The sequence below is a fragment of the Eschrichtius robustus genome, chromosome 2 (assembly GCF_028021215.1).
Source record: "Eschrichtius robustus isolate mEscRob2 chromosome 2, mEscRob2.pri, whole genome shotgun sequence".
In the NCBI taxonomy this organism is placed as follows: domain Eukaryota; kingdom Metazoa; phylum Chordata; class Mammalia; order Artiodactyla; family Eschrichtiidae; genus Eschrichtius; species Eschrichtius robustus.
The window spans coordinates 29856619-29917566 of record NC_090825.1 but is presented as its reverse complement, the minus strand read 5'-3'; the positions used below and the strand labels follow the sequence as shown (position 1 = coordinate 29917566).

At 40.3% G+C, this 60948-nt stretch overlaps 1 non-coding gene across 1 annotated transcript; it reads right to left on the bottom strand.

The window, feature by feature from the left end:
- Window positions 1-22760: 22760 nt before the first annotated feature.
- On the bottom strand, window positions 22761-22832 carry TRNAE-UUC (transfer RNA glutamic acid (anticodon UUC)). Its single transcript has one exon. It is a non-coding gene; the product is annotated as a tRNA-Glu (tRNA).
- Between the last annotated feature and the right edge of the window lie 38116 nt (window positions 22833-60948).

Genomic DNA, 60948 nt, shown 5'->3' with positions numbered 1-60948 from the left:
AGAAGTTATATGAGGCAAAAAGTAAGTTGGTTATTGCAAAGTTACTTTCCTTTAGGGGATGACAGTAGTCTACGAGCCAGATTACCTGACTGGTGCCACATCAGGTGATTCCTGGTTGACTGGTTTAAGATTCCACTTCTGGGAGAGCTGAGACTATAATTATGTCTCAGTTTGGTGACATGGGTAAACCTGTGTTCAGCAGTTAATGTTTCAGTATTTTATCTTTTTTGGAAATGATCTAGATAGTCAATGAATACCCATCATTTAATTTATCTCACTGTAACTTTGACGTTTGAAGTTACCAAAAGGTTTTGGAAACTATTTTCAAGTAGACTTATGAAGCGGAGCAGGACCCTGTGGGGCCCTCTCAGGCACAAATCCTTTCCATGTCCCCCATTTCTCATTTGTAGGAAAAAGGCTTCAGCCTCCTAGACCTTCCTGAATACCAAAGAGCAGATTCAACAGTTGTTAATCAGGGAAGTAAGGGAATGCAGAAACAAAGGAGGAGCAGTCAAGAAACAATACTGCAGGAAATTCCCTGGCGGTCCAGTGGTTAGGACTCTGTGCTTTCACTGCCAAGGGTCTGAGTTCAATCCCAGGTCGGGGAACTAAAATCCTGCAAGCTGCTCAGCCAAAGGGAAAAAAATTTAATAGAATTCTAGTGACGGGCAAGGTCCAGGTTCCTCCTCAAGGGATATGCATAACAATACCTTTGAGTTCTTCTCCTAGAATTAAGGTACCCCACCCAGGTTGAGGCTGGTAACTTCAGGCTAAGCCCAAGATTCCTGGAGCACCATCCTGTTACCACACCGCCAGCTCATCAGGAGAAAGTCACACACCCTGCAGCCTTCACACCAAATTTTGCCTATAAAAACTTCTCCCCCTTGGGCTTCCCTGGTGGCGCAGTGGTTGAGAACCTGCCCGCCAGTGCAGGGGACACGGGTTCGAGCCCTGGTCCGGGAAGATCCCACGTGCCGCGGAGCGACTGGGCCCGTGAGCCACGACTGCTGAGCCTGCGCGCCTGGAGCCCGTGCTCCGCGACAAGAGAGGCCGCGACGGTGAGAGGCCCGCGCACCGCGATGAAGGGTGGCCCCCGCTCGCCGCGACTGGAGAAGGCCCTCGCACAGAAACGAAGACCCAACACAGCCATAAGTAAAATAAATAAACAAAACAAAACAAAAAGTCAATTCTGGCTGACTCTAGAGTTCATAAAAAAAAAAAAAAAAAAAAAAAAAAAAAAACAACAATAAACAGAAGAACTAGCAATATAAAAAAACATACTGTCAAAAAAAAAAAAAAAAAAAAAAAAAAAAAAAAACTTCTCCCCCAGAACCATGGAGGAGCTTGGGGTTTTTGAGAATGAGCCACCCATTCTCCTTGCTTGGCCCTACAATAAACCTTTCTCTGCTCCAAACTCTGACATTTCGGTTTGTTTGGCCTCACTGTGCATCAGGCACAAGAACTTGCATTTGATTAGGTAGAATACAAGTATTATACTTAATGCTGATAACTCTAAAGACATACCTGTTTTAATTAAACCGGCAAACTTAAACTTGCTTTTATTTACTGAAGATTATCCTAGAGCACATGAACTTGAAAAACATTTGAATGAGTTTCTACATTTCTGAGAGTATACTTGATTTATATAAATGCTTGCTTGTCTTTAAGCCTATTAAATGGAGCTCTTTACAAATTAATTTTGGCAATACCTTCCCCTGGTAGAAAATTTCACACATCTATAAATACATACATAGACATACATAAACATACAGACTCAGAGATATTACAGCTGTTGTTTTGAAATTTTAAGCATGAGATGGGTATGATAATACAAAACTCACTAGTTTAAAAAAGAACAATTAGATCTAAACTGTGTTTCTGGCAGGCAGATGGAATAAGTTAAGATTACCTGTTTTTTACTTATTTTTGTGAAAGAGATTTTTAGTTTTTTATTGGCCTACTTTGCAAAATACACTTTCCTCTTTTCTTCTCCTTCTGATAAGAATTACCCTGGTTACTGGAGAAGACCAGTAGAATACTTACATATCAAAAGACACAGGGAAAGAATGCAAGTTCCACCAGGAAGGACTTTTGTTTCCTAAGTTCAATTTTTTTACAATATCTGCAAGTCTTTTAAGATGAATAGGGGAGGTTTGGGGATTGATAAAAAGGATAGATGGGCTTTGAATTGTTTCTAGAGTCACACTTCTGTTCTTGTAAAGAATCAACTTGTAAGATAAGTTCTGTTGTTTTTAATTCCTTAAAGAACTGGGTTGCAACCTGAATGATATGGAGGCTGCCCCACCCATTCAACTAGTCATCTTCAATTTGCTTCTTTGTGTCAAGGAGAAGATCTTCAACTAAGACCAAAAACAAAATACTCCTATGTTCCAAATTTAGAGCTGTGTCTAGATTTAGTGTTTTGGGAATGTTTTAGTAAATCCTTCCACAAAGGCTTCAGAAAGTTTTTCCTTCCGTCAGAGTACATAGTTTGATTTTACCTTAGGGGAGAAAGCCTCAAAAAAAGTTCCTATCAGGCGCTCAATATCAGCTTCAAACATGGCCAGCTTCTGAACATAGAGATCATTAAAAAAAAAAAAAAAGAGAGAGAGAGAGAGAGAGAAAGAAAAACATCCTTTCAAATATCTTGTCCGGTTTCACCTGGTAAAAAGAGCAAATATTCCTGGCTGTATTAAATGACTCCATGAACACAGAGGAGTTACTGAAGAGGGTGCAAAAGATACTACCTTTCCAAGATTTAGAGCTGTTAATGAAATTTCGTGTGCCTGACGCACAGTGAGGCCACACAAACTGAAACATCAGAGATTGGAACAGAGAAAGGTTTATTGCAAGGTCATGCAAGGAGACAGGTGGCTCATGCCCTAAAAGCCCCAAACTCCCCAGAGGGTTTTGGCAAAGCACTTTTAAAAGCCAGGTGAGGGACAGGGGGTCGCAGAGTATGTGATCAGCTTGTGCACAATTCTCTGATTGGCTGATGGTGAGGTAGCAGGGTGGTGTAACAGGGGTTAACACTATCAGTCCTTAGTCTCCAGGAGGCCTGGGGCCATATGCTCATAGCCGTCAAGTAGTTAGCATTTTCCAGTTGCTGGGGAGGGGGTAGTTTCACATCTGCAAAACAACTCAGGAAATGTGCATCAAATACTATTGTCTAGGTACATCAGAGGAGCTAAAGCATAGGATATGGGGGAAGGCCTGTCCCGGGAAGACCCCATGGGGTCCTGCTCGGTTACAGAGCCACTCCCAGATAATCAAAAAAGAGACTCAGATAATTCCCCTGAGAGTTGGCAACAGTTCATAAAAACCCAAATGAATTGCAACTCATATTTCTGTCCAGCCATATTTTTGAGACCCCTAACCTGAGGTTTTCAAGTCAAGTTCTCAGGACACAAAACGATACAAATAGGAAGTCAATAGATGTCTCTGGGAAAGCATAAACAACCAATGGGTACCTGAAAGCAAATTCACCAGTCACAATTTAAAGATCTAATTCTTACTTTCTTTTTTTTTTTTTTTTTGCCTGCCAATCTAAAAGGAAGGGACAACATGAAATTTTACCTTCTCTCTCCACGTGGCACCACAGATAGAGATCTGGGAGAGGGGAGAGCTGACTTGGGTAAGAATTCTCCCCCTTTGAAGACTTCTGCTAGTTTCCCCCCTCTGCAGGTTCTGGAGCAAGTGGGCTGTCCCAGTGGGTCTCATCCTGGTCACCAGAAACTATAGAGGAGGAAAAATAATTTTCCTTCTACCCTTTGTGGTCAGTGCTTGGCTGAGATCCCTTTCTCTCTAGAGGCGCGTCATGAATGGCTGAGCTTATCTAGATTAAAAGTTCTCCACTTTGGCCACTGTAAGTCAAGATTATCTTTGTTAAGTTTAACCTGCTTGTTCAACCTTCAAACAAAATTTTACTCACCTGAGGCCTCACACTGGACCCAGTCCAGTTTCTAATTGGACCCCAGTCTGAACCTAAACGCAGTCCCATTACTAAGTCAGTCTTAGTCCAACCCAGATAGGTTTCTACGTTGAACTCCTGTCACTTTTTGGGCTCAGTCAGTAAAAAAAAAAAAAAAAAAAAGCTTAAATAAAGTCTGAAAACTCATAGTTCAAAAGCTGGGGAGGTAGGACCCGAGAGGGACTTACCTACCACCTCCAGGGGCTGCAAGAAAGCAGCAAGGTCAAGGGGCTCCATGGGTACCTATGTCTGGTTGCTCTTTGCTCCTGGGGGGCTCCTCATGGGAGGGGATCTCCTTTGATTCCCTCTTCTGATACCAGAACGGTTAAAAGATAAACTGAGGCATATTAAAAATATTAAGAGATTATTGGAACAAAAATTGATTTGAATCAGGCAGCATGCAATCTAGCAGGTAGAAAGGAGCTCCAAGGAGTTGTACAAAATGAAAGCCTTTATAGGTAGAAGGGAGCAGGAAGAAGGAAGTTGTAGGAAGCAAAAAAAGCAGGTTAGTTATTGCAGTTACTTTCCTTTAGGAGATGGCAGATGTCTATCAGGCAGATTGTCTAACTAATGCAGATCATGATTCTTGATTGACTGGTTTAAGATTCCGTTTCTGGGATAGCCGAGACTATAATTAAAATTAAGTCTTAGTCTGGTTACATGGGGCTTAGCATAAGTGACTCCATTTTGGGCCTGTTGTCTTATTTTTAATAGAGGTAAACCTAAACCATATGTCTTCATCCTGCAAGGGATTGATTTCTGCTTTTACCCAAAGGTAAAAGGAGGGTGTAGTGGTTTCTTTCTGCTTTGGAACAAATTACCACAGACTTAGTGGCTTAAAACAACACTCTTAGCTCATTGTTCTGTAGGTCAGAAATCTTGGGATCTCTGCTCAGGGTCTTACAAGACTCAAGTCAAGGTGTTGGTCAGACCACATTCTCAGCTAGAGCTCGGGGTCCTCTTCCAAACTCATGTGGTTGTAGAACGTGCAGTTCCTTGTGGTTTCCTTGCTGGCTGTCCAGGGGCCACTCTCAGAGGCTAGAGACTGCCTACATTCCTTGTCAAGTTGCCCCTCCATCTTCAAAGCCAGCAACGGAGAGTTTCTCCCTCATTGAATCCCTCTCTTATGCTTCACATCTCTCTGACTTTCTCTGTCCCTGACCACCAGACCCAGATTTAAAGGGCTACTGTGATTAGGTCAGACTCATCTGGCTAATCTCCCTATTTTAAGGCCAGTTGATCTGGGAACTTGATTATGTCTGAAAATCATGTTTGAATAACTGGGAGTTCACAGCAGTAGTGTCTGAATAACAGGGGGAAGGTGCAGGTACACCAGGGCTAGCAATCTTGGAGGCTATTTTAGAAATCTGCCTCCCACAATGGGAAATTCCTCAAACATAGGAAGGTGTACAGGTGAATCAAATGTTGGGAAAGCCAAAACCTTACAATGTCCACCGCAGGAAGAAAGAAGACAAACGCAGACATAGGAAAACTAAATGGTAAGCATCTGAGGGGAATTACCTGGTGGTCCAGTGCTTAGGACTCTGCACTCTCACTGCCCAGGGCCCGGGTTCGATTCCTGGTCAGGGAACTAAGATCCCACAAGCTGCGTGGTGTGGCCAAAAAAAAAAAAAGAAGAAGAAGGTAAGTTTCTAAAATTGAAATTATAAATTCTACTAGGGAACTAAATAGAGATGGACAAAAAGAATGTGGAGCAGTACTGAAAGCCTGGCTGAGATTAGATGCAGAAAATGGCAATAGAAGCTCTTGATACGATTAATGATTTCTTAAGCAATTAACTGCAGCAGTGAGTATCAAAAGATGAAGTTGGAGAAATTAAATGGAGGCATTTGCATAGCACGGGAATTAGCAAGACAAACAGAACACTGGTCATGGAAGCAAAGGATCATGGTAAGAGCATCACTGAAGGGAAAGGAGCTAGAGGTCTGAATTCTCTTTATTTATCTATACAGTGAGGGTGCAATGGATAATGGCTGACCTTTAGCACTGTAGCATCTATGATTCTATGTTGTGGCCACAGGGTCCTGCTGAGTTGGAAGGCAAGGGAATGATTCTAGTAGCATTGAAGAGTAGGAACTGAAAGTCATGATGAGGACAAAGATCGGGTTCTTTAGGATTTGATGGAATGAGAAAGTGTAAGTGTAAGAGAGTTAGGTAAAAAGTTGGTTTTATGCTACTTCCCATAGAATTTTAAACTTTATAGCAATATACTTCTTTTCCTCCCTCCCTTTCTTTGTTCTATTATTGTGATAGATTTTACTTCTTCATATGTTATAAATCTCACAGCACTTTTTTTTGGTTTGTTTTTAAAGTCAATTATTACTGAAAAGACTTAAAAAATGAGAAATAAATATGTTTTATATTTATCTCCAGAGGTTTAAATTCCCATCTGAAACTATTGTCCTTTAGCCTGAAGCACTTCTTTAACAATGGCAATGAATTTTCTCAGTTTCTGTTTGCCTGAAAATGTCTTTATTTCAACTGCACTTTTGAAGGTTTGTTTTTTTTTTTTTTTTTAATATAGAATTCTAGGTTCAATTTCTTTTTAAACCCTTTAAACTTGAAAAAATGTTGGTCTATTTCTTCCTGGCTGGATCTTTTCATCTTCCTTTAATGGAAGAGTGGATAGATTTGTTCTGTCATGTAATTAATTTACTGGCAAATTATCTTCATCATTTTGAGGCTTGTTTTTAAGCTTTATTAAAGTAAGTCTGGAGTAGATTTTACTCTAGGGTTAGTTTGGCCTTAATGCTATGGGGGTCTCCAGTGAAATAAAATATCCAGAGTATTTGGTGGAGTTTTTGTTTTTCTTTGATTGGACTCGTTTTGTATTACCCTATGCCTGCACGGACTAATATCCAGTCAAAGACTCAAGGAGATGTCTATGCAGATTCCTAAAGCTACATCTCTGCATAGCTCCCTCCTCTCTGCCCTGCAAATGTCAGCCACCTCAGCTCACTTAAACTTCAACTAATGTCTCTTGCACTCAGTGAGACAACTGTGCTGTACTTACTTTACTTTCCACTTCTGTGGTCTGGAGTCTGGCAAATACCTTCAGAGAGAAATACGGGGTCATAATAGGGATCACTTCATTTATTTCTCTTCTCTCAGGGGTCACAGTTCTCTGATGCTGGTTGTCCAACACCTAAAAATAATTGTTTCACACATATTGTTTTCTTTTCTTGGTTATTTGACGCCTGAGCACTGGTCTGGTACTACTTAAACTGTCATTGTCAGTGGTAGAATGACCACATTAAAAAATATTTTAAATAATATTTATCTATTATTTCCTTTTGATGTGATGGGGTAGAATTAGGCTTGTGCTTCTTCTATTATGTCAACTAGAAATTCTATGGGAGGTTATTTGATAGAGACAAAGGCATATTCAGACTTGTGTGGTGTTACTGGGGGTTGGATTGGAAGAGAAGGAAACTGGAGCAGAGAGACATTTTGGACATTTTAGACATTTTATTCTGCAATAATCCAAGTAGAACACAAAGCCTGAACAAGTTGTAAAATGTGCATAGGAAAGAGGAGTTGAAGATAACTCTGAGGTTTCTAGGTGATTAAATGATCTCAGAGAAAATAAACAGCCCTAGATATTCAAAGATAGCATAGAATTTCTTCCCTTTCACGGTGGCATATAATATTGTCATGGACTGAAAAATTTGTTAGTTTGGAAATAAAAAATGTCACCTAGGTATAAATGTCACCTAGGTATTAACTCTGGAATCATCTTAGAACTGCTGTATTTCTTCTTTTATAATTCATTCTTTATTTTTCAGATTATTATTTTTTTTATTGGAGTATAATTGCTTTACCATGTTGTGTTAGTTTCTGCCGCACAGTGAAGTGAATCAGCCATATGCATATACACATCCCCTCCCTCTTGGACCTCCCTCCCCTCTCCCCATCCCACCCAACTAGGCCATCACAGAGCACTGGGCTGAGCTCCCTGTGCTATAGAGCAGGTTCCCACTAGCTATCTATTTTACACTTGGTAGTGTATTTATGTCAAACCTAATCTCCCAGTTCATCCCACCCTCCCTTCCCCCCTGTGTCCACATGTCTGTTCTCTACGTCTGCCTTTCTACTCCTGCCCTGCAAATAGGTTCATCTGTACCATTTTTCTACATTTCACATATATGCGTTAATATACAATATTTGTTTTTCTCTTTCTGACTTACTTCACTCTGTAGGACACATTCTGTGTCCACCCACATCTCTACAAATGACCCAATTTCATTTCTTTTTATGGCTGAGTAATATTTCATTATATATATATATATATATATATATATATATATATATATATATATATATATATATATATATATATATTAATGTGCCACATCTTCTTTATCCATTCATCTGTCGATGGACATTTAGGTTGTTTCCATGTCCTGGCTGTTGTAAATAGTGCTGCAATTCAGATTTCTGAGGTCATCTTAACCTAACTAGAAAACAAGAACTAAATATTCTTTAGGTAGAAATACTATGTAAGTGGGCAAATGATGTGGAGGAATGTTAAGTGTGCAGGCACAAAGCCTATGTAATAATACACTTAGAAGTAGGCAGGTCCAGAATACCAGGTCCAGTGGGAACACCACATACCAAGTCCTGAGTATACACAGAAGCAGAGGCCACCTGGGCACCATGTAGGCTTAGGCACATTTATACACAAGTAGCACGTGTACACTAGCACCGCATACCCTAAGGAATGGAGTACACTCAGGTTTTCTGATGACTGCAGAGTGATTTAGAGGAGCTATCAGGTCAGTGGTCCACAGCTATGCATTTGAAGTCATAGATGGGAGTGGGAAACAACATTACCTGTCACAAACACAGTCCTGCTGCATAGGCCTTATTTTCTAGTTGCAGTGATTGGTAATTATGGGGTTTTTGTTTTTGTTTTGGCTATAACATGTAGTATAATATCAAACACTTTTATGAGAGGATAAGAAAGGATACACAGTGGCAACAAAATATGCTAAAAAGTAAAATTTGACAAGAAGCCAGATGATGTTAAGCTTTAATGCATTTAAGGCAATTTTATCTTCTCCTAAATTGTGCCAAAGTTGATGGATAAATGCGCAGTAGGTGCTTTGAAAGTAGGAATAGGGGTTGGGGAGTGGGAGGAGAGGTAAGTGTTGGATTAGGGGCTTTTAAAATAGGAGGCCAAATTTTTCTCAGTCCTCAGTTAAATACAATTAGGTGACAGATTGCCTTCCAATATCTATTCACCCCTTCTTATTAATGGAACTATAATTTTTAGGTGGGAACTGGACACTTAGAACATAGACTGTTTCCAGCCTTTCCTATGGCTTGGTTTGGCTATGTGATAAAGTTTCGTTTAAAGAAATCTAAATGGAAGGGCTGTAGGACACTTTTTGAAATTTTTAAAAGGAAAGAGAAGGTGGCCCCATAGCTTTCCCCTGCTTCCTTCTGATGTCAGGCTGGAATGTGCACTTGATGCCTGGAGCACCAGCTGCCAACTTGGACCAATGCTTCTCAGAAGCTTGCCTATCTGCCTGCCTTCCTCCATGTACAGGCTTTTATGAGTATCTCTGGGGTGCCCTGCCCTGGGGATATGCGCTGGTGATTGTGGCTGTGGCTCTGCCAGTGCACCTCCGTGTGTCTGTGAGTGTGTGCACAAGCATGTTCCTGCAAGGGGTGGACATCAGAAGTGCATGTTCTGAAAGAAAGCGAGCAGCATAATTCTAGTGCTTCAGAAAGAAGCGTGTGGCTGTCCAAGCTGCAAACTGGGGGAAGTCAGAGAGAGGTACATTTCAAATCGGCCCTTTTTATGCCATTCCCCAAACTCCAGATCATTCTTGGAAAACTGGGCAGAGCTGACCCAGAGAAGGAGATGGGCAAGGGACTCTGGGGTCCACCTCTGGCCTTCCTGGCCTCCTCCATAATATCCCTTGTGCTATCGTGTGAAATGCTGAGCACAGGGGCTGGATGATTTCACTGAGTTAAGAAGTCTGATGTGGGTTTTTACTTTCTAATGGAAAATACAGCTCAGAACAGGGGACTTCCCTTCTGAGGGAAAGTTTTTGGGCGATGGCCAAGGTAGGAGTTTGGGTAGTTGGTACTACGAGGCAAGCAGCTCCTGTCTCCCTACTCCAGGTCCTGAGTTGGGACGGTTCTTATGGGTGAAAGCAGGACCTGAACTAGATCTTGGGGAGGAGACTTGGAGGAGTTGGGAATGGGGTGCAGGCAGCAGGATGGCTCAGCCTCTCATTTGCCCATGAGCTTTTTCTGAGGTATCCTCTCTTTTCCTCCTTTGGAAATTCTGGTGATGTAGCTGCCATTTCCCTGGGAGCAATACTTTTACAAGAGCTTTTTTTTTTTTTTCTTAAATAAATTTATTTATTTTATTTTTGGCTGCATTGGGTCTTCGTTGCTGCGTGCAGGCTCTCTCTAGTTGTGGCGAGCCAGGGCTACTCTTCGTTGTGCTGCGTGGGCTTCTCATCACGGTGGCTTCTCTTGTTGTGGAGCACAGGCTCTAGGCGCAGGTTTCAGTAGTTGTGGCCCATGGGCTTAGTTGCTCCGCGGCATGTGGGTTCTTCTCGGACCAGGGCTCGAACCCATGTCCCCTGCATTGGCAGGTGGATTCTTAACCACTGCACCACCAGGGAAGCCCTGCAAGAACTTTTATTGCATCTTTAAATAAATAAACTAAACAAACAAATAAGAGAAATCGTTATTCATTGTGGAACGCTTGAAAAATATTGAGCATCCTTAGGAAATAAAAGCTATGCCTACTTCCACTGGCTGTGGACAACTACCTTAGATGGTATTTCCTTTTAAGAAAAAGGTTAGGTAGTTGGAATAATCCATAAAGTTGTGCATCTGATTTTTAAAACCTAACGTTATAATGAAAACATTTTTCTGAAATTTCTAGGTCTGCTTCTACTTGTTGTGTTAGCTTGGGTGAGTCACTTAACCTCTATAAACCTCAGTATCTTCATCTGTAAAATGGAGATCAATGACAGTACCTCCTTCACAAGATTGCTGCCAGGACTAAATAAGATAATATATGCAAAACTCTTAGCCAGTGCCTGGCATGTGGTAAGCACTCATTAACTGTTGGTAATATGAATATTTTTCTAGTTATGCATGAATTCATTATATCATCAATGTATGATTTTTCAATGAGTGCATATGCTGGCATTGTATAACTGTATCATAATTTATTTAACTATTCCCCTATTTTGGACATTTATATTGGGTAAAATTTTTGCTGTTATAAATAATTTGTAATGAAAAGTGCCTGAATATATAACTTTGTCCACCTTCCATATGAAGGTAAACTCCTGGAAGGGGAAGGAATCATTGGGGGAAAGGAGAACATCAGTGGAGGGAGAGTTTTCTTCATCCATCTCAGCCCAGATGCTTCATAACCTCTTGTGACCGCCTCTGATACAAGGCCTTTGAGAAAGGACAGCAGCATGGGGCTGGCTTCTAAGGGAGCCTGGGCTGAAGGAGAAAGGAGGACACTTCGGGAGATTTCTGTCTTCCCTCCTTTTGTTTCAGATTCTCAAAGGGTTGGGACTCACTGAACGGGGAAGACCTGAGGTCTAATTCCAGCTAAATGGCTGACTGTGAGTTTGGGCAAGTTGCTCAGTTTCCCTGGACTTCTCCTTAGGTAAAACAAGGAGTTGGGCTTTGCATCAAAGCTTGCATTCTACATACCAAAGACTCTGACAAGTTTATATCCAGTATCAACCTACCCCACTTCCTATTTCAAGTGGAGACTCTAGTTCATGAACTCTCCAATTCATTCATTCATTCAAGAAGCATTTTTCCAGCACCTATCAGTCATTTATCACAGAGGTGAATTACATGGTCCCCGGTCCTTGAGAACTCCCAGTCTAGTGGGTAAACAGAACAAGGAAAAAATTATATTGATACACTCTGATAAGCGCCATAATAGAGGCTATCACTAAATCCCATGGGAAGACAGGAGAAGGAGATACCTGTTAAGTTTTTTATGGTGCTGGGTGAGTGGGACAGATTAGAAGCAGGTCACCTAGGAAAAAAGGCTAGCTCTCCTCAACCCCCTGATCCTGAGGATTAATGAAATCTCTCTCTCCATGAGACCCTTGTCTGTCTTAAAATATCTCCATAAAGCAAATATTGTTGAGGACTTCCAAGATGGGAGAGAGGGTGCTGACCGTAAGGATGAACAAGACATTGGCCTTATCCTCCCAGACACTGGTGGAGAAGGGCAGCCTAGAAGTAACTGAGGCTGTAGGAGGTGGGAGTGATTTCTGCAATGTTCTATTTGAGAGCTGGGAAGGGAGGGATTTAATTCCTGAGAGATCTGGAGAAAGTGTTCTTTCTGGCTTGGTGGAAAGAACTCTGGGTTTGGAGCTGGAAGGGGCAGGTTCAGCTCCAGAGTCTAGGATGGGTTGCCTGATAGCTGTGCGTATCCGTAAACAGCCCCAGGAACACTCACTTGGAGATAAATGCATGCAGAGCTGGAGTATGGCCCTTTCTCCCTTCCTCCAGTTTACACACCCTAAAGGTGTGAAGGTACTTCTCCCTGAAGGAGTATAGATGGAGTGCTGAGTATGGAGGCATTTGGCACATGCCAGAGCATTACCATAGTTCAGGAAGAAGGAGGATGTGAGCTGGGATCTGAAAGAGTGGACGTCTCCAGTAGACTTTTTCAAGAAGGTTCTGGCATTCCCCAGGCAGCTGTGGCTCTCTGGCAGAGGGCATCGTGCAGCAGCAGTTGCTGGAACTGCGCCTGATGCAGTGGTGGTGGTGGTGGCGAAAGCACTCAGAGGAAACGGAAATGGAGCAAAGGGGACGGGGAGCTGGGGGCGGGGAGGGCAGGGCAGCTGACCACACCTCAGTCTGACTGGCCCAAGTGCCAGCAGGGAAGGGGCGCTGGGTCAGGGCAGGGGTGGGGATGGGTGGCTGCTCCGGAAGGGCCGGCCACCTAGCACCACGGGGACGGGACAAGGAGCGGCCATCACTGCTCCACCTCTGCCCCTCCTTGTTCTATTCCAAAGGGAAAAGCTGTGATGAAAGGCCTTTAGGAAAAGTAGGGCAGAGGAGAGATGACCCCAGCAGGGGTTGCCCAGACACTAGTGAACGGACAGCTGGGTTGAGTGTCCGGCCTGGGCAGGAGGGAGAAGTGCCCTGAGAAGCGCTGCGCTCTGTTTCGCGTTCAAACAGGATGCTCAAGATCCAGTGGGACCCGCCCTGCCAGCCCTCCTCCCTGCCTCCCCAAGTCCACGCAGACAGAGAGGAGAGAGAAGGGTGTAGGGGTATAGTGTGCATTGAAAAAAAAACGCAGAAGGGAGAGAAAGTGGGCTCAGAGAGGAAAAAGGCAGGATTATATCCTCGGGTACCTTCGCGAGGCTCCAGGACTGGAGGGGGATACTTCAAACAAAGCAGCGCAATGAATATTATCCCCCCCGGGGTGGGGAAGCCCCACTCTGTGTGTGGAGCTGAAATAGGCGGCCCTTTTAAAAGGAAGAGAAATGTGCAGCATCTTGGGGCGTGTCATCTTGGAGTGTTCTTCCTGTGCATGCTCTCCACGGCAGCAGATTTCCGTCCCAGTCCGCTCCCTCCAGGGTAGTGCGGATGCCTGGTCAGGTCACTGGGGTAGGCGGCAGAGAGGCAGCATAGCTACAGGTTCAGAATGTGGACTCTGGCGCCACACTCTCTGGTTTTGTAACCTAGCTCTGCCACTGGGACTCAGTTTCCTCATTTGTAAAATGGGATAATAGTAGTATCAACTGTAGGATTGTTCTTAGATGGGTTTATACATGGGAAGCACTGAGAAGGCTGCCTGGCACCTGGTAAGAGCTCTGCAGTGTTGGCTTTCATTGTTGTTGTAATTAAATATCTGTGTTTAGAAGATATTCTATAACTGCTGTCAGAAAGATCAAAATATCAAATTCTTTCTGAGCCCTCACGTGTCCATGATGCTATGCTCTATGCTTATTTTTGGTGCTGGATTGAGTATATGTTTTCTGCCCAGGAACTTACTTTCCCCGGTGGACCCACTGATTTAGACCTACACAAAGAACTGAAGAATAAAATGGGAGTAAGGCACGAAAAAATAGTGCATCAGAAAAGAAACATCTGAGCATAAGAAGTCAACCCAAATTTGTGCTGTTTTAACAAAGTAGTAATCTCATTTCTTACCGGTAGGGTTTTAAAGTTGGTTAATAGGTCAATTTGTAGCTGTTAAGCTGTCATATACCTACCTGGAACAAAGTCTCTGTTGGACTCTCACAAGGATCATTCTTATCCTGGGGAACATTTTCCATAATAATATTTTATTAATCATTATAATAAATAATAAATATTTCATGTTATCTTGGTGAATAGTTTTTTTGTAATAATTTTTATTATCATGGTAAATAATTAAAATATGTAATGTATGCTGTTTTAATAAATATATTTATAACAATGTTTTATTTCTATGATAAGATATTGAGAGATATACCAGTTATTATGTCATTTCATCATCCCAAGAATCCTGTGTTACAAAATATTTGTTATCCCATTTGACAGGTTAGAAAAGTGAGACGTAGATTGAAGTTGCCCAGGTCCACACAGTTAATAAACTGTAGAGCTTGTATTTAAGCCTAGGACTATTTGAATCCAAACTTATTCTTAATGACAGGTAATTCAAAGCTAATAATTTGGATAATCAGAAAGATCTCAAAGGAAAGAGAGCTATGGACTGAAACTAACATGATTAAATAAAATGGGAAGAGATGGAAATTTCTGAATGTACCTTCATAAAACTAGCTATTTGAGTCTGAACTGGAGAAATTATGGCTTACTAACAGTTTATGTGGAATACACTTAGGTTTACTTTTTTTTTTTTTAATTTGAGTTTCATATGAGCCAACAAATTGTAACATGGCTGTCCATGAAAACTAATTGCTGTGGTTGCAGCAATAGAAGTAATATCTGCCGAAATACAACCATATAGGAATTAGTGAATAGAACACTAAGAGAGCATTCATGACAGTGAAGGGTCTGGAAAATATACTGGTTTCTGAAAATCTCAACAATGAGGAATCATAGTGGTTTTTTTTTCTAGAAAGCAGTAATAATTATAATAATAATACCTAATTCTTTTAAAATTCTTTATATATATATATTTATTTATTTATTTGGCTGTGCCGGGTCTTAGTTGCAGTACATGGGATCTTCCTTGCAGCATGCAGGATCTTTAGTTGCGGCATGCAGGCTCTTAGATGCAGCATGGGGGCTCTTAGTTGCAGCATGCGGGATCTAGTTCCCTGACCAGGGATCGAACCCAGACCCCCTGCATTGGCAGCATGGAGACTTAGCCACTGGACCACCAGGCAAGTCCCAATAATACCTAATTCTGATCAAACAGTTCCTTTGACCCAGGCATATTTATACATATTAACTCTTTTACTCCTTACAACAACTTCATAAGTAGTCCTATTATTATTCCCATTTTACGGATGAGGAAAATTTGTTAGCAGCATAGAAAACTAATAGTAGCCCTCTACCTTGTGCTTTTAGCTTCTGCCACAGTCATGTGGAAGACGCATGTGCAGTGAACAGAGTTTTTACTTTAACATATGGTTAAATCTGAAAGAGAACTAATGATAGGTAAGTCATATCTCTTTTCCCAGCCCTTTCCGGATGCAATATAATTAACCCCTCCTTTTCAAGAATAGCATGTAGAGCGTTAGTTGTTAAAAAAAAGTGCATCCACACTTGAGCTAACTCCTTTTTTTCTTTGACAAGTGGATGCCTCTGCCAGCTGTTTGGTCTACCAGCCAGTTGTGCCCAGGTATGTGCCATAGCCAGGGAGGCTCACAAAGCCATGAGATTGTCCATCAGTGGGAAACACAGGAAATTGCAGGTTAAGTGTATACGAATTATGTGCTGGATTTAAAGGCTGAACAGTCCCGACACAGGTAGATATACAGAAAATAGTATGAATTCTAGCTGTGATGGTTTTGTCATTTGTTACTTGGCATCTCTATTTAAAAATTTTGCAATTTGTACTTTCAGCAGCAACAAGCTAAAAAACAAAAACAACACCACCACAAAACCAAGCCAAAAACCTGAAAGAGCACATTTAATGAAAAATAAAGTACTGAATGTTCATTTATCAAGGTAGTTGATGACAAATATAAAATTTGCATAAAATGTTGGTTGACATCAGGGATTTTAGTGATATCACTAAACATATAAAAAGCAAAGACACACATCTGCTGAAGAAGCAAAGCACCTACTTCAATGTTAGATGTTATTTTAACTGAATTATGCCCAAAGCAAACAATTAAACATGTGCAGCTGTGGAAATGTATGTTTACACATCACTCTTTGAAGTGCGACTTTTCATTTAGATCAGATGTCTGTTCTTCTAAATTAATTTCAACCACTTTCAGTTTCAAGATTTCTTGAGCACGTACAAAGCAATGTTAGAGTGTTGGCTCCATTAACAATATAAGAAGCTGGTGAACAGTTAAATAATTCCAGTTTTATGTCAGGATCATCAGATATTTCAAACAGGAAATCAGCTAATTCTGGTTAATGATTCAATTCTTTTTCCATCTGACAATTCATGAAATCAAAGTAAAACTTCCACAGGTTCATCTGTTGAAGGTGAAACACTTGATATCATTGTGAGTATTGTAATAAATTCAGTTAAAAATCCAACATTGAAGATGAAATTATTTGTTGCTGTGGTGATATTATGAATATAAATTTTAGCAGAGCATAGCACCATGGTAAAAACTGTGCTCTAATCCTGCTCTCTATGGAGCAGAAATGTACTTGGAATTGATTTTGGTGCACACACGACTCCTAATTGCATCCAAACAAATTTCAATACTTTAGTAATTGAAATAGAAGCTGATAGTGATTAAATTTGAACACAGAGTAACTGAATTACAATTTTTGTGTGTGTGTATGTGTGATGAAGCTGACCTTAAAAAGCAAACAAAAACTGCAGCATGACAGTATGTACTTTCTCTTTGTCATGCGTCATCATTTGAATCTTATAAATGTTTGAACTTTTTGAAGAATTGCTTGGAAAATCAACTTAAATGTCAACCATGGGGAAGAAATCCTCCAAATTTTGACTGCATTTTGTTCAAAATCATTGGAAATATTTAATCAAATTATTCAATAACGGGAACAACCACACCTTTAGCTTTTACAGTTTATAGCAAACTGCAATGATTAAAAACAAAGTTTGTAAACAGGGAGATATTAATATTTATCCTTACAACAGCAAGGGAAGAAGTGAACAAATTAGTTAACAAGTGCTCAAACAGTGGAATAGCTCAACATGTGGAAAAAAATCTTTTGAAAAGATTTTATTTTCAATTTGATAAGTTTTTATTCTATTCTGGAATGCACTGAAATTAAGAAGACCTGTGATTTTCATAATCTAAATTAGATTAAATATTTAGAAGAATTATAAAGAGAACACCCTTTAAAAGGAATTTATTTTGTAAAAGATATTTGCTGAAGAAAGTACTCTGGGATAAAAAAAAAAAGTACCTGTGAAATATTTGGGTTGAAATATTTACAGATCTCAATTTAAAAATTAAAATTTGAAAATAAGCTCTGTTTGTCAGACTTTGCTCAGAGCTGCCTGTGGAGTGCTCAGCACCAGTAGAAAGTGTAGTTTCTTGAATAAAAATACTACAGTCAGGGACTTCTCTGGTGGTCCAGTGGTTGAGAACCTGCCTTCCATTGCAGGGGACGCGGGTTCGATCCCTGGTCAAGGAACTAAGATCCCACATGCCACGGGGCAACTAAACCTGCATGCCACAACTACTGAGCCAGTGCACTCTAGAGCCCGAGCGCCACAACTAGAGAGAAGCCCACATGCCACAACGAAGAGCCCACGTGCCGCAACTAAGACCCGACGAAGCCAAATAAATAAATAAATAAATACATACATAAATATTTTAAAAAATACTACAGTCAAAGAGATCAATGAAGCTGTCATGAATTTCAAATTTATTAACCATAAAATTCAACTATGAAGAATACTGCAGGCAATTTTATAAGAAAAGTAAAAATAATAAATCCTTATTTTAAAATTCTTTACAAAAACACCCATGACATGGTATTATAGACAGATAAAGCTAAGAAATTGATTAAATACATAAATATGTACCAAGGGTAATTATTTCACCTTTATTATTTTTAATGTTTAGATAATTATTATAAGGACTTGAAAAGTTTTGTCTTAATATACTCAGATACATTATTTTAACATTTTAAGAAAGAATTTTATTTTTGAAAATTATTTTTAACGAAGTAATGTATAAATTCTCCAATAATATAACACAGTTTTGTTGGTCACTTAATCAATGTTTCAAAATATTATGTAATTTTAATTTCTTGTCTTAAGTTTTCATTTTGATGCAATTTCAAACTTATAGGTAAGTTGCAAGCCTATTACAAGGGGCTCCAGTATTCCTTCACCATTTTCCATTTTGCTCCAATTACTTTATTTTATTTATTTATTCATTTTGGCTGCATGGGTCTTAGTTGTGGCACGTGGGGTCTTCTTTGTGGCATGCAGGATCTTTAGTTGTGGCATGTGGACTTCTTAGTTGAGGCATGCATGTGGGATCTAGTTCCCCCGACCGGGGTTTGAACCCAGGGCCCCTGCATTGGGAGTGTGGACTCTTACTCACTGGACGACCAGGGAAGTCCCTTGTTCCATTTACTTTAGCATTTTCCCTTCTCTCTTACTCTCTCTCATATCAGCATGTTTATGTGTACAAAATCTTTTTTTCTGAAGCATTTCAGTGTAAGTTCAAGACATCATGTCCCTTTTCTACTAAATCATTTCATGTGAATTTTCTGAAAATAAGGATATTGAATTTAGGAAACTTAACATTACTATAGCACTATTATCTAACCCATAGTTCACATTCAAATTTCATCTCTTGGATCAATAATATCTCTTAAAGCTACTTCTTTCTGGTCCAGGATCCAATCCAGTTATCATTGTAGCAGTAGTTGTCAGGTCTTTTTGGCATCCTTTAAGCTGAAAGAGTTCTTCAGTTTTACTTTGTCTTACTTAACCTTGACATTTCTTAAGAGAACAAGCCAGTTGTTTTGTAGAATGCTTCTCAACCTGGGTGTGATTAATTTTAGGCCATGCATTTTTGGCAGGGATAAAGTGATATGTCCTTCTCAGTGCATCACATCTGGAGGCACACGGTGTCAATTTGCCCCAATGTTAATGATGTTGACATAGATCAGTTGGATGAGATGGTGTCCACCAGCTCTCTCCCTTGAAATGTGGAGATATATTTTGTGAGAATTACTTGGACATCATGTAATTTTTACCCACTATATTTAACGTCAGTTGATTTTATCAATTGTCCTAGATATGACCAATGGGAACTCCTTCAAGCTGGCTCCATGTTCTTTTGGTATGATCTCTTATTCTTTATGTATTTCCTTAATTTTCAGCACAAGGTATTATAGGAGCATCTTGTGCTCTTACTGCTCCAAGCCTGGAATCAGCCTTTTCTCCAAGCAGCCCTGGCTTTTTAGTAAAGAATGGTATTTATAAACCAAGATCTGAGAAGTAGGTGTGCTGATTGTTATAATACATGTGTGTCATTGCTTAGAGGCCCTCTCAGTGGTAGTGCTAACACACACACGCACACACACACACAAACATGGACATATACAAACGTCTCTCTCTCTCTGTATGTATGTATATAAAACCGTGAATTTATGCTGGTACTTCCAGTTCAATCCCATCCCACAGATACATTCTAGTCTTCTCCCTCACCGTATCTACAATATGTAATTACTCACTTGCCCATGCTTAGCATACACAAAAAATAGCTTCAGAATTGCTCAACCATACCACTGTGAAAAGCAAACTTACTAGAGTTTAATATATATTAACAGTTTTACAAGGTAAAAATTACATACAGTGAAGTATAGAATCTTAAGTGTACAATGAGATGGGATTTTTCAAATGGATATACCGGTGTGTCATACCCTTATCAAGATAAAGAACATTTCTATTATTCCAGTGAATTCCTTCTTGCCCCTTTAAGTCCCTCCTGCAGCACACATACTCAAAGGTTGATTTTTTCTTTCTGATTTTTTAAAACCACCTTAATTTAGTTTTACTTAATTTATCTATTTTTTGATTTGCCTGAGCCACGCAGCTTTCAGGATTGAACCCTTGCCCACTGCAGTGAAAGCATGGAGTCCTAACCACTGACCTGCCAGGGAATTCCCAGTTTTACCTGGGAATTTACCTGCCTTAGAACTTCATACACAGGTCATGAAGATATTCTTGTAGATCCTTCTAGAAGTTTTGCAGTTTTAGGGTTTATTGCTAGGTCTATGATCTGTAACAAATTAATTTTTGTGAATGGTGAGATAGGAGTCAAGGGTCATTTCTTCCTCATACATATAGTAGTTTCAGTACCATATGTTGAAAAGACATTCCATTTGTTCTCATTTTTTTGTTTGGTGCCCATGCTGAATATTAATTTGTAAGTATATTTATGGACTCTATTTTTTCCATTGATATTTCTCTAGCTTTATGCTATAATCCCACTGTCTTGATTATTGTAGCTTTACAGTAAGTCTTGATATGAGATAGTGTAGGTCCTCCAACTTTGTCATCTTTTCAAAGATTGTTTTGGGGGAATTCCCTGGTGGTGCAGTGATTAAGATTCAGCCCTTTCACTGCTGAGGGCCTGGGTTCAATTCTTGGCTGGGGAACTAAGATTCCACAAGGTGTGTCCAAACAAAAACAAAACAGGAAAAAAAAAAGATTGTTTTGGTTATACTAGTTCCTTTTTCATTTTCCATATACATTTAGAATTATCTTATCAGAGTCTATAAAAATACCTGTAGGAATTATAACTCAGATTGTTGTGAATCTATAGATCCATTTGTGGAGAAATAACATTTTTAACAATATTAATTTTTCCAGTTCATGAACATGACATATTCCCCCATTCATTTAGGTCTTTAATTTTTATCTCAGCATATTTTGTAGTTTTGAGTATAGAGGTCTTGCATGATTTTGCTAAACGTGTTTCTAAATATCTTATGTTTTTGGATGCAGTTGTAAATTGAATTGTTTTTACACTTCATTTTCAATTGTTTGCTGCTAGCGTGTAGAAATGCTACATTATAGATTTTTTTTAAGTTGATTTTTTTTTAATCCTATGATTTTGATGAAATCACTTATTAGTTCTATTATAGTTTTGTTAGATTCTTAAGGATTTCCAACTTAACATTTATGATGTCTGTGATTGGAGACAGTTTTAGGTTTTTTTTCTTCTTTTCAAATCTTTTTGCCTTTATTTCACTTACTTGGCTTATTGCAGTGGCTGGATGAGTATATAGTTTTGTTTTGTTTTGTTTTTGATGATTTACACTTTATTACACATTTTCCCCTAAATAATTTGAATATGCTTTATACTGTTTTTAGAGAATCCTGAGAATCTTTATGTGAATTAGCTATTGGTAGATATTTTTATATTATACCTACTTCTATTCAGTGAGAAAAAGACACCGACAATTAAAAAAATCCGAGTTAGATAGATACACATCTTTAGTTCTCATTTATCTTTCTTTTTAGTTATTTTAGCATGATTTTGCTGCCTTGATATTGAGGCAGATTCCACTCTCCACTCCCCTAACCCCCCCAACCCCACAACTAGTTCTATTTCCAAGTTAAGAATGGTCACGTGACTAAATTTTCTCTAAAAATATGTGAATGGAAGTGATATGTGCCACTTCTCGACCTAGTCTAGGGTATGTCCCACTACAGCTTCTTCTGCCTGTTAGCCAGATGCAATCTTAATGTGACAGTGACCTGACTTTAACCATATGATAAGACCAGGCACTATGGTTTCTTCTTTATGTCTTTGGATGTAGAATATCTTTTTTTGGTAGATTCCAGTCTTTTTTTAATCCATGGTTGTTCAGCAGCTAGTTGTGATTTTGGTGTGCTCGTGAGAGGAGGTGAGCTCAAGGTCCTCCTACTCTGCCATCTTGTCTCCCTCCCAAGCTCAAGACCAGGCACTAAGGAATGGTAGAGGAACATGAAGGAAGGATCCTGGGTTTCTGAATGACCATATGGAGCAAAGCAGCCTTTTGACCTGGACTGCTCCTTTCAGACTATCAGATGAGAGAAATACACTTTTGTCTTCTTAAAACTACTCAATTATTGTTAATTCTCTTTATTTCAGCAGCCTAGCCTAAATAACAGTTAGAGAAGGAATAGGTCCAGATTGTTTCTCAAGTTCACAGGTTCAAGTTAGTCTATTTAGAGTATATAGTTTTTTGATAGAACTTGTGCAAAATTGATATTATTACCTCCATTGTTTTTGATGAGTAGTCTACCATCATTCATATCATTGTTCTCTTTTTAGTAATATGTCTCTTTTTTTCTTAATGCTTTCAATATTTTTTTTTATCTTTGATTTTCAGCTGTTTGATTATGATGTGCCTAAGTGTATTTTTCTTTGTGTTTATCCTGCTGGGAGTTTGCTGAGCTCTTGGGATCTGTGTGCTGTCTTTCATAAAATTTGGTAACATTTGGCCATTATTTCTAAGTAGTTTTTCTTCCTGTTCTTTATATTCCCTTCTTCTGGGATCTAATTGCAAGTATGTTGGTCTTGTTGACATTGTCTTATACATTTCTGAGGTTTTGTTCACCTTTTTTCAATCTTTCTCTCTCTCTTTTTTTTTTGACCATGCTGTGTGGCTTGCAGGATCTTAGTTCCCTGACCAGGGATTGAACCTGGGCCCCGGCAGTGAAAGCGCCAAGTCCTAACCACTGGACCACCAGGGAATTCTCCTTTTTTTTTCTTTTTATATTGGATACTTCCTATGGACCTATTTTCAAATTCATTGACCCTTTCTTCAAACTCCATACTGTGATTCTTCAAACCAATAAGACTGGGACTTTCTGCTTAAGTTCTAGCTGACTTCTGTCTGTGTGGACTAGGAAATACCCTCAGGCAAAAAAGCTATATAAACACAAACTTTATCCAACTTAGTTCTCTTTCAAAGATTGTCCAGTTTCTACTGCTTTTGATTGATCTCCAGAGCCTTCAAATGGCTGTTTTAAAATATTTTTTGCAGCATTATCTGCAGAAAATACAAGCTACTTTGTCAATATCAGATATGGAAACAGTAATACAAATATTATTCCCAAATTTACCTAAAAAAGGAAAAATATGTCATAGATATAAATATATATATAACTGCAAAACAATCAGTAGAATAGAAAGTTGTAAAAATAAATAAATTTTAAAAATTTTAGTAAATATTCGGGGGAGTTCCCTGGCAGTCCAGTAGTTAGGACTTGGTGCTTTCACTGCTGTGGCCCCGGGTTCAATCCCTGGTTGGGGAACTAAGATCCTGCAAGCCACATGGTGCAGCCAAAAAAAAGAAGAAAAAAAAATTGGGTTACAGCTGACAAACTTACCTTAAAATATTCCATGTGTTAACCCGAGCCTATTTGTGCATCACTAGAATGTAGCACATGCCACATGCAGTTCACCTCCTGAGTCAACAGCCCCTGAGTGGCTCTATTTGCTATTTAATGAGCGGGGTTTATGGTTGTGTATTTGAGTGTTGTGGCAGCATCAAATTGTGCTATCAAGGTTTCTGAAGGCATGCCCTCCATTTCTGTACTCATCTCATGGCAGTTCAGCCACAAACATCTTACAGACTGGCACCAGTCCATGAAATGTACTATGCAGAGCACTGATACACAAAACCTTCTCCCTCAGCTCTCTGGGTGGGGTTTCTCCCCTGCCTCACTTCCAGTTTTATTTTTCACCCTTTCTTCTCTGCTCTGTCCTCAGGAGGCTGACATGTACCTCTTGCCTTCTGGCTTCCTGTTGCATCTGACCAATGGAGACAACCAGAAGGAGATGGAAGGGCAGAATAGTCAGGTTGATATGTTTAGTCCTGTAGCCCTTTCTTAATGGGTCACTGGAGATTGGTTGTGTTTCTGTCCCTCTACTAAAGGCCACAGATCCAGTCAGAAAGCCATCTCATTACGGCTACCTTCTTTCGGTTCTGGTATCTACTCTGTTCCCTTGTCCTCCAGGCCTTTGTTATTAGCATGATATTGCATTTTCCTGCCCGCACAACTTTGTTGACTATCCTCAAATGATGTGTGTGCCACCTCTTTGCCGTCAGGACTCTGACTAAGACCCCCTCAGGTAAGATGTGTGTGGGTTGCAGTAGTAAGCAATTTGCAAAGATCCAAGGAGCCTTCTAGGAGGATTAGATTGGAGACTCAAATAGCCTCTGTTTTACGGATAATGTTAATAGACCATCTCTGATGAATTGAGATGGCTTAGACTGAGGGTCAGCTGGTGGTTAGGGACATTCAGTATGAGGGAGGGAACCAAGGACAAGAAAAGGGCTGGCTTGGAGCATAGCACGTGGCCAAGGCGGCAGGTTCCTCCTGATGCAGCCTCCCTGGCACTGTGGACGTACCTCTGAACAACAGCCATGTCTATTTAGAACAAGCTAGGTAACTAGTCGTGTTGTGTAGTGAGTATTGCTGATCTTAACATGTCTTTCTATTTTTCCATACTCTACCTTGAGAAACACCTGCCAGACCAGTGGCACAGCCATGGATTGGTATCCAGGTCCCCTTCTTCAAGGGATTGGTGGCCAGCACAGATATCATGAGACACCACGGTTCTCACAGCAATGAGGAAGAATTGTATCTCACTATCAAACCACCCACTTTTCATAGATACTCCCTCAGCAGCAACTGCTGCAAATCCTGACATCCATCAGTGGATGGACTCCTCATAGTTTCCAGTTTTCTTCCATCATGAGGATGGTAAAACAGGCCTGACCCCTTGGGCTGAGTAAGATTCCTTGGGTTTTTTTCCTTGGCATTGGAGGTGAGACAACCCTAAAGAGAGAGGCAATGTTTTTTCACAATAGAGGAGTAAGATGCATAGTTACTTAATTTGAATATTTTAAAAAGATATCCTTATTTTATATCGCATGTTGGTAAAGAGGGGCATATCAATCACAAGAATAGCTAAGAGATATATTTAAAACTGCAGGCTTCAGAGACAACAATAGCACTAGAACTATGTTATGTTCTCTATGTTATGTCCGTGTTATGTTCTCTATAAGTATTGGTGCTTTTAGGGCAGAAAATTTGGTTGAGAACACATTTACTAAGCGGATAAAATCCTCATTTCATTTGTATAAGTCTTCTTCCTAAAGAAGGTAGAATTTTAGAATGTCTTATTTTTTATGCTATCAACTTGGGCTTGGTTAGATGATGAGACCAATGATGAGGATGTTTGCGGGGAGAGAGGAACACAGAGAACCACGTTTAACTGGTTAAATTTACCAGAAGTTATTGTTTTTGTGATCTGTTTTTATTCTGTTGGGGCCAGTGTGTTGATTTTGAAGTCTTTATGTGCCCTTGGAGATTTCAATGATGAGCACATTTTAAGAACTCTTAGAAAAAACCACCCTCAATAGCTCTTTAAATGCAATCACCTGTTGGCAAGTGGTCAAGACATAATTCATAATGAAACATTTGTTGTTTGGGATTAGTCCATATCCATCAAGCAAAAGCTTGTCTAGTAGTCAGTTGCCTTTTCCAGAGGTCCTGTTAGGGAGACTTGTTGTATGTATTCTTTTTTTTTTTTTAATTTATTTGTTTTTATTTTTGGCTGTGTTTGGTCTTCGTTGCTGTGCGCGGGCTTGCTCTAGTTGCGGCAAGCGGGGGCTATTCTTCGTTGCAGTGCACGGCTTCTCATCGTCATGGCTTCTCTTGTTGCAGAGCACGGGCTCCAGGCGCATGGGCTTCAGTAGTTGTGGCACGTGGGCTCAGTAGTTGTGGCTCACAGGCTCTAGAGCACAGGCTCTAGTAGTTGTGGAACACAGGCTTAGTTGCTCTGCAGCATGTGGGATCTTCCCGGACCAGGGCTCGAACCTGTGTCCCCTGCATTGGCAGGCAGATTCTTAACCACTGTGCCACCAGGGAAGCCCTGTATGTATTCTTTTAATATGATTCATAACAAGGGTTAAATTCTGTGATCTTTGCTGGGGTCATATGGTCAAGCTTATGCTGGGTTCAGTATTTTTCTTTCTTCACCCACCAACAGAGGCTACAAGGCCCTGGACTTTTCTCTGTCCAATGTCAGGACTAACCTTGTCTTTCTTCCTTCATTCCTATTGTTCTTCTTTTCTATTTCCTATCACTTTACTCATGCACTGCCCACCTGGGTGAGGAGGCAATGGAAGAATTCCACTTAATGTCTTTATGTGAAAATTTTAGGTGACAAGCAAAGAGTGTATAGTCTGGCAGGGAAGATACCTAATTAGAGATGACCATGTTTGAGACGGATGCTCAAATTAAGGTGAGCACACAGTGTTATGGGGCGTATGGGAGAAAGGTCATCTTGAAAAGGTCTTGGAAAGTTTTCTTTCTTTTATTTTTGGCCCGAGGTGCAGCTTGTGGGATGTAGTTCCCTGACCAGGGATTGAACCTGGGCCCTTGGCAGTGAGAAGGCAGCGTTCTAACCACTGGACTGCTAGGGAATTCCCAGAGAAAGTTTTCTATATTAGAAGATATATAGGGATTTCCCTGGTGGTCCAGTGGGTAAGACTCCATGCTTCCAATGCAGGGGACCCGGTTTCGATCCCTGGTCAGGGAACTAGATCCCTCATGCATGCCACAACTAAGAAGTCTGCATGACGCAACTAAAAAAAAAAAAGATCCCGCATGCTGCAACTAAGACCTGGTGCAGCCAAAAATAAAAAGATTTAAAAAAAATAAATAAATATTTTTTTTAAAAAAGAGAAGAAGATATGTAAAGAAGTACAGAAGCATGAGTTGAAAGATAAACAGGGCCTAAATCATGAAATAATTTGAATGACATATTAAGGAATTCAGTCTTTAATCTGAATTATGGGGAGCCATAGAATATTTTTAAGTGGCATGTTAAGGTTTATGTCTTTGAAAGCTCTCTCTAGTAGCGTTATGGAAGATGAACTGTAGATAGAAGATCTAATGGGACACAGTGGAAGCAGAACGGGTGAGAAATTGTAAGGGCCTGGAAGTGGGGGCAATGAATTTGTATAAGAGGAGACAGAGACAAGAGACATTTCAGGACTTAGATTCCACAGGACTTGGGTTGGCTTGGAATAGGATGGGCAGATGAAATAGGGATTGGGGTTTTAGGGGTGATGGATAGTAGTGTCACTGGTCAAAAGAAGGAGTATAAGAATAGAAGCAAGTTAGTTGGGGGGAGTGGGTAAGAGATTCTGAGTTTAGTTTTGAACATATTGGATTTGAGGTGTCTATGGGGAGATAATATTAGATGTGTAAGCATGGAATAAGAAGAAAGATTTTTGTTTTTTTTCTTTTTACAACTGGTAATATTCAGTAATTTTCAGCCCAGTATATTTTTTCAATCATATTCCCACTGTTATAATTTTCTTCTTTCTTGATATTTGGCCACTCATAGATATATTTCTGACTCATTTGCATTTATATTCTGAGTTATTTTTGTATCATCACTATTTTTGATTAGAAATATATTTTACCTTGAAATATGCAATTAAAGTTTATTTTATTTGCATTATTGTTTGATATTTCAGTGCAAAATATTTTTTACATACATATCTCATATTTCTATATACAACACTGATACAAGTAGCTTTTATCAGATGAGGAAACTGAGGCTTAGAGGTACCAGGCAAGTACTTAGGCTTGTGCAGAGAGAGTTCCAAAAAATAAAGCTAGAGAAAGTGGGCCTGCAATGGGGCCTGCAGAGTAAGCATAACCAGAAGAAAGTGTCAGAGCTGGGATAGAAGAGATAGGAAGTTGATGTGGGAGAGTTGGAGGGGTTCCCTAGCAAGCATCAGGAGTAGCAGAATATTGCCCCGGGCTTGACTTCTACCTGTGTGGGACGGTGTGCACCTGGGTCCGTTTCAAGAACCTCTAAGCTATTCACATTCAATTAGGAACTGGGGATACAAAGATTAAATAAGAGAGTCCTTCTCCCCCAGGGGCTGGGAGTGACATATGTATAAACAACTGACTATACACAACCGTTAAGTTCTAAAATAGAGTGAAGAATAATATACTTTGGGAATAGGGAAGAGAGTAGCTAATATTGTCTAAGAGTTGAGCAAAGAGAAGGAGAAGAAAGGAGTTAATTTGAGCTGAAACTTGAAGAGGCTGGGGAGACATTTACTAGGTAGGAAAGGAGGGCAAGGATGTTCCAAGTGCTGGGAAGAACAAAGGCGAAAGCTTGGAAGTATAGATGTGTATGGAGTGGATATAAGTTGGTGTAAAACGTACTACCAAGACTAGACCCCCTCAAAGAAGGAGATGCAGGTGGAAAGGTGGACATCTTATCGCCATCTCTATGGAAACTTTTCAAAGGCAGGCCAGGGAGGATGGGCGAGGCGGGGAACTCACAGACCACCTCTTTCAGTGGTAGAATCAGCTGGATTTCTGACCCCTGAGCAGCCCATAGCTCTTCAATGATCTCTGTGTCCACAGATCCTAGGAGGAGTGAGAAGACTGAATACAACTGAACCCCCTCCCTTCCTCCTTACCTAGGAGTCTGGACAAGTTTTCAGGCAACTCATTTTCTACAGGTTGTTAGGTCACAGGCACCGTGACCTTGGTGTTTCTCACGGCTTGGAGGGTCCCAGCTCCTTGCAGTAAAGATATTCATGAAAAATTGAGTAGAAGTCAAGTGTTTGTCAACTGTGGGAGAGAGGGCTGCATGAAAAAGACAGGACTCAAGTTCACCTTGAGGTGTAGTCAGGATGAGCAGGTCCACCTGGCAGAGAAGATAGTCTGTGCTCAGGCACAGGGGTGGAAATTAATGAGACACATGTTGGTGAGAAATTGTGACAACTGGCTTCCAATGAACAGAGCACTTACGTTCAGGACGAGGCTCATGTCAGCAAGGCTATTTATAAAGCATTTATATCCCACGTAGAAGGACACTGCAAGCTTCTGAGCATTGGATAGGGAAAGTGACGTTTTAGGAAGATTATTCTGATGAATGGGAAGCTTGGAGTCTCTCATTATATAAGTATTTTCAACTCCTGGGTTCTTATGAAGTGGAGCCTTTGTATCGTTTTCATGCCAAGCAAATTCATTTGACACCAATCAACCTCTTCTTCATGACTGAAGGTTCTGGAGTTTAGGGGAAACATAGAAATGAGTTAAGGAAAAATTGTCCGAAGTCTGCATGCAGTCAGTAGCTGAAATCAGCAGGCATTTTATTATCCCTGTGCCATGTGCAGTGGTTTTTCCCGAGTATTTTTTATCTGTGTTTGCTACAGTCTCAGGGGACAATCTGTTCAGTCACCAAAAGGGATACCTTCAAAGAGTTTTCTTGGATAAGGTCCACTCATGTGGTCAGCTGTGACCTCATCTTACTGCTCCAGGGGCCCTGGTTTGGGACTTGATATCTTGAGTTCCTGCTTGAATAGGGAAGCAGAGAGGCCATTCTTTTTCATGCTTCTCATTTTGGAACATGTCAGAAACCACCATTAGCTTGTTAAGTGTTTTTCCAAAAAAATTTTTTTTCATTTTTAAATAACTTAGCCCATTGTCCTGCTTATTGTCAAGAGCTGGTAGAGACAGCCAAATGCTCATATTCTTTTCACAAACAAACACAAAGTGGGAGGTTTGGGGAGGTGCAGGGATGGGGAGAGTAGAGCTTTTCACTTTGCTGGCACAAGAGTTGGAAGTGTAAGGAAAGAATAGAAATACTCATTCAAATTTTCCTAAACTAAATTGAGAACTTGATGTTTCTACCAGTGACCATAATACTCATCTCACAGAAATGTTCACACTTCCTTTTCTTAGCTGTCTTTTCAAATTTGAAACTGTTGGAGCAGGCTCTGTATTCCTTTATTATATTCATTCTTGAGAACGAGGCTCCCTGGCAGACTCCTGAAACCCCTTGGAGGAGAAGCCGCTTGTCATGGCACATTTCTCCTGCCCGGTGCAACCAGAAGTGGATGCAAATTCCGTCCCCTCCACTACTGAATTCACGTCCTTCTCCTGGAGCACAAGTGCTGGGGCAGATTCAGTTTGAAGAGCAGCTGAGCCGATGGATGGATGGGAGCAGTGTGAAGGGACTGGGGGCAGGTCTTTTGTTGCATCCCCAGGAAGTGAGGCTGTGCGCGGGACCGGACCTGCTTCCAGAACAGGCCCCCGCTGCCTGAAACAACTCATTCCCTGAAGAGCCTCTGACTCATGCCTCTAATAGAACTATTATGGTTTCTTGGCTGCAAAGTTGTCCTTTTGAAATGTAGGGTTTTTTTTTTCTTTTTGCAATTCGAATTCTGAGTCATCTATATAGATTAATTCCCCTGCTTCCTGCTCTCATGGTGTTTTCGAAGCTTTCTTCACAATATCCCTTTACTCAACTAGATTTTAATCTCTATGCATGCAAAGGAATGGGTGTCTGCTCTGTTCACGACTGTATGTCCAGTGTCTGGAATGCTAAATGGAGCGTGGAAGCACATGATAATTTGTTGAATGAATGAATGATGTGTTTCTCCACTGTAGCCCTACCAAGCAAGGATGGTTTTTAAGAGGCATCAGACCTCCTAAAGCCATAGCAGGTGGACAATTAAGTAACATGACCCAGAATTTCCCTAGGTTTTTATTTGGGGCACAATTCAACAAGCATGGTCATCTGGTTTCTATGTTACAGTACAGTACAAGTAAATTGGAGACACAGAGGTGGGCTGCTGCTGGAGAAAGGTGACTCGGATAGAAAAAAGAGGAACAACGTAAAGTGTGACAAAAGGCAGGCTTAACTTTAGCGAAGTGTAGGAGCATGAGGTTACTGAATTCAGGGGCAAGTCACCTACAAGCTCACAAGCACTATTGTACTGAAATGTAACCATTGGGTTGGCAGTGAGAATTTTCAGTTATCTGGAAAGTTTACAGTGTGAACTGGTTTCTTTCCAAATGACGCTGGGCCATGGAGGTACTAGCATGTCTTGGTATGTCAATTGTTTCTTTTAATCCTTTAGAAAATCCACTGCTTATCTTGGATGTGCATAGTAATAATCATATCCTGTTCTGTTTCTACCTCACAAAACGTAAGACAAGATGTTCCTCCATCTCCATAGCTTCCTTCTGAGCAGGAGGAGAATCTTCTACTAATTCTAACTCATAAGGAGCCTTTATGCACATCTGTATTGGAAATTTCCCCCAATCAAAAACAAACAAAAAAAAAAAGCAAAAGTCGAGAGAAGAAAGCAGTGACAAGAAGAGATGCTGAGCGTATAGTAATGCTAAAAAGCACAATCCTGATGTTTACACACCTAATGAAGGAACAGAATAGATTTCACAGGAGAGAAAAATAGAGACATGCAACTGGGGAGAAGCTGAGGATGTTTTCTTAAGGCAATGGAGGGGCAGGTTTTTGTCAACAGAACATGTGATTCTTCTGAACACCTTTTTATGTTCATACCACACTGAACAATATTTGATTCAGATTTCTAGGTAAGGAGAAAAACATTGTATGACTCAGGCCATAAAAAATGTCCCAATTCCAGAATTTAATATTGGGTGTCTCCTCATCTGTGCTAATTCTAAGCAGGCACCAGGTTGTCTACTGTGTGAGATACCACTTAATTAACACCTGAAGGGAACATATGCTAAGCACTAAACATGTAATGTGAAATAACAAGAAATGGTTACACTCAAATTATGATTGGTAAACAACTTAAAGGAGAAGGTGAAATGAATGAAAAAGGAGAGATGAACTCTTCAACACTCAGCTTATATTGACGGTGAAAAGATTATACAGAAAACCAAGTTTTCCATATTCTTTTCTAATCTTTGTCAACTGGAATGCATGTTTTACCTAATTACAACCATAGGGTATGTGTATCTGTATTCATTTTTTATGACTAAGTATTCCATGGAAGCTACTACTGGAAAAAAACTGCTTATTGTTTTGGGGAAAAAAAGAATTAGTTCATCTCACTTCATAAGCTAATTTAATCTGCAGATTGACGAGACAGTAAATTGCAAAAGTGAAATTTCTGTTAGAAAATAAAATGGAATAAAAAGTAAATGATACAAAACACTAATTTGAAAATATACATGCACCCTAATGTTCATAGCAGCCCTATTTACAACAGCCAAGACACAGAAGCAACCCAAATGCCCATCAACAGACGAATGGATAAAGAAGATGTGGTATAAACACAATAGAATATTACTCAGCCATAAAAAAGAATGAAATTCTGCCATTTGCAGCAACATGGATGGACCTAGAGAATATTATGCTTAGTGAAATAAGTCAAACAGAGAAAGACAAATACTGTATGATATCACTTATATGTGGAATCTAAAAAATAATACAAATGAATGTATATGCAAAAGAGGAACAGACTCACAGATATAGAAAACAAACTTGTGGTTACCAAAGGGGAGAGAGAAAGGGGAGAGGGACAAATTAGGGGTATGGGATTAACAGATACAAATTCTATATGTAAAATAGATAAGCAACAAGGATATATTATATACCACAGGGAGTTATAGCAATTATCCTGTAATAACTTATAAGGGACTATAATCTGCAAAAATACTGAATAGCTATGCTGTATACCTGAAACTAATATAATATTGTATACTTTAATAAAAAGTAAATCATACCATTGGGAAAAAATCCAAATACAAAATACTTAGAAATAGGGCTTCCCTGGTGGCGCAGTGGTTAAGAATCTGCCTGCCAATGCAGGCGACACAGGTTCGAGCCTTGGTCCGGGAAGATCCCACATGCTACGGAGCAACTAAGCCCATGAGCCACAACTACTGAGCCTGCGCGTCTGGAGCCTGTGCTCCGCAACGGGAGAGGCCGCAACAGTGAGAGGTCCCCGCTCGCCACAGCTGGAGAGAGCCCTCGCACAGAAACGAAGACCCAACACAGCCAAAAATAAATAAATAAATAAATAAATTTATTAAAAAAAAAAAAAAAAAAAAACAACTTAGAAATAAAATGTATAGGTCCTATATGAAGAAAACTAAAAACTGTTTTGAGGGAACTAAAGGAAGACTTGATTAAATACAAAACCAGATCATGTTAGTGGATAGAAGGCTTAATATAGTAAAGTTGTCAACTTCCCCCAAATATCTATAGCACTAACATATTATCAAAATGCCAATAGGATTTCTCTTTGAATTAGGCAAAATGCTTCTAAAGTTCACATGGAACAATTAACATAGGTGAAAATTGAAGAAAATGATGAAAAGGAAGGGAATAAAAAGGCTCTGTTGTATCAGAAGATTAAGATATAATACTATAATAAATAAAATTGTATGGAATTGGTCCAGAAATAGACAAAACAGATAAATGGAAACATAATAGAAATGGACCCAAGTATATATATTTGAACTTAATATATGATAAAAAAAAAAACTAGCTAAGCATTTGAAAAAAAGAAAGTTAGACTACTAGTCCATACCTTACAATAAAATATATTCCTGTAGGATTAAAGTCTTAACAGTAAAAGAGAACATTAATAAAATACAAAAAGAAATATAAGTAAAAATATATAATCTTGAGGTGAGGAAGGCCCCAAAGCACAAATCATAGAGGAAATGTTTGAAATTAAAACAATCTAGGTAGGGAGAAAATATATTTTAATTTCAAATATATACATATATATTTAAATATACATATATTTAAGAGGTGAGTGACAGAATATGTGATAAAGTGACAGATGTAGAGTTATCTTTCTTAATATATAAAGAGACCTTAAAGCTCAACTAAAAAATGAGACTACTACTACAAAAAAAATTTTTTGTTGCTTTTTCATTTTCATTCAGTTAAAAATATTTTCTAATTTCTATTGTGATTTATTGTTTTACCCATGGACTTAGAAATATAATGCTAATTCCAAACATTTGGGTATTTTTCAGATATAATATCTTCCTTTATTGGTTTCTAATTATTTCTATTATAGTCACAGATATTATTCTGTATGATTTTAGTACAGTTCACTTTATTGAGATTTATTTTATGGCCTAGTGTATGGTGTTTCTTCATAAATATTCCACATGCACTGAAAAGAGTATGTATTCAGCTATTGTTAAGTATAGTGTTCTATAGATATTAGTTAGGTCAAGTGGGTTTGTATTGTTTTCAGCTCATTATATCCTTATTGATTTTTGTTTAATTATTCAATCAATATTTCTATTTTACTCTGAGACAAAATGTATTTATCTGGTTGCTTAGAGCTGCTTGAAGTAGATTTGGGGCTCATCACTAATTCTTTTACATTGATTATGCCATTTCAAATTCCCTAACTCTTTGTTTTGATTCCTTGCTTTCATGACTGGATTTCACCATCAAGTTCAATAGTTTCTTTGAAAATGTGCCTTAAAGGAGCCTGAGATTTTTCATGTTTTTAATTTTCTACCTGTGGTTTTTATACTCAACAACGTGTCTATCTTTGGACCGTTTCATTTCTTCACATGTTGGTACATATTATTCCAATGTCTTCCAGAATTAAATTTTCTGTGGACAAGTCTGAGATCATCTTGAATTTTTGCCCTTATTTATAACTTTCTTTCCGGTCCGGATGTCTTCCTTTATTTATTTTTAAACGTACATATTTTGATATGAAATATAGTACATGTATAAATACCTTTATTCTTGAAGTTTAATAGTTTAACCAAACTATGTCACAATGGTATGTTGTATCAATTTTACCTGGTATGTACTATGCTCCTTCAAGTTTACAGACTCTGATCCTTCTTTATTTCAGGGGAATTTTATCTGATTATATATCTCTGAATATCATTTTTTTTTCTTCAAGGAAATAAATATATTTAGGTTGAACTGTCTTTGTCCCCTATGCCTATTATATTGGCTTCATTCATTTCTTTTCTTTTCTTTTTCTTATGTATTTACTCTTTTTATTTCAAGATGTCCCTCCATACTATTAATTTAAAATTTGGCCATATCTTTTTTATCCCTTGTTGGACCTAGATTACTTATCGGTACAAATGGTGAGGGTTTTTGTGTTTTTTTTTTGTATTCTTAATATGCTTTTTTCATTCTCCATCTCCTTTTCCATTGCCATGTTGTTATATCACCTTGCTTTTGCACTCTTAAGTTATTGAAGTAATATTCTTATTAAAGTTCTTTTATAGTACACATTCTAAGAGAATTTGCTTCTGTTTCTTGAGTTCTATTCCACTCCGAGTCTTTCATATTTTTTGCATGCTATAGTCCTATATCTTCTTTTCCTCAAAACTATACACACTTTCTATTTAATTTCTTTTAATCTTGCTTATGCTTGGGAATCTTTTATCCAGACTTTTATTTTCTGTAATATAACATGAGCCTTGACACATTTGCCACTTATAGCAGATGCTTTTAATACCCCATCCCCTATTACCTTTACTCACCTGAGTATACCTGAAGCTGCAGACAGTTCCTGGCATGCTGACAACTTCTCAAGCACCTGCATTTCTCCTCTTTACTGCCTGAAGCCCTTCTTTGGTATTATGGGAGTTTACTTGGTTGTGTGCAAGCACACTCCAGAAGTATGAGTGGAATTATGCTCCTGGGGGAAACCCTTAACTGACAAGGGAAAAGAGTCAGTGACTAAATGCTCATTAGAGAGTATCAACCACAGAGAATGTACTGGGCAGGTGAACATGATAACTCAGCCATTAGAGATCAGCTGGTTTCTGTCCTCAGCCTCCATCGTGCTTGCACAGTGGGTCCATGAACAGTGTAGCAATGGTGTCAAGCATGGAGACTCTATATGGGGTCCAACAAAATGAGCTGTCTCTCACCAAGGCTGATCTAGTAATTGCCATTACTCAATGTCCAACGTGTTGGCACAGAAAACGGTGTTGAGCACTTCGTTTGATATAATCATTCAAGGAGACTAACCAGTTATCTGGTGGCAAGTTGATTACATTGGACCCCTTCTATGCTGGAAGAAAAGTAATTCTTCCTTGCTGAGATTGGTAAGTATTCCAAGTAGGAGTTTGCCATCTCTGCCACAAAGTCTTGGCCAGCACCACTAACTGAAGGTAGAATTTCCAATTTACTGTTATAGGATCCTGCTTAATGTTGCCTAGGATCAAGGGACCCAGGTATTTACTTTACCATAAGGAGGTGTAACAATGGGCAATGACCATAGAATCCATTGTTCCTGCCAAATATTGCATCATTTGGAAGCTGCTAGCATGATAAGAAGTTGGAATGCCATCTTAAAGATACAGATAAAGTTCTTGCTTGGAGAATAACACATTTAAAGGTAAAGGTATTTTACATAGTGCTGTGTCTCCAATAGACTATAATATAGTGCTTTGTCTTTGTTAGTGAAAACACAGGGGTGGAACCAATGCGTAGAATTTGAGCTGACTCTTCTCACCTTCCCCCTCACTGTCGCAATTAGGGAATTTTTGTTTTCTATTCCTAAAACTTTAGGATCTTTAGAATTAAAGATCCTGGTCCCTGGGGGGACATTTCTACTAGGGGATACAATTAGGGTTCCATTGCACCTAAAGTTATGACTGTTGCTGGACCATTTCTGGAATCTCATGTCAATAGACTATCAGGCTAGAAAAAGTTAATATACTTGTGGAGGTAATAAACCCTGATAATATGAGAATCTAACATTTTTCTTACAACAATGGGCATAGTTTGGAACTCAGTGGATCCACTGGGGAGCCTCTGATAATTCTGCACCTGATAGAAAGGCAATTTCAGCAGCTAAGAACTGACGAGGTCAAGGCAATCAGGGATTCAGACACCTCAGAGATGGTCTCACAGGAGAGCAACCTAGGTAGCAAAAGTTCTGGCTGAGTGTGAGACAAAACCAGAAGGAGTGAGAAGGGAAGGAGAAAATAAAATCAGTTACTCTGAGTTTAGCTGAAGCCAAAAGGACTTCTGCTTCCCTCCATTAGTCCTTTTAGCTAAAGCAGCAGTGACTTCAACTTTCAACTTTAAGCATCATTAAAAGCATGGAATCAGAGTGGGGCATGAGCAGATCTGGGAACCATTTAGGGTGATGGTAGCAGATGCTGCTGATAACGTTCCCTATATCCCTTTGGCCTTCCTGAGTTTACCTGCCACTGTGTGGGGGAGTTGATACCCTCAATGCCCTAGTATCTCTGTTCTCCAGTGGGACAATTCTGAGGTGCATTCCACACGATTTCTCAGAAGGTCCCAGAATACTGAGCCTCAGTTGCCCGTAGCAGTAACCTGATCAATACCACTGCTCCTCCTTTATTGGCCTTTCTTACTTCCCTCTTCTCAATTCCTCACTTCCTTACTTGTGCTTCCTGGAATCGCTTTCTATATAAGCCACTTGCATAAAGGTGCTTATCTCACTAAAAGGTCTACTTTTGGGGAAAATCCAAACTAAAACATCTCTTATCTGAAACAAGTTTGTGGTTTCCCTCTAAACTACACTTTGATTCTTTGGTATTATTATTATTATTAATTAATTAATTAATTTATTTATTTATGGCTCTGTTGGGTCTTCGTTTCTGTGTGAGGGCTTTCTCTAGTTGCGGCAAGTGGGGGTCACTCTTCATCGTGGTGCCTGGGCCTCTCAGTATCGCGGCCTCTCTTGTTGCGGAGCACGGGCTCCAGATGCGCAGGCTCAGCGATTGTGGCTCACTGGCCTAGTTGCTCCACGGCATGTGGGATCTTCCCAGACCAGGGCTCGAACCCGTGTCCCCTGCATTGGCAGGCAGATTCTCAACCACTGCGCCACCAGGGAAGCCCTCTTTGGTATTATTTTTAATCCACATTTCTGTTGGCTCTGGAAGGAAGGGCACGAGTCTTCTCTCTTTTTTATTGATTAGTCTAGCTAACAGTTTGTCAATTTTGTGGATCTTTTCAAAGAAGCAACTTTTGCTTTCATTGATTTTCTCTATTGTTTTCCCTGTTATCCATTTCACTTATTTCTACTGTAGTCTTTATTATTTCCTTCCTTGGCTAGTTTTGGGTTTAATATTCTCCTTTGTCCCTTTTTCTCCCTGCTAGCCCTCAAGGTGCAAATTTAAGTTATTGATTTGAGATTTTTCTTATTTTTTAATGTAGGTATTTATAGGTATAAATTTCCCTATGAGCACTGTTGTCACTGCATTCTGTAAGTTTTAGTATGTTATGTTTCTGTTTTCATTCATCTTAAGGTATTTTAAATTTTTCTTTGTGATTTCTTTTTTGACACATTGGTTGTTTAGGAGTGCATCACTTAATTTCCACATATTTTTGAATTTTCCAGTTTTTATTCTACTATTGGTTTCTAGCTTCATTCCATTGTGGTGGGAGATGATACTTTAATTTTAAAGTATTTTGATCTTTAAAAAAATGTTCTGAGTCTTTTTTTATGACCCAGTAATGGCCTGTCCTTAAGAATGTTCAATGAGCACTTGAGAAAAATTTATATTCTCCTGTTGTTGGGTAGAGTGTTCCAAAGATATTCATGTCTAGTTGGTTTGTAGAGTTGTTCAAGTCCTCTATTTCCTTGGTGATCGTCTGTCTAGATGTTCTATTATTGAAAGTCATGTATTGAAGTCTCCAACTATTATTGTAGAACTGTCTATTTCTTCCTCTGATTCTGTCAGTGTTTGCTTCATGTATTTTTGGGTTCTGTTGTTTGATGTATATGTTTATAATTATTATAACTTTTTTTTTTTTTGGCCATGCCATGCGGTTTGTGGGATCTTAGTTTCCTGACCAGGGATTGAACCCTGGCCCCGGCGTTGAAAATGCCAGAGTCCTAACCACTGGACCACCAGGGAATTCCCTTATTATAACTTCTTGATGGATTGACTCTTTTATCAGTATATAATGTCTGTCTTTTTTTCTTGCAAGAGTTTTGACTTAAAGTCTGCTATGTCTGATGTTAGAGTAGCCTCCCCAGCTCTCTTTCGGGTACTGTTTGCATGAAATATCTGTTTTCATCCTTTCTTTTTCAAATTTTTTGTGTCTTTCCATTGAAAATGAGTCTCTTGTAGACAGCATATAGTTTTCATGTTATTCTGTCCATTCTTCTAATCTCTGCCTTTTGATTAGAGAGTTTAATCCATTTACATTTAATGTAATTACTGATAAGGAAAGATTTACTTCTGCCATCTTACTATTTATTTTCTATGTGTTTTACACCTTTTTTTTGTCCTTCATTTCCTCCATTGCTGCCTACTTTTGTGTTAAGTTGATTTTTTTGTAGTGAACTGCTTTGATTCCTTCTCATTTCTTTTTGTGTATTTTTTTCTAGATATTTTCTCTATGATTACCATGGTGATTACATTTAATAGCTTAAATTCATAACAGTCTACTTTGAATTGATACCAACTTAGCTTCAATACCATACAGAAGCTCTGCTTCTACATATCTCCATTCCCCCTCTCCTTTATGATGATAATGTCTGAGATTTTTCTAAGAAATAACCTTCAGAAAAGAAGAAAACAATAGGAGACACTTGGCCACTAGCAAGTGGCAAAAATAATATGTGTTGGCATCTTGTTTCTGCATTTATAAAGCACTTGTGCATGTCTCCTTGACTCTCTATACTTGTCTCAAATTTGTCTTCTAGAGTTTTCTTGGGATTGTTGCAGCTCAGTTGCTAGCCTTTTATCTCACTATTGGCTCCCTATGCATTTGATACTTTCCACAAAGTGTTCCAAGCCTGGGACACTGTTTTATATTTCTGCCCCATAATCTGCCTTCTTTGCCCTGGACTAGCTTCCTGGCTCCCCAGACAGGTTCCTGAGAGTTGAGGTCATGTTGGCCTATGGGAGACAGTCCTCTATTTTCAATAAGTACTGGGTGAAGGTGGTCAAAATGTACAGACTTCCAGTAATAAAATTAATTAATTCTGAGAAGGTAAGATACAGCATGATGACTATAGTTAACAATATTATATTGTTTATTTGAACGTGACTAAGAGAGTAGATCTTAAATCTTTTTATCATAAGAAAAAAACTGCAACTATGTGAGATGATGAATTAACTGAGATTATTGTGATAATCATTTCACTATAGACACATATATCAAATTATGTTGAACCCTTAAACTTAATGTTATATGTCAGTTATAGCTTAATAAAATGGAAATTTTAAATTAAAGAAAAGGTTAGCTAATGTTCCTTTGACTTGGTTTACCCAGGTAGCAGTAGCAAAAGTCTAGTGGTATGATTTGAATACTGTCCCTGATCACAAGGTCACAGGTGAAAAATCCCTCCCACAGTGATATCCTTAAAGAAAGATATTCCTCTTCAGCTCAAACAAGCTAGAGTGGCTTCTATGGTGTACAACTAAGAACGTTGACTGATAGAACCTCCATGACGCTGGATAAGTGACGTTTTGCTATATATTTGGCTTATGTTATTACAAGGAATTAAGACCAGATAAATCAAAGCAATAACAATAAATGTTAGGATAACCTGTGTAGGACCAAGTCCTGAGTGCTGCATGGAACATTCCAAATAGGAATTTCTTTCTTTCTACTAAGAGTCTGAAAACTCAGAGGTGGCCTGATCACTATACCCAGAAAGGAGTTTTTTGGGCACAAGACCAAGAGAAGTTTTTCTTATTAAATCATTTCTGCCCTTACAATTTTGGCTCCTTGTAGTCCAGATCGATTGTTTCATTTGTCAGTGTGTGCCAAGTCTATTACACAAAAGGTAAAATGCAGCAAAACCAAATTGAAGTAGAATGGCTCTCGTTAGCAAACAACATTTATCTTCTGCTAAATTCTGACTGATTTCCTAAGAGCTCAGAGTTCCAGAGAGCAACCAGAGTGGATTTTATTAAATCTTTGATTATGGAACATTAAACTTGAAAACTACAGTGCAATCTTCTTATTTTGCAGTTGGAGAGATAGAGTCTCAGGGAGGTAAACAACTTACATGAGGTTTCACAATTCATTCAAGGCCAAAGAGCAGTAGAGAGTGACACCCCAAAATGTGACTGTGGGAATTCAGGACATGCCACCCCAAAATATACCACTTTGCTATATCGATTATTCTGAGATGTAGGCTTTTGAAAGACAGTAAATGCAGGAAGAGGCTTTCCCCAATCTCCCCTTATCTGCCAGAAGGTAGATCCTCCAAAAGGAACTCAATTGTCATCAGTCCCCTTCCCAGAGTTTCGCCAACTGGGGAAGATTAAAACTTTTATCACAGGAGAGGAGCCTTGAAGTTGACACCACACGCAGACACACTTTGCCACAAACGATCATAACTCCCATCTATTCTTCTAAGGGCCCGTTCATCTTTTACCCGAATCATTTACTCTCCTGTAAGAGGCCTACATCCCTCTCCCCTTTCCCTGTTAAGATGGTATTTCATCCTGAATTCTAAAGCCATCTCTTTGAGTTACTCATTTTCCCTGGGTATCTCCCGTGAATATGAGTATACATGTCAATAAACTTCTGTTTGTTTTTCTCTTGTTAATCTGTCTTTTATTACAGGGATCTCAGCTAAGAACTCAGAAGGGTAGAAGGAAATTGATTTTTCCTCTCCTACAAGGCAGATCTAGATTAGAAAAACCCGGGTACACCATTCTTTCCACAGGTGCATCTTCTGTTCTAAGTGTAACAAGTGCTGTCCTGTCCAGCACGGGAGACCTTTACCCATGGCAAGTCCTTTGCCTGCGGCTCCCAAATGAGGAATTTTACCGATGAAATGGATTGACAAAGAGATGGAATTTAAAATGGCATTTATCCTTGGGAGGGAGGAAAATATACTGTACTGGATCAGGTTTTCTGCCTGGAAATGGCCCCCACATTGCAGGAAGTTTCTTTCCCTTGCTCCCTCTCCCCTGAACTCCAGATTCAGTGGCATTTATTTTTTCCCCATGTCCTTTCAGTTTCTGCTTAATGAGACCGGTGGTTGCTGAGAGTTTGATCGACACTTGGTATGTACAGCTTGTATTCATCTTCCTGAGAAAAGGCATTGCACAAAAAAGGATTGCCAATGGCAACCATGGTGGCATTTCTGAGAGCTCCAGCAGCATTCCCAGCAGCTCCGTTCCCCACCCCAGTGGAAGGAAATGCCACTGGCTGACCAGCGGATGGAGGGAGGCGTGACTTCTACAGTAATTAAAATATTCCTATGCAGGGAGACCTTGAGTTCTTTTCTTGTCACCCATCAGACCTCATTACTTTTTACCCACATACAGTCCTCCTGATTTCCAGGACATCTAAGCCAAGTCTAGGCTGGAGGGAAATACTTTTGGAATAAAATCAAATCAGTTGCAAATGAGTTACAACATCTCAATTGCCTTAATAGATCTAACAAAAACTTCACTGTGTGTTCCAGACACCCGGACTGATCCACTCCGTAAAGTTCCCCCAGCTACAAAAATGCAGATCTTTGGCCGGCCTATAGCAAGGTCCCAAGCATTGCCCTTGGGGTCTTAGCCAGGACACAGGGACTTGGAATCGAGCTTGCTGAGCGTGTGGCCTGGCCAGGATGGTGTAACTAGCAAGCAAGCTGGAACACGCTCTCCTGCTTCAGGCCAGGGAATAGCTATGTCAGGCCAGGAGTAAAGAAAATAGATTTCACTTACTTTGTACCCTGTGTACTGCCTGGGGAGAGGGTGGGCAAGTGAAACAGTTTTTGTGTGTGTGTTGGTAGCACTTTGGTAACTCCAGCAAGTCTCTGCCCAGGCCTTCCCCTCACTTCATCCCAGCTTCCCTCCCTGTCTTCTCTTCAGAATAAATGTGCATACCGTAGGCAAAGATCTCCTTGTTTCAAGTGAGCATCATTTTAATATAGCTAGATGGTCCTTCAAATTCAAACTTTAAAAACAGGTAGATTGAGGTGAGATTTATAGAACAACCCTTCAAATAGAAAAAGTTTTATTGATAACTGGTTTACCAACTGACATAAAATAAACTGCATGTACTTAAAGTTTAGGTGTAGGTATATGCCCATGGAATCATCACCACAATCAAGGTAAAGAGTATATTCATCACCTCTAAGAGTTCCCTCTTGCTCCTTTGTAATTCATCCCTCTCCCCTCTTCCTGCGCACCCATCACCACACTCCCTTGACAATCACAAATCTGCTTTCCTTCATATTAGATTCATTTTCATCTTCTAGAAATTTATATAAATCATACATATATACTTTTTTGGGGTCTGGCTTCTTTCACTTAGCACAATTATTTTGAGATTTATCTATATGGACTGGACTTTATAGTTTGTATATTTGAAAGAATTGGTCCATTTTATCTAAGTTGTTAAATTTATTAGCATAAAGTTGCTCATAATATTTCCTTTTTATTCTTTTAATGTCTGTAGAATTTAAGGTGCAGTCGCCTCTGTCATTCCTAATATTATTGATTTTTGTTTTCTCTGTTTTTGTTTTTTTCCCTCATTATTCTGCTGAGACATTCTTCAATTTTATTGATCTCAGGCAAGCAATTTTTGGTTTCATTGATTTCTCTATTGTTTTTCTGTTTTCTGTTCATTAATTTTTGCTCCAATATTTATTACTTCCTTCCTTCTGCTTTATTTTAATTCCTTGGTTTAATTTGCTTTTCTTCTTTAAATTTCTTAAGGTGGAAGCTGAAGTCATAGAGTTGAGAACGTTCTTCTTTCTAATATGGGTAGTTACTGCTATACATTTATCTCTAAGTACTGCTTTGGCTGTATCTCACACATTTTGATGTTATGTTTTCTTTTCTTTTTTTCATTTAAGAATATCTTCTAATTTTTCTTTGATTTCTTTTTGACCCATGGATTATTTAGAAGTGTATTACATATACATCTTAAATATATACAATTATTGTCAATTATACCTAACTAAAGCTGTCAAAAATATGCATTAATTAGTTTCCAAATATTTGGGGATTTTCCAGCTATCTTGCTGTTATTGATTTCTAATTTGCTTCATTTTGGGCAGAGAAATACTTTGTATGATATGAATCCCCTTAAATTGACCGAGATTTTTTTTATTGCTCAGAATATAGTCTATGTTCTGTCTGTATTTGAAAATAATGTATTCTCTTGTTGTGGAGAGTATTCTAGAAATATCAGTTAGGTCAAGTTGATAGATAAGTGTTGTTCAAGATGTCTGTATTTTAACTGATTTTCTGTCTACTTTTTCTAACAATTATTGAGAGACAGACATTGAAGTCTTACAGATTTGGTTAATTTCTCCTGAAGTTCTGTCAGTTTTTGTTTCATGCATTTTTGAAGCTCTGTTATTAGATACATACATTTTTGTCATGTCCTCCAGAACAACTGATTTATCATTATGTAATGAGCTTCCCTATCCTTGGCAATAGTCTTTACTCTGATATTAAAATTGTCACACTAGTTTTAGTTTGGTTAGTTTCCTATCCCTGCTGTAACAAATTACCACAAACCTAGTGGCTTAAAACAATACACATTTACCTTAAAGTTCCGGAGGTCAGAAGTCCAAAATCAGTCTCATTGGGCTGAAGTCAAGGTGTTATCAGAGTTGGTTCCTTCTGGAGGCTCTAGGGGAGAATCCTTTTTGTTGCCTTTTCTAGCTTTTCTAGCTCATGGCCCCTTCCTCCATCTTTAAAGCCAACAGCATAGTGTCATTACATCCCCTTAATTATCTCTGCTTCCACTGTCGCATGACTTTTTCTGACTCTGACCCTCCTGCCTTTCTTTTATTAGTTGAATAAACTTTATTAGTTTGTATCTTTCAAACAATTGGTCCGTTTTATCTAAGTTGATAAATTTATTGTGATTACACTGGACCCACCTGGATAGTCTCCCCGTCTCAAGATCCTTAACTTAATCACATCTGTAAGATCCCTTGTGCCATGTAAAGTAAAATATTCCCAGTTTCCAGGGATTAGGACGTGGATATCTTTGGGGGGCCATTATTCAGCCTACCATACCATACCATTCTTTTACTTTTAACCTATTTTTTCTTATATTTAAAGTAGGTTTATTGTACCTTTAATGTGACTATGGATACAGTTGAGTTTAAATCTTCTCTTTGCTTTGTGTTTGTTATTTGTCTCATCTATTCTTTGTTCTCTTTTTCTTCTTTTTGCCCTTAATCTATTTGGGCTGCTAAAAAAAAATACCACAGACTGGGTAGCTTATAAACAACAGAAATTTATTTCTCACAGTTCTGGAGGCTGGAAGTCTGAAATCAGAATGTTGAGTTAAGGCCCTCTTCCCAGTGGCGACTTCTTGTTGTATTCTCACACAGTAGAAGTGGATGGGGATATCTCTGGAGTTTCTTTTTTTTTTAAACTTTGGGTTTTTATTTATTTATTTATTTATTTTTATTTATGGCTGTGTTGGGTCTTTGTTTCTGTGCGAGGGCTTTCTCTAGTTGCGGCAAGTGGGGGCCACTCTTCATCGCGGTGCGTGGGCCTCTCATTATCGCGGCCTCTCTTGTTGCGGAGCACAGGCTCCAGACACACAGGCTCAGTAATTGTGGCTCACAGACCTAGTTGCTCCGCGGCATGTGGGATCTTCCCAGACCAGGGCTCGAACCCATGTCCCCTGCATTGGCAGGCAGATTCTCAACCACTGCACCACCAGGGAAGCCCTCTGGAGTTTCTTTTATAAGAGCACTAATCCCATTCATGAAGACTCTGCCCTTGTGACCTAATCACCTCCCAAAGACTCCGCCTCCTAATATCATCAACTTGGGCATTGGGATTTCAACATAGCAAGCATGTTTTTTTTTTTTTGCCACACGGCATGCAGGATCTTAGTTCCCCAACCAGGGATCAAACCTGTGCCCCCTGCAGTGGAAGCATGGAGCCCTAACCACTGGACTGCCAGGGAATCCCCTATAGCAAACATCTTTAACTTATCACAATATACCTTCATGTGATATTATGCCACTTCATATGCAATGTTAGAATACTTCCATTTCTTCTTTCTGACCTTGTGCTATCATTGTTTGTTGTTCTTTATCTGTTTTTTACTTTTACATACATTATAAACTTTACAACACATTCTTTTCTTTGAAGTCAATTGTCATTTAAAGAGATTTAAATAATAAGGAAAAATATTCACATATATTTACCTAGTTACACTTTCTGGTGTTCTTTATTTCCATGTGTATATTGAGATTTCTGTCACATACAATTTTCTATCTGCCTGAATCACTTCATTTGATATTTCTTTTAGTGAAGGTCTGCTGGTAATATACTCTTCCAGTTTTTATGTCTCTGAAAACAACTTTATTTTATATTTTAAAAAAAGATTTTTTTTTCTGGGTATAGAATTCTATTTGAGTACTTTAAATATATTGCTGTAGATCTTTTTGACTTGCATTCTTTTCACTAGAAGTCTGCTATAATTCTTAACTTTGTTGTTTTGCACATAATGACCTTATTAATAGGCCGTAAAGATCACACAGTGACCTTCCTCCATGCTTTCAAGATTTTCTCTTTATCATTGGTTTTATGCAATATCATTATGAGGTACTTTAGTTAGTTTTCTTCATGTTTCATGTACTTGGATTTTGTTGAATTTCTTAGATCTATGAGCTTACAGTTTTCATTAAATTTCTGACCACTATTTTTATTATTATTAATCATTATTGTTTCCTCTTCCTAACTCAGGAACTCTAGTTACACATATATTAGGCCACCTGGAGTTGTCCTACATCTCACTGATGCTCTGTTCATCTTTTTTTTTTTTCAGTCTTTTTTCTATTATAGTGTCATTTTGAATAGTTTCTATTATAGAGTCATTAGTTTACTGATATAACAGTATGATCCTTTTGGGTCTTGCTTTAAGTTTTATTAGGCAGGACTAGGACAGCTTTTAGTCTGTGGCTAATTCTCCCCCATTATCAAGGTAAAACTCTTTTGCGTACATGCTCCCTGAAAACCATGAGGTTTTATCCTCTGGTTTATGGAACCAGGACTGTGGTTTTTTTTTTTTTTTTTTTTTTTTGACATTGTCGGTTCTTTGGGTACTGTTTCCTCTAATCTCATTGGGTATTTCCCCCCTGTCTTGAGTCATTTCCTCACACACAAATATTGGTCAGTACTCACTACAGACTTGGTGATCCATCTGCAGATCCCAAGAGCTCTCTGTGAAGCCTTGTTCTTTCCAATACTCTCCCCTGTAAACTTTAGCCACTTTGGTCTCTTTGACTCACAGTTTCTTCTCTTCAACTTGGGGACAATGCTGGCTCCACCTAAATTTTTCATTCCTGTTCCACATTTTGGAAACTTTCTCTAGGCAATAAGCCATGAAAACTGTAGGACTCACTTCATTTGTTTCTCATCTTTTGCTGTTTGTTGTCCTTGTTTAATGTCCTGAAAACCATTGTTTCATATATTTTGTGTGGGGTTGTTAGTTGTTTCAAGTTGGAAGGTAATTTCAGTCCATGTTACTTCATCTTAGCTCCCAGTGGAAGTTTTACAATCTTTCATTTAGTTTTTGTTTTAAACTCAGTGTTTATTTAAGTAGAAACTCCACTATGATATTTTCAGTGTTTGTGTATTTCCTTCATTAAGGGACTTGATAGAGGATGGTGGCTAGAATCTGTGAACAAAAGTAAAAGATGCCATTTCCCAAAATGCAGTACTTCTGAAATGAGAATGGAAGTCATTTAGAAATTAGAGTCCTGTTTATAAAAATTAATGTTCTCACTGACACTTATCTACCTATTATGTAAATGTTGAGAGAGTTTTCCAATTTTCATGTTTCTGCATGCCTTATGAGCAGAGATACTAACTGACCTTTGTTTTTAACTATCTTCTCAAATGTCTATATAGCAAACAGCTTGGAAGATACAGATAGAGTCTCCTTCTAGAACAGAAGACTGGTTTGCCTACAGTTTGATACAAAAAAAAAAAAATGTCTTCCACTGGTACCAAGGCTAGGCAGTTTTGCTTGTTAGCCATTATAAAAGATTCAGGCTCCCTAAACTTTCCTGTAAAGCAACCCACCCCATGTGCAGGTGTCACTTGGCCCTCTCCTCATTGCCATGTGGGAATTTTTGGCTTGGGGAACTGGCACAAATAGTCTGATGTTTTTGCTGTTTGCCATGTCATGAGTAATAAAATCCTTTTTTTCCACAAATAGTCTGATGTTTCTGCTGTTTGCCATGTCATGAGTAATAAAATCCTTTGTTTCTGACGTAGGAATCTTGTGTCTTCTGCCAGCATCCATGAAATTGTGGCAGGCTATCTTGCTTGCTTGCAAGGAGGATAAAATGTCAGATCCTTCATAGTTTTTGACAGTAAACTAGGATACAATTACCTACACTGCAGGCATTTTGACTATGCTTCCTTATTCCAACAAGATCCCAACTTATAGCAAGTGGCATAGATGGAGGGACGGGGAGACATGGCAGGACTCAGAGCGAGTGGCAACTGTGGTAGGACCATGTTCTGTGATTCCTGAGGACGTAAAGCAATGTACAAACACCAGGTGGTGTTACTGTACTGTATTTAAAAGGGATTTGGGGAATATTCAATCTGGAGAAGCAAAGATGTGGTAAGGCAAGATAGCCATACTCAACTGTTTAAAGAGCTTTGAAACAAAAGGTAGAAATATGTGTTATGGGGGACTTGCAAGAGCTATTCATCTTTCTAGTCCCATATTGGTGCTGCACATACAATCAGAGGTGACCCACAGGTAGTGGGAAAGGAACTACTGCCAAGGACAAATCTCATGTGCATATCACCAATGACCATTCTGCCTTGGATAGAAAAACCAAAAATACACAAGTATAAAGGGCATAATCCCTCAGCTTGGGCATAGGGCCCAAGGGGAGTATCTAGGGGTTGCCTTTGTGCCCTGTACATAACCCCTCTGGCCTGAACATTGTAGTATCAGACTTCTCACACCCTAGGGCTTTCTTTCAGCAGGTGAGCAGTGCCTGGGGATTAGTCTCATCTCCCCCACCCAGTAGTCCTCAACCAAAGACTGATGAAAGTTGGTGTATAAATCCTTCAGCTCCCTCACCTCTTGGATTAGGTAACTTCCAGGCACATCTTCTGACTCCTTGTTCCAAAATGGGTCTATACTTGAGTTATTCACAGCTCCGTCATGCACTGTTCATTCACTGCCTTCTCTTTCCTGTCTCACTTCCCTTCTCTTCTTCCAGTGTTTCCTGGGGTCAACCTCTCCCCCCCAACAAAAACGCCTTATACTCGAATCCTTATATCAGGATCTGCAACCAAACTAAGCAGGTAAAGGGAAGGAGATAGGGACAGAATGAAAAATTACATTTGATGTACTGTCCCATTAAAATCGGAGCATCAAAAAGAAAGTTGAAATAAAGATGTTTAAAAAAAAAAAAAGTTGAGAATCCCCCCAGTGAGGCTCTGGAGTGTAATGCAGTTACTGGCAAGAAGAATGGGTTTTTAAAACGTTCCTTAGGACAGTGATATGAGTCCTTTGAAGGAGAAAAATACCCTGAAAATGCTTGCTCAAGAACATAAAACAGAAGTCTTTAAAAGCCTATCAGTGAGGCTGGGAGCCCAGAGGGCTTTGATGGTTCCAACCTTGTGCCTTATTTGCTGGCAAGCTATTTCAGATTTGCCAGAGCTCCTGGGGTTACCATAGTATTTGTAAACAAAACTCTGTGGTCAACAGACTCCGGGGTGGTACAACAATGTGAAGGGAAGTTTAGGGGAGGCAGGGTGCTCTTGCTGGGAAAGTCTTGGAAAATGACATCTTAAAAAGGTCACAGAACACAAAGCAATGCAACTGGCTGCCTTGCTGACTGGGATCAGCCACTCACTTGACTCAATTCCCTCCCTCGCTGCCGCTCCCAGCACCCCACTTCCCTGCAGATGTTTTACCGCTCCCCCATAAAGACAAGAAGGAAGTCAAAATCATATGAGAAAATGTCCCAGGTGCCACAGGGATATCGCCAGAGGACACCCTCCTCTGGGTTCTCTGAAAATCAAGGTCGTCGAGCCTTCTGCAGAGCAGTTCAGAACTGCCTGCTCTTCTCTCTCTTCTAAAAGACATTGATTCCACAAATAGCTATTGCACATCTACAAAATGCTGAGCTTGGTGCCAGATACTGAGGCTTGTAAAGATGATTAAGATACTGCTCTTGTCCTCAGGAGGTCACTGCCTGGGAGCGTTTGGGGTGGGCAAGGGCGGCAGCACTGGGCCTAGTGAAAGAGGTCAGCAGAAGAGGGAGTGGGGAACTGAAGGTGGCTGGGTCCTCCTGGAAGGGCAGGGTGGGCTAACCATCACAGTATTTCCTGAGAATTTACTGTGTGCCAGGCACCATTCTAAGTGCATATATACATTAACTAATAAGCAAATGCATGAGACGAGTACTATGACTATCCCCAGATGGATAAACTGAGAAGCTAAGTAACTTGCTTAAGGTCACAGAATCAGGATTCAAGGCCTCAGAGTATCGTCTTAATGACTGCACAGTGCTGCAGGGAGCCATCTCTGGTAGGCTGCTCCAGGGCTAAGACTATGAGAAATAGGTGTGGATTAGTGATCTTTAACACGTCTTATAGGTGCTCCAGCAGAGCGTAGACTAAAGTTCCCAGTGTGAGACTAGAATCCAGGGTTTCCCGGGAAGAAGCATCCAGAGACATTAGAGTCCCAATAAACAAAATGACCACAAAGTTCCTATTTTAGGTAACTGTGCTTCTAGAACATGTTTAGAAATCCCTCTTCTCCCAAAGATGATGACTAGGGTTCAGGCAGGTACCAGAGGTGTATGCATTAAAATGCAAATGAGACAGGATCCTAAAGAGTTTAAAGAGCCATGATTTTAGTCCACCAGGCTTCTCACAGCCAAATTATTATCTTTATCCTGAAAATGAAGAGATTTGAGGGTTTGGGAGCAGAAACGCCTTAAACAAGGCCTGGCATGCTAGGGCTGGCCTGAGGCAGAGCTGAGAAGAAGCAGTTTTGCAGAAGGAAAAATGCCTAGAAAGATGAGCATATATTTAATCCAGAATGAGTGTTTTGACACTGGAGAGGTTGGGTGACTCCAGGCAAGGGGAGCCTTGCTAAGAGCACGTATTATAGAAATGAGGAAAAAATGGGTTTCCAGCAGGTTAGGTGGTGAGGAATGTGACTTGCGGACTTCAAGTTCAACAAGGAGTCCTGGGTCAGGGTGAGAAAGGGTCATCTTCAGGACCAAGATGGGACTAAAGGAATGACCTCAGCCTTGGCCAGAGGCATGGAAATCAGCTATTCTGGCCAGTGGGACAGTAGCTTTGAGGGTCAGGACCTTCAGTAGGGGCCTGTGGCCTGGCAGAAAGAAGGAAGATGGGGAGTGCCCGGATGGACCTGTTTACAGCGTTCTTTAAACTGAAGCCAAGCTACTGAGTAATGCGCCACGGCCCTCAACCCTTCTCACCATGAAATTTCCTCACACTGCAGCCATTTGTTTGGGATCTTGAGCTGACGGTGTGTGCTGGTCTTAAAAAGGGCAGATCCAGAGGGGAGAGGAAGAGAGGAAAATTAGCCCTCAATATGCTCATCAATGGGGAATCCCTTCTACTCACTTTCCTTCCCTCCTTTCATTAAAAAAAAAAAAAGTAATAAAAACATATAGTTTAAAGGATCAGAGAGGTCTATGTGATTTGTTAGAAAAGCAGCAAATTGTATAACATGACTGTCCTGGGAGGGGCTTTGGGGGTCTAACTAAAACATAGAGTTTCACCCAATCCTATTAATTTCAGCTACCCTGTTCAGCACCTACTTCTAGAGGTGCCTTTTGCTATAAATTTCTCAACCTTTTGAGGTTTTCTTGGTGCAAATCACACTAGTTCTCAGCTTTCTGGTGTAGGGAACACATTCATGTATTTTCTACTTTCTGAAATTTTGCTCTGAGTGCCTCCTCTCATGGAAACCAGCCTTTTAGATTTATACCTTAAGAAAATAATTCCTTTACTGGCATTTTTAGTAGTGTTTTGGGAGGGAAGGAAAGTAGAAGGCTGTGTTCAGTCTGTGGATTTTTACCAGAACTCACCTCTCTCCATTTTTAAAAAAAATTCTCTTTAGTTGGTGACGACGACAACAGTAGGAACCAATGTAAGTGGGATGTGTGTTCAGTTGAGAGTCTCTCTAGTTGGTCAGTCAGTCTGTCAGTCGGTTGGTCAGTCTGTCCATCAGTGTCTTAGGAAGGGCCAGCTCCCCAAGCTCAGGGATTCCTCATCTATGTTAGTCACAACCAACATTAAGTGCACCAACGTTCACATTATAAGGGTCCCAGAAGGAGAAGAAGGAGAGAAAGGGCCTGAGAAAATATTTGAAGAGATAATAGCTGAAAACTTCCTTAATCTGGGAAAGGAAACAGTCTCCCAAGTCCAGGAAGGGCAGAGATTCCCACACCAGATAAACCCAAGGAGGAACACACTGAGACACATATTAATCAGATTGACAAAAATTAAAGACAAGGAGAAAATATGTTAGTCACAACAGTTTTAGTTGACCTCGGTTTCTAAAGAGATACTAAAGCAGATGGGAGGTGGGAGTGCTGAAATAAGATTACCCCTTCATCTTTCAGGAACAAATAGTGAATTCCCAGCCCCTCTTGTATTTTGAAGGAAGCTTTTACCTACTGCTTTCTGAATCCATACCTTAAAATTCTTATCGTCAAAGGAGCAAGCTACAGGATCTCCAGGATGCAGAGTAAAAGGGGTAAAGCTCCCTGTTGGATAGATGTCTCCAGCTCAGGGCAGAAGCCCAATAACAGCCTTCCCACACTGATAAACTGACTATCACTTAGGGAAAAGCCAGTGAGAAGTGACAAAAAATTAACAGCTTTTTCTTCAGTACACTGGAGAAGGCAGAAATTCTAGTTTGTGTGCTAACAGGAACTCAGGAGAAGAAGTAAATGCCCCTACCCTTCACATTTTCTACAACCAATGGCTCCTTGTTTGGGGATACGAATAAACTCAAGCAAGGACTACATTATGTGCCCTGAGAGGTTCCCATTCATAGTGGACCCTGGGTGTGCACACTCCGTGGGCCTGGGATCCAAGATGGCAGCAGGGAGGGAGATGAGAGGATGGCTGTCTCAGGAAAACCTACCTAGCTTCCCAGGTGTGTTGACAGTTGGTGGGCCCTTGCACATATCCACAGTGCCAGGGCAGGAGAGCTTTTCCTGGGGGCAGTGCCACATGTGAGTTGACTCACAGCTTAATGGGAGTGGAGTCTAAGGAAGCAGCCCTAGGGATGCAGCTTCTTTGGATGCTTGTCTCAGCACGTCATGCCATATGCCCTACTTTATAGCTTTCGCTGCCAAGACATGGAATGACTCAGGATTGTCCCTTCTCAGAATTAGTCAGTCCTCCTCAATGGCCACCAGAAAGTTCAAGCAGGAGTGTTCAGGGCAGGCTTGGGAGCTGGAGCTGGCATTACCTAGGACTTATCTCCATTCTCTGGGGTCATTCCAGAGGTTTAGAGAAAATTTTTCCATGGAGAAGCAAGCTTGGCAATCAACTGAGGATGCTAGTTAAAAGTGAAAATCCCAGGGCTCCCCCCAGATTTCCCAAATTAAAATTTCTTGAGTTTTAGAGTAGGCATGCCTAACCAACTTCACTTTCAAAAAACAAGGTTCTCCCTTCCTTCACTGTTGTTGGGAATATAAATTGGTGCAGCCACTATGGAAAACAGTATGGAGATTCCTTAAAAAACTAAAAATAGAGTTACCATATGATCCAGCAATCCCACTCCTGGGCTTATATCTGGAAAAACTAATTCAAAAAGATACATGCACCCCAGTGTTCACAGCAGCACTATTTACAATAGCCAAAACATGGAAGCAACCTAAACGTCCATCAACAGATGAATGGATAAAGAAGATGTGGTACATATATACAATGGAATACTACTCAGCCATAAAAAAAGAAAGAAATAATGCCATTTGCAGCAACATGGATGGACCTAGAGATTATCATAGTAAGTGAAGTAAGTCAGACAAAGACAAATATTATATGATATCACTTACATGTAGAATCAATAATAATACAAAATGAACTTATTTACAAAACAGACTCACAGACATAGAAAACAAACTTATGGTTACCAAAGGGAAGCTGGGGGGAGGGATAAATTAGGAATTTGGGATTAATGGATACACACTACTGTATATAAAATAAACAGCAAGGATTTACTGTATAGCACAGGGAACTATATTCAATATCTTATGGTAACCTATAATAAAAAAGAATTGAAAAAGAATACCTATATCTCTATCTATCTATCATCTATCGATCTATCTATCACCAAATCACTTTGTTGTACACCTGAAACTAACACAATATTGTAAATCAACTATACTTCAATTAAAAAAAAAGGTTCTCAGTTAATTTTTATACACATTAAACATTTGAGAAACTTTTGGGGCAGTGTTTCCCAACTTCCAGATGATAAGATTCACATACTTTCTAGGCCTTTTCCCCTAAGATTTGATTTAGAGTGTCTGAGATGAAGTGTGGGAATTTGTATTTTCAGCAGGTACCCCAGGTGAGCCTTATCCCTAGGCTAAGGGGCGTGTGAGTACTGAGGGTCTGGCCCAGGGCTTCTCTACCTGGCTTCCCTTGGAATTACCTGAGGAGTTTTAAAAAGTATGTACACCTAGTCCACTTCTGATGATTTCGATTTAGTTGGTTCTTTTCCAGATAATTATAATTATTATGCAGATATCTGCACTAGAAACACCACCTATGCCTTCCTTCAAGCGGATCTGATTCCCATGGATTGGAGAGGGTAGTTTTGATCGCTGAGCAGAAAGTATTTGGAAAGAGCCTCTTTTCTTTTCCGGAGCAGGAATCAACTTGAGAAACAATGATGGCAGTTTTGCGTCAATTGAAATTGCCATAACACTTTTGCGTGATTTATCTAATTTGATTGTCACAATGTGGGGTTGTGATGTGGGTACTTTCATACTGTCACTTTATGGATGAAGAGCTTGAGGCCCAGAGAGGCTCAGTAACCTGCCCAAGGCCCCACAGCCTGTCTGTGGGTATGTGTGGAAGCAGATTTTTGTCTCTGGTCCATTTAAACAAGCAGACGTATGCAAGAAAACGAATAAAGGAGCATTTGCCCAAGGGATTGGGGCAGCACTGTTGTGGGTCTCAAGCTAGGGCTTGGAGAGAGAAGCGGAGGAAACAGTTCTGATGCTAACGTGATTGCTTTTTTTTTTTTTTTTTTAATTTATTTATTTACTTATGGCTGTGTTGGGTCTTCGTTTCTGTGCGAGGGCTTTCTCCAGTTGTGGCAAGCGGGGGCCCCTCTTCATCGCGGTGCGCGGGCCTCTCTCTATCGCGGCCTCTCTTGTCGCGGAGCACAGGCTCCAGACGCGCAGGCTCAGTAGTTGTGGCTCACGGGCCCAGCTGCTCCGCGGCATGTGGAATCTTCCGGGACCAGGGCTCGAACCCGTGTTCCCTGCATTGGCAGGCGGATTCTTAACCACTGCGCCACCGGGGAAGCCCACGTGATTGCTTTTATTTGTTCCTGCTGCTGCCTGTAGCCCCAGGTCAGATGTTTCCTTTGAAGTCTCCAGGATGAACATGACCTAAACCAGTCTACCCTCGGCCTCTGCCAGACGGAGGCCACACTCCGCAGCCCTTGACTGAGGACAGGGGGAGTCGGGGCCACACAGCACATTTTTCTTTATACGAAACCTGCTGACCTTTTGGGGACTGATTCTTGATGTCATTAGTACCAGCGAGTGTGGCCAAGTGGACCCACCCACCCAGACCAGAACAGCAGCGACATAATAACCACTGACATTTCGCAACTTCTCCGAGGTTCCAGGAGGGGGGCAAGCTCTGGGAGAGGGGGATTCTTTTCCCCATGGCTCTTCACTGGTGCCCACACCAAACGACTGCTAGACTGGGATTTATTGCGCAGCAACAGGGACTCTGGACACCGACCAAGGGACAAGGAGACCCTCTAATCCACACGGCTGGGGCTGGGTCACACCCTCCCTGCCTTGTGCTCTCATTCACAGGGGATCAAAGCCATCCATCCCAGCCAGGGAGGTCCTGGGGAGCGCAGAAGATGCAGAGAAGAGGGATGCGGGCCTCAACACCCTTCACCAGGCCCGGGGTTGGCATCTGAGTGCTGTTTGCTTGCCGCTGTAACGAAGGAGAAAACAAGAGTAAGGGGTGAAGTGTGAGTGGAACCGTGGGGAGATCCAAGCGTGGCTGGCTCCCTGGAAGGCTCGGTTGTAATTGGCCTGCATTTCTTTGGCTGCCAGCTTATTTGGATCCAGAAATGGCATGGAATTGCTGGCATTAGAACTCCCTTTACCACACACGGGGAAATAATCCCAAACAGTCAGAGCAAGATGTGGGGCTGAGGTTTGGCTAGGTAAGGGGGTGGAAGGAACAGAAGGGTGCAGGGCAGTGAAAGAATTCTGAGTCAGGAGGAGACAATACATGCTTTCTAATCTCGTTCATCAGTGAAGTCACAGGCCCCCAAGTGGGCCCTGGGAAGGGAAGAATGAGGTGGAGGGGAGGGAGGGAGGGTGAGAGGGCAAGAAACAAACTACAGTTAGGAAACGGACCCTGGGGAGAGAGGGATGCGGCTCAACTTTTACGCTTCTGGGGTGTGCCTCCATGTGTACACACACACACACACACACACACATACACACACACACACACCCTTTTGCCGGCTCTCAGCCTGCAAGTTAGCCAAGAATTCAATTTTAGATTGTCATCTTAACCATCCTCTATTAAAATATAATCACCATTAAGAAGTTTTTTTGTGTGTTTTTGCCTTTGAGTCCCTTTCCTTAAACCACGTTAATGTGCTTGTACCACATTTAACAGATAATTTCACGTTTACTTATTTTTCCCTCTTAGTCACACTTTTGACCTATAACTGAGCATAAACGGTTTCATGGCTGAGAAAGTGCTGCTGTATTTCTTTCCTCCTCCCCACCCCTGAAGAAATGCACACGCTCCATTGCACATACCAGGTGCTTCGTAAATGCCTGATTGGTGATGTCCTCGTAGGAAGGAAGGATCCACGGCTTTCCTGGGCAGTGGCAGCGAGTAGCTGTGTTTGGCTAGGGGCCCAGCAGCAGTTCTGCCTGTATGAGCCTTGCCTTGGGTTCCGGAATGTTCAGTCCGCATGACAGTCATCTGGTCCCACAAAGCTCAGCGTCTTCTCTCATCCTGAACTTCCCCATCTGGTCCAGCTGTAGCTCGGAACCCTGCAGGAGGACTGCCCTTGGGATGCCTTTTCCAGGCCCAAGTTCCAGGTGACTCTGTGTTCTCAGGCGGTACTTCTGGTACTTTTGCTAAACTGACTTCCTTGTGTAGGGCCCAACGAAGGCGTCTGTAGCCCTGTACTCTGAGCCAAGGAAAGTCATGTTATAGCAAAGATCCCATGAAACCAGAATACCCACCTGCATACTTTGAAGAGAATTTCGGAAAGTTCTCTGAGCCTTCCGAGCCTGTCACCTGTGGGAACCTTTTTTTCCCCACCAGCCCCACCCACAGTGATTAATGAGATTCCCTGCTCACTCAGACCCGCATTCCAGTCTCCTCCCTATCTCCTAGGGGAGAGGGAACACACCTGGTTGTGGTCGCACCTACTTGGAGTTTACACCGATAAGAATTCCTAAGGAAACCTAACAATATGGTAAAGGAAAGGAGAGGCTCAGGCTACCAGGTTCTTACAGACTTACCGCTGAAATGCTTTACCATCTCGGCCTTAGTCTATCAAGCACTAACCCAGGAGAGGGCCGAGGCCCTGTGTCAGTACCTCTAGAAAACACAGAAAGGCTTAAGGGGTTTTGGTTCTGGGACGTGATAAATCCCAATGGTGATGGGAGAAGGCTGAGTCTTCCCAGCCAGAGCTTGGCCCTGAGCTTGGCATGTGTTAGTGTAGCCAGAGGGCATAGGAGTCCAATAGGCATTTGGTCCTTCCCCCCGGTAGGCCTGTGAGGCCCTTCTTAGAAGAAAGTTGCTGCTGCCTGGCCTTGGGGATTCTGGTGTCTTGTAGAGGCTGGGGATCTTCCCTCCTAGAGGCTGTGTTCCCTGGAGCCAAACTCCCAAGTACTAGAACTGGGATAATGTAGAGGACTGGGGTGGGAATTTTTGCCGGGACATTCAGGGTTATAAAATTCCCAGAGAGCTGAAGGGTCTCGCTTCTTTTTTTCTTTTTTTTTTTTGGCCGCGCCCTGTGGCTTGTGTGATCTCACTTCCCTGACAAGGGATTGAACCTGGCCGCAGCAGTGAAAGCCTGGAATCCTAACCACTAGGCCACCAGGGAACTCCCGGGTCTTACTTCTTTTCTATGATGTTTAATATGTTACCACAGCCTTAATCTGTCACAGTTCTTCTAAACTTTGGAGTACTTAAGAATGACCACGAGCTTGTCAAAGAGGCAGAATCCCTGACTCCTGTTTCCAGAGATTCTGGCTGAGGCCCAGCTGAGGCCCACCTGGGAATTAGACACAGAGTCTACAGACTACGCTGTGGGAAAGCCCATGCTGGTCAATTCCAAGGGCAGATGCTTCTCCTCAGCGACTTTCATCCCCCTTACCACCCTCACCGTCCCCGTCTGGGGAATATTCAGTGTGTAATGGTCCAGGTTCAACTCACTGCGAAGCCAGCACATTCCTCACTAGATCACGTGAGTTTCCAAGGACCCCAGCGACGGCAAGATATATGTGCGGCATGTGACTCTTGAACGCCTGAAATATGGTAGTGAGACTAAGGAACTGAAGTTTTCGTTTTGTTGCGTTTTAATTAATTTGAATTATTTAAATAGCTACATGAGACCAGTGTCTACAGTGCGGGGTAAGGCAGAGCCAGACGGGGGAAGCACCTGATCTGCTCCTGGTCCCAGATCAGATCACTTTTCATCAACCCCATTGGAAAACACCAAGTCTAAGAACTGGTAGAATCTGGACATACACCTAGAACCTCTTGGACAATTCATGAGAATCGACCACCTCTCGCACCCCTCCCTGTACCCATCATGGTACCGACCTCTGCAGTCACCAACTTGCTTCCACTCACGGAGGCCCTATCCCGAGAAGGGTATGCTGCCTTTTCCAGTAATCCTGGGAGAGCAAAGATGGGACTTTGTGCCACTGAAAATGGGCAAAATTGAGGGTGATAATGAAGCCAAACCTTGGGGCTACTGGAGCTGCCTTGTCTGACAGAGCCCAGCAATAGGGTGCAGAGGCGGAGAATCTGGGCCCTGAAGCTGGGCAGCCTGGGTTGAATCTTGCCTCTGCTACTTGTCATCTTCTGCATAACCCTGAGCAAATTACTTACCTTCTCTAAACTTTAGTTTCTTTATCTGTAGAATGGGGATGAGTACAAATTTCGAGCTTTGTGGGGTTGTAAAAAGTCAGCAGTTCTCAAACTCTTTGGTCTTCTGACTCCTTTACACTCTTAAAAATTAATGAGGACCCTGCCACCCCAAATAATTTTTGGCTTTTGTGGGTTAAATCTATCCATGTATGCTATACTAGAAATTAAAAATAAGGACATTAAAACATTAATTTACTTAAATATAACAATCATTAAACCATTACATATTAATATAACACATTTTTGTGAAAATTAGCATGCTTTCCAAAACAAAAAGCAATTAGTAAGAAGTGTGACATTGTTTTACATTTTTGTAGATCTCTTTTGTGTCTGGTTACTAGATGCCAGCTAAGTTCCCATCCTGCTTCTGCATTCCATCTGCTACAATATGTTGTCTTGGTTAAAGTATATGATGAAAATCTGACCTCACTCAGGTATTTAACTGGAAAAGAAAGGAGTATTTTCACAGTCTTTTCAGATCATTGTGGATATTTTTCTTTGATGCTACGTAAAACTTGAAAAGTGAGAGTTTATTAAAGATTAGTTGCAATGTGGAATCTGAAACCGTATCAATAAACTTTTCACATTTTGTACACTAAAATCTATTGTTCTACCATGCATTTTTAACGTATCATTTACCTATGGATAGTTTTGTTACATCATGCATTAGTCATCTGAGAAATATTGGTTCATAAGTTGTGCTGATTTTACAAATGTTATCACAGCTATTATGCAATATCAAACTATCATATTTGTTAATATCACCACTAAATAATCAGAAAAAGGTTTTAAATATTGGAAATCTTTTAGAACAATAGTGTTTGTAGTGCTCTGGTGGCCTACTTGGCACAGAATAAAACAAGATGGAAGATGGCAATTAATGGCATCAATTTTTCAATCTCTCTCTGATTGTTGTCTAGTCCTTAGTTTTAGTATGTTTAGTATGTTAACATTTGGAAAAATCCCATGGAAAAAGTGTCTATTCTTTATAACTCAGGATATTGAATTGCCTTCTTTTGTAATTCCTATACAGTCCAGACATGAAGGACTGTAGAGAAATAATCATACAGAATGAACAGATTAATTATAGAGGATATCTTAGCACATCGTTAGAATGTTTTTAACTTCCATGTAGACAAAGAAGGGTCAGGAGCCAGGTGGGTACTGATGCCCAAAACTTTAGGCTGATTTGAGGATTATTTCGCTTATCTAGTACTACATAACAAATCACCTCAAAACAAAGTGGCTTAATGGAAGAGAATCACTTATCATTTCTTGTGACTTCTGTCGGTTAGAAATTTGGGATTAGCTTAGCTGGGCAGTTCTGGCTAGGGGACTGCGTGAAGTTGCAGTCAGTTGCTGGCTCTTAGCAGGAGGCCTCAGTTCCTCACCACGTGGACATCTCCATAAAGCTCCTTGAATGTCTTAATACTTGGGGGCTGGCTTCCCCCAGAGCTAGTGATCCAAGTGAGGGCAAGTTGGAAGCCACATGGCTTTCATGACATAGCCTCAGACATCACACATGTCATTTCTGCAATATCTTATTGGTTATACAGGTCAGCCCTCTCAAAGAGAAAAAGACTCCACAAGGCTATGAGTACCAGTAGGAGAGGATTACTGGGGGCCATTTTGGAGGCTGATTACCACAGATACCTGTTTTAGGTATAAGATTGCTTTTCTA